The sequence below is a fragment of the Pseudonaja textilis genome, chromosome Z (assembly GCF_049901715.1).
Source record: "Pseudonaja textilis isolate UNSWEBS1 chromosome Z, rPseTex1.2, whole genome shotgun sequence".
In the NCBI taxonomy this organism is placed as follows: Eukaryota; Metazoa; Chordata; class Lepidosauria; order Squamata; family Elapidae; genus Pseudonaja; species Pseudonaja textilis.
This window is the reverse complement of record NC_142008.1, coordinates 18,238,795-18,310,883: the sequence shown is the minus strand read 5'-3', so window position 1 is coordinate 18,310,883 and position 72,089 is coordinate 18,238,795. Positions and strand designations below refer to the sequence as shown.

Below are 72,089 nucleotides of genomic sequence, written 5' to 3'. Positions count from 1 at the left end.
CTTAGGCCAGAATGGTATGTATTCAACTGCCATCTACTGGAAAGTAAAAGAATTGAAATAATTGGAACCAAGGGCAAGGCTAAAAAAATATACTCCGAAAAGCAATTTACCTTTGTGTTGCAAATGTGTTTTCCCACACTTTTGATTTTACAATAACAATGATTAACATGATGGCTCTCAACAACGGAAGCCTTTACATACCCAAATCTGGTGAAGTTCAAAAAAAAATTGTGACATATAAACATATTTTGGACGCTGAAGGGAAATTAAAATCTAAGCAAGAGTTTGAAGACCAGGGCATTATATTAATATGGTGGCCTCAATTGCAAATACAATTTAGATACAATAAAGACATGAAAAAGTCTGGCTTTTACAAAGGACAAACAGCCTTTGATCTGACTGCAATCATATAACCAAGCACTGAGACCACCGAGGACTTTCAACCCTAAACTATGTTTGTTTGCTTCTATTAGTACATCAAGGAAACACCACTTAGGCATAAACATATGGAGATGTTGGAGTTAGAGAGTATGACAATGGTAAAACAATGTTTTGACTTTTCTTTTGTGCTTATTGCCTAATTAATACATTATATTATGGTTTGTTTGCATGTTCATGAACCCAGCCATTTGGTTGGACAACCGTGGTTTATAGCAGGGGTCTTCAAACTTGACAGCTTTAAGACTTGTGAACTTTAACCCGCAGAATTCCTCCTCCAATCATGTTAGCTCGGGAATTCTGGGAATTGAGGTCCATAAGCCTTAAAGTTGCCAAGTTTGAAGGCCCTTGGTTTATAGTTTTGCATAATCCCAATTAATTGAAGTTTATTCTATTATCAAGCAAACTATGTCTTAGCCCACTAACAGCCAAAGGAAATATTATGCTATTTTCTGTCTCTCCATCCTCTCCCTCTGGATAACCTACAAGTGTTGCTTATTGAATAGAATAGAAATAACAGAATTAGAAGGGACCTTGGAGGTCTTCTAGTCCAACCCCTTGCCTGGGCAGGAAACCCTACACCACTTCAGACAAATGGTTATCCAACATCTTTTAAAAAACTTCCAGTGTTGGAGCATTCACAACTTCTGCAGGCCAGTTGTTCCACTGATTAATTGTTCTAACTATTAGGCAATTTCTCCTTAGTTCTAAGTTGTATTTGAGGCATAAGCATTAAGAAAAGCAGTTACTGCTAGACCAGAAAACAATATCTGCCAGAGAACAGAGACAAAATATCTAACAACCCATTAAGTCATTTTAGGAAATTGTGGACTCATTCTTTCAAGAACGTCTAGGGCATGTGGGTTTGGGCTGGCTTGGCTCAGTGTAGATCAGCAGAAGGAGCAGAAAAAATATGGAGAAGCAGCTCTGGTATTGCTTGTGAGTACAACTGTTCTGATAAGCTTTCCTAGATGCTAGTCAAGACTCTAGTGGAGCAACATGCAGGTAGTAGCACCATTGCCAAGCCTTGTATATAGCTTTGAGGGGGGAAGCCAACCATCTCAGCCACTGGAGGACATGTTGCCAGTTTGACCTTTGAAGGTGAATGAGAGAGGAGAAAAACAGAGACAGGTCACCATGCTTTAGCAAGTGTTGCCAAAAGCACCATTGACTACTAGATTCATTTGATATGCTGAACATCAATTTGGTCGGCTGAAGCAACCCTGCATACATACTGCCTGACACACCATACCTTCACAAGTCACTAGATGGCGAACAATCCTCAGGCGTGCTTATCCCAAAAAGTTTATAAACTGAGCCCTGTTTAGTTTTACAAAGGACCTTGCTTTTCTCCCCCCTTCCCCTTTTCATTTTTTGGAGGGGAGATTGTTGCTTGTGCGCATAATTTTCTAAGCATTCTGGAGCAAATTCTTCCTGTTGCTATCTCCTTCCAATGCTGACCTGAGGTCCCAGATAGCCCACTGGGCAAAAATTACACACTCTTGCTATTATAGTAGCCATGTGAATGAGAAGCAGTTTAAATAATTGTTCATTTGTTTAAAAAAGAGTTGAAGATGTCTTTGTAGAAAGTTAGCCACCCACCCTTTTCCTAGAAGAAAGAAATATTATGAGAAATATTAAAGAGGGCAGAATATTATATTCCCCTGGGTGAGAAATTGAGAAAAAAAAATTTTTAGAGGGAGAAAGCAGTCCCCACCTTTCTTAATAGCCCTCAGAAGATGTCAATATTTAAGAGATAAAGAGCTTATTGAAAGCAGCCAAGTATCTAGGCAGCTCTATTCATAGGCAAAGATTCCCTTCAGAAAGGTCTGAACAAAAGTGGGATTCGCTCTCAGCTATAATAGGAATTGCCCGACACCTTTTCAAACACAAGCTCCTTCATTGCATCATCTCAGTTGTACCACTCCCAGCAAACTTCAACTAAACTTAGCTCAGACAAAACATGACCCTACATGGCCTCATGAGAGTCTGACAACAGCCAAGATAATACATGTTCTTGCACAGGAACAGGAAGCTCAGGTGCAAAGCCCAGAGAAGGTATAAAAACCACCTATTCTCAACTCCATGGGGTCAGCTGCACCCAAACCATATGCTTGGTCATTCTGTTCATTATTAAACCATCTTTCCAATCAGCCTCCATGTTTCCAGTGTCTTTCTCCCAGCTTGGAACTGAACCAGGTGATGTTTCTTCCAATTGCATAGATACAATTGTGTAATTATTTCAGTAGCAGGACAAAAATGGTTGACAGTGTCACATTCCAGTATATTTCTCAACTTCCCATTATAGTCTATAGCTCCAATATACCTTTGAGATCTCCCAACCAAATATTTATCATGCCAGAAGCTGCTTAACTAACAGATTGTGTCAGCTATGTGTTGCCACCTGTCGAAACGCTTTGCAACTTTAAAAAATCTACTAGAGTCCAGTAGTAGCCTAGATCTAAGTAAGGCATTGAGCTATTTCCAGTGGCACTAATTTGCCTGATTTTACAGAAAAGTATGCAATATAGGATGTAATTACTCCTGCTTTCAAAAGATAGATTTCCCACATGATGAAAAACAGAGTGCCAGGCCAAAACTTTGACCAATGGGAGGATATTATGGCATATTTTAAAGTAAATTCATCACAGAGGAAGTTATTTGCTTGATTTTCAGGCTGTTGATTCCCAAGGTTGGCAGATGCTTTTGTCACATGCCATAAACACAATTAAACCTGCTTTTCCACATAGCTCCACTTCTGACTCATTGTTGTTGAACAAAATTGAGCAGCCAGAAAAAATGAGAATGAAGTTTGCTGCCATCAAATGCACCAATAAATTAAAGTTATTACAATCAAATGTACCACTTAAAAAACAACTGATAAATTGTTCATCTTTAGAAAATAAGCCATATGAAAGAACTGCAAGATAGAAATATGTTGATTATTTGATCCCAATGGTGTCCAGGTGAATTAATTTAACGAAGTAGCCCTCCCTTTCAAGTGTGCAGGTGACATTGTGATATATACAAAGAAGCAAGCAGGGCGTGCATTGTGTTGGAAGAAAAATCCATCTTGTTCTATTGGCTGGTGTCAGGTTCCTATGGAATCATGTAGGGGTTATGTAAGGGTCATAGCTGGCTCTATAGGCAAAAGAGGAAATGCAAATCCTAGGTGTTTGTCTGAGCTAATCTGGCCAGCTTCTGGCTTATTGTTTATATGAGCTCTGAGGTAAAGTTTGGATTGCTCTGGGATGGGGCAATGAAGGTGCTTGTGTTCTGAGAGAGTGATGGGAAATTCCTATTGGGCCTAATGACTTTTCCCCTGTGTTGGATCTTGGGTGAGAGGCTGCTTCTAATCCTACCATTCTGCCTTTGTTTCAAAATATCCTGTCTTGAATGGATTACCAAATCTGCAATTTCTAAAAGTTGGCCTCCTCGGTTTCTGCTTGGAGCAGAAACTGGGGCTGGTTTCTGAGTAGGCTGGCCCAATCTTTCTTAATGGGCACAAAATATCTGCCGGGGGCTATTAAGAAACACTAAATTTGCTTCCTGCCTCTAAAAAAACACGGTTCTCCATTTCTCATTTATAGAAATATAATATTCTGCCTTTTTAAATATTCCTCAAAATACTTCATTCTTCTGGCCAGGGTGGGGGGCTTCCCAAAGTTGTGACACTGCACTGCTGTGATCCTCCTCCATTTTGATCCTCCTTCATTCCTCTGCAGACCCTAGAGAATGTGAATTTTGTTGGAATTATGATGTTTGCTGGGCCTGCTTTTCTTCTTGCAAACATTTTATTCCCAACTTCGATAACATCATCAGGACTTTAACACAAAGGAGTGCGGTTTATGTGGCAACTTGTCCTATTGTCTTGATCAGGGTTGTTGTAGTGTTGGAAGAATTATCCTTCTGGGTTCAGTTCCAAGTGGGGGGAAAGACACTGGAAACATGGAGGCTGTTTGGAAGGTTTAATGGTGGACAGGACCACATGGCCTGGAGCTCCAGAGTGAAAAGGAAGGATGATCACATGCTTCAAAGTGAAGGAAGAGATTTAAAAAGGGCTGATATGCTGAGAGTGCCTGGGTTTTATAACGTTTGTTGGGATTTGAATTGAAGCTTTTTTCTAATTGGTTGTCAGACTCCCATGAGGCCATGCAGGGCAACTCTGTAGGCTGTCCTAAAGTCAAGGCTTGGTTGAGTCTTGCTGGATGATGATGATGCACTAAAAAGGGCTTTTGGCAATTTCTATAGCTTTACCTGGAGATCTTTGTTATGTAAAGTATTCTGGCCCACCCATTAACAAAGGTGGGGGTGAGCTTCTGCTTCTGAGGTGAGTTTCTGCTTCTGAGTTTCTACTCTTTTTAGAGGAAATATTGTGCCTTTTTAATATTTTCTAGGATATTTCATTTTTCCAGGAGAGGGGTGGGTGCTAACTTCCTAAAGTAGTTTGAGAAGGGGGCAGAGGTGGGTATTCAGCAGGTTCTGACCAGTGGTGGGATTCAAATTTTTTTACTACTGGTTCTGTGGGCTTGGTTTGGTGGGCGTGGCAGGGAAAGGATACTGTAAAATCTCCCGTTAGAGGTGGCATTTGCCGGTTCTCTGAACAATTCAAAATTTCTGCTACCGGTTCTCCAGAACTGGTCAGAACCTGCTGAATACCACCTCTGGTTCTGACCAATTCTGGAGAACCGGTAGCAGAAATTTTGAGTAGTTCAGAAAACTGGCAAATACCACCTCTGACTGGCCCTGCCCCCATCTATTCTCTGCCTCCCAAGTCCCAGTTGATCTGCTGGGTCTTCTTTGGTTGCCCTGCACAGGAGAACAGAGCTGGAAAGCAGGTTAGTGGGGTTGAGGAAGGAATGGGATTTTACAGTATCCTTCCCCTGCCACACCCACCAAGCCATGCCCACCAAGCCATGCCCACAGAACTGGTAGTAAAAAATTTTGAATCCCACCATTGCGGGGAGGGAGTCTGTCTCTGATTGGCCTCCCTGGCAAATTGCTGACGAGTCCTCTCCCTGTGCCATCCGTACTCTTGATCTGTAGTCTCTATTTAATTCTTATTAATTTTAACTGTTTTTATATTTATCTTTTTATAATTTATAATTTGATAATAAAACTCTGCCCAGCAAACCCCAACTCCTCAACATTCCAACTTTAAGCTACAGCTATTCTCCACTACAATATTCACAGGATAACTTTTAACCCTGAACAGAATTGGGTTTATTTGGACTAATTCACCCCCACCCCTACATATGCACTAAGTTGTCCGAATTACTTTCAGAATGATTACATATCTCTTTCAACATCCACAATTGAAACAATGGCCTAAGTGTGACTCAAAAACCAGAGGTTTCTATAAGCCTCTAGTTTCAATGACTGTTTCGTTTCTCATTTTTTAAATCGTGCTTTTGACTTTAATATTATAAAGCACAAGGGCTCCGAAAGGAATAAAGTATAATGTACAACTGGATATGAGCATAATAATCTGAAGTGTACAAAGCTCTATATAGCTTAGAACTGGAATACTTACAAGACTTACACCCCCACCCCATTTTCTATGCATCCTATGAGACAGGAGTGGGCAAACTACGGTTCGCGGGCCACATCCGGCCCGTTGGTCATTTTAATACGGCCCGCCTCTGAAAAAAAAATTCCCCTCTGAAAAAAAAATCGGGGCTGGCCAAAAGAGACCCCGTGCCGCACGCCAAAAAGTCGCACACACAACACGGAGCTGGGCAGCCACTTCCCTGGTGGCGGGGCCAAGGTTGCCGCCCAGGGAACGCCCACTGCTTTCCCTTGCCAGGGCTGGGCAGTGGCGTGTTGCCCTGAGCTGCATGGCCCCCACCTGGCAGCGCACTTCTCGGCTGGTCTCCTTCTCCTCGGCCATACAGAACAAACAGGCAGAGAAGGAGGAGACCAGCCGGCTGGTTGGAGGAAGCTTTCTGTGCTGAAAGAGACAGCTACTAATCTCCAGCTTTGCTCCACTTCTCCAATGGTCCAGCACCATCCTGTTCTATGCTCCAGCTGTTCGGACTTGCTGGGCATGACACATAGAACAGAGCATGCTGCAGGCATCTCGCAACAAGCCCCAGGACATGTGGTCACCTGCTGGCTGGCCGGGCCAGTCCGGGCTGGAAGAGGCACGTTCTCCAGGAGAAGGAAGAAAGCGTGCTCCGGGAAGGCGGGTGCCGGGCAGGTGGGCGGATGTTCCGGGACCACTTAAAGGTCGACTTTGAGAGTGCCCCCATGGAAGAAGCCGAGCAAACGTAGTGGCGGCAGGGATGATGGGGCATGTGTGTCCCTCCACAAGGAGTATGAAGGGAGGCAGACACCGCACCTCTCAGGAAAAAAGTAGGTGCCAAAGCCCTGGCTGTCACCTGGGAGGGGACCGTGGAGGGACCCATCATATGCCCTTGTTGCCCCCACTGCCTCTACTTTTGTTCTCATTCTTGGCTTCTTCCATGGGGGCGCTCTTAAAGTAAATCTTTAAGAGCTGGAAGACATTTTGTTAGATCGCCACCAACTCATCGTTGGGAGAGGTGTAGCCCCTGAATACACAAGAAGTCTTGGGCAAAGTTCTCTGACTTTTAAAACGCATCTGTGCAGTGTTTGCCTCCCTTCATGCTCCTTGTGCATGCCGGGAGCACCTAACTGGAGCAAAAGAGAGCAAAGTTGACTGCTATGAAATGAGCACCTTGGCTTCCCCTCTTGCTCCTCACAATTGCCCTGAGCTGGTGCGGTTCTTTACTTGGGCAGCCAGATGCCTGCAGCAGCACCCGCAGCAGCAATAGGCACTTCCGCCCAGGCTCCGCTCAGGTGTCTGGCTGGGGCTGTCAGGAGTTGCTACCGCCGGTGTAGCTCCGTGCGGCTCCAGTCCCGTGTTGCCTTGGGAAGGGAAAGGCAAAACCAGGAGCCGCTGAGCCTCCTTTGCCACTGCTGCCATTGCAAAATGTCGCCGCGGCTCTTCCTTTTTGCCTTTCCCTTCCCGAGGCAACGCGGGACTGGAGCCGTGCGGAGCTGCGCTGGCGGTAGCAACTCCTGACTCAGGGGCCTCCGAGGGGAAGGGAAGGAGGAGAAGAAGCGGGGGAAAGGGGGGGGCGATTCCCAAAAAATCTTGTGCTGACCCGGCCCGTCTGTCAAATTTTAAAAGTCAATGAGGCCCCCGAGCCAAAAAGTTTGCCCACCCCTGCTATGAGATCTGGCAGGAAAGGCACATTTGAGAGCACATTTGGCCTAAAAAGTGTTGCCTGGTGGGACTTCAAAAAAAAATTTTTGTTTTTTTTCTGTTCTGGTCCTCTGGAGCATCTTCTCCCCTGAGATTATGTGCCCAAAGTTTCCAGAAGACTTTGAATCGTTCTGTGATTGCTGCCTGGGTGTGTGACAGAAATCATTTCCTGGCTATGTTAAAAGCATTGTATGATTCTCCAGCTGCTATGTGTTTTTTAACTCAATTTTAGTAATAGAGTGGAAGGTGTGTGTGTAATTTTAAAGTTGCGCACTGCCCAGAGTCATTCATGTATATGAGATGGCCTTAAATTTCAGAGAGATTAGATATAGATAGAGAGACAGACCCATAGACGCAGACATCATACAGACAGATAGAGGACATATGGTAGATATATGATAAGTGGGGGTGGGGGAAGAGAGAAAGAGACTATGTCCTAAATTTGGACAAAGAAATAATAAACAGTAAACTTAAGAAATATAGAAAAACTGATCTCTCTGTAGAGACAAAAGTCTTTTTAAAGAGACGTTGCTGTTGTTTTTCAGTGTATCTGGATGTCCTGGTGATGCTATATATCAGTGATGGAGAACCTTTTGGTTGTGGTGTGCCAAAAGCCTGTGTGCATGCTGGCACCCACAATGCAATGCTCCTCTCCTGCACATACACATGCAACACCCCTGCCCCCCACCCTTTCCTGCACTGCGCATGTACACGCCGCCCAGCTGATTTTCAGCCCAGCTGAAGCCATTTTCACCCTCCCAGAGGCTCAAGGAAGCCTCTGCAGCCTCAGGAGGCCAAAGATACCGGAAATACCAGAAGTGCTGAAACAGCCCCATTTTCAGCCTCCCGAGGCTGTAGAGGCTTCCCTTAAGGATTCGCCATCATAGCTATATATGTGTCAATCAGGGGCTGTTTGGGTAGATGGTACATACCACTTGTTTACCAACAATTTCAGCCTCGTTTTGGCTGCAGCAAAGAGATAAAGAGCTGTGCATCTGGCCAAAAGAACAAAGATGTTTATTGAGATGTTAGAATCTTTGTGAATGACCGAGTCTGTAGTTAGGAAGAAGCTTACATTCACAATAGCTTCCCCAAGCAGTTTAGAGTAGTATACACTTGAGTCATATTCCGGCCCCCCCTCTGCCTGCCTGCCTGCCTCCCTCTCTCTCTCTCTCTCTTTCTCTCTCTCTCTCTCTCTCTCACACACACACATACACACACACATATACACATACTATCTCTTTCAAAGAAACAAACAAAAAGGCAGGAAGTGGGAGGGAAGTAATAACTACACAGCCTCCTATTTGATGGCTGGGTGGAGTAAAACATGGTCACTGCTGAGTGTCCCCATAATTATGGATCGTTTGCTGATGACACGTGAATTTGGCTGAATTGACTAAGGGATACTCACTGGGTGAGCCACACTTTGCAAACAAAGCTACTGAAAGACATTAGTCCGTAAAAGAGATTTTTGCAAGCTGCATACAACTTATTTCACAAGGAGGTTCTTCAGGATTGTCATGGATATACAACCCTGCACATTATCTATTCATGAATTATGAGGCCACCGGGGAATCAAAATGTTACTTCTTTTTTATAATTCCAATATGCTTAAATTAATCTAGATAAGGAATCAAGTAGAATGCAAAGTAGGATCCTAAAGCATTTTGCTTTGGGTCCCTTGTGAATCTAATAGGATTCAAAAATAACAAACTACATATCAGATTTCCCAAATCTAGTGCCTTCCAGTTGTTTGGACTCTGCTATAATTATTATAACTCCAAATGATCTAGATCAGGGGTGTCAAACTTATGTCGTCACGGCAGCTTCACGTGACGTATTGTGACTTTTTTCCCTCTTCGCTAAACTGGATGTGGGCATGGCCAGCGTCTGATGCATCTGGCCCTTAGGACAGAAATTTGATGGCTAAATTTGATGGCCCTACTTTAGATAGTGCTAATGGAAAGAATGACCTCTATGATGTTCTGTTTTCAAAATATACACAAACATGCTTTAGTATTTTCAAGTACAATAACTCATCTTAGCACCCAGATTGTGACAGTAGTAGAGGTGGTATTCAGCAGGTTCTGACCAGTCGTAGAAATTTTGAGTAGTTCGGAGAACTGGCAGATACCACATCTAACTGGATATTTTACAGTATCCTTCCCCTGCCACACCCACAGAACTGGTAATAAAAATATTTGAATCCCACCACAGTAGCAATCTTAAATTTTATATCTTTTGGAAATGTTATATCCTGAGAGATCAGATTCAAAAAAATGGCACTTCATAATTTTTTGCTAGGTGTCTTTCTACACCTGCTGGAAACATTGCTTCTCTTAATCCATAGCCCTTTTGCCAAATAAAACTAGCAGTTTCTGTGCTTGGTTCCCATTAGTGTCTAAGTTCTATCATGGGAAAAAATTGTAGAGTCTATTGTAAAGGGAAGGAAAATCAGAATTAAGAATGTATGCAGAATCTATTAGATCAAGTTTCATCTACCCTGGTACAGGTAGTCTTCGTTTATGACCAATTGTCTAGCAACTGTTGCAATTTACAACAGTACTGAAAAAAGTGACTTATAACTGGTTCTTCTGACCATTAAAACTTCACATGTTATTATGATTTGGGCACTTGCAACCATCACATATTTACAATGGTTGTAGCATGCTGTGATCACATGATTGCCATTTGCGATCTTCCCAGCCACCTTCCAACAACGAAATCAGTGGGGAAACTGAAAGGAATTTGCAAATCATGGTCATGTGATGCCTCAACTACCACAGATGATTCATTTAATGACTGTGACAAAAGAAGTTGTAAAAACAGGCGTGATCTCGTGATGCCTCACTTCATGACCACATCATTTAATGATGAATTTTTCGGTCCCTATTGTGCAGGGGTGGGATTCAAATTTTTTAACAACCGGTTCTGTGAGTGTGGCTTAGTTGGTGGGCATGACTTGGTGGTCATGTGACTGGGTGGACGTGGCTTGGTGGTCATGTTATTGGCTGGGCCTGGCCAACTCAATATCACTCACATTGAGGCACGCATCTCCTCGCCTGGCCTCTCATGACTGTGGGGATGCTGCAACAGTCTTAAGTGTGAAAAATGGTCATAAGTCACTTTTTTCAGTGCCACTGCAACTTTGAATGGTCACTCCACACAAGCAAAGTACCAGCAAAGGAAGGAAAAAAAAACTTCAGAGAAGTTCCTGAGACAGGAAGTCTAGTCTTGCCAAGAATGTAATAAGGGTTAACAGAGGGGCAGTTTCTGTAAGCAACACCAGAATGTTTCCTTCCTGCCTTCCTTACAGGATTAGGCCAGTAATTTCTTCTAACAACCAGTTCTCCGAACTGCTTAGAATGTTAACAACTGGTTCTAATGAATAGGTGCGAACTGATAGAATCCCACCCCTGCTATTGTGGCTGTAAATTAACTGGACAGCAGTGACATTTGATTAGCTAAATGTTTCTTAGGAGGTCATATGATGGACATGAAATCAGTTTAGGGGCCCAGAATTTGAGCTTTCTTACTGCAGAACTACACTGAAGCATATTTCTTTTGTTTTTGAGAGATAGAAAGACAAAACAAGAGTCCTTAGACATTTAATGAGCAACTAGGGCCAGAATGCTTCCATTTAATACTAAAAGTTGGATCACATTCTAGTTAGAAAGAGAAAACAAGTTTATTGTAGGTTTTTCTTGTATGGGATAGCTAAAAGCAATTTAGTTCTTTCTAGTGGCAGGAAGTAAAATCTCCTAGTAAAGTCTCCTTACAGCCCATATGCTAGTTTCATTTTAATTTTATACATGTAATCTATGTATGTAACACATGCAATGAAATGTTTGGAGGAAGAGGCTCAAATATCAAGATGGCAGCCACAATCATGTTATCGAAGCCTTTCTCTCTTTTCTATGTACTTTGCTGGGTATAACACTAATTTATTCAACCAATAAAGTATCCCTATGCAGCTAATGTGCATATTACAACAATAACATTTAATAAAGTCAGACCCTTATTTTAGAATAAGACCTTACATTTTTATTATAATTTAGAAAATGCAGTATGATCATTAATTTACTGAGCAGTAAATTATTTTTCTTCAGGTAGAAAAACATTCTTTTAAAATACTTTTAGCAGACTCTTGGTTTCTGTTCTCATTTGATCTTGTCTATGAGGAACTTAATGTGTCACATTTCTAAAAGATTTGTAATTAAGGATATTGAAACTCTGATCTAGCGATTGCAGAAAATCATGCTTTATTTGTGGCAAATAAGTCCATCTAGGTTTGCTTTATAAAATGAAATATTTATCCTTCATTATTACCTTATCTTTGGACCCAGTAGTGTTCAAAGAGGTCCATGAGACATAAAATACAACATTGGTTTTACTATAAAATACGACCAAACTGGGGAAACGGTATTAAATAATAGCAATTACATTATTTCAAATAGTCAAATGTCTAATAGAATAAATACTTTGAACTTTTAAAAGTGTATGCATTCTATAGATTCCTAAAAGTTTTTCACTACAGATAATAGGATGCCTGGCAATTAGAAACAGGTTCTTTTTGTGGTGGACCCTGTCATAAAATTTGTTTTCTTTTCAGTACCAGACTGAAGGATTTTGGACTTGTGGAGATTTTTCATTCTATAATTTGTTGGCTTTGTTTTATCTGGTCAAGCTGTGTGGCTTGTCACTTTAGATTAATATTCTTTAGCTTTGTATTAATTCACCCTGAAAAAAATTGCCCTGAAAAGTAAGGTATGAATTACCACTCTCCTGAAATCCTTAGAAGAAAATAAGAAAAATTTTCCAGGATGATATTTTTTTGGACCAGTACAAGTATGAAATATACAAAGAAGAAGCCGGAGAAAGAGTTGTGACATTAATGTATGTTTTGTAAGTCCTTAAAAAGATCACAATCAGAGCATTGAATATTACATCCAAATAATCCCTAGAAACTAATTAACTAATTAATAGGGACATTAGGCCTGTCATCCTGACAACCGAAGTATGTAAGACAGTTAATGTTATGTATTAGCATACTTACCTGTAATTGGTCGATCCGTGGCAGCAGGAAATTTGAAGAGCTGTTACTGGTCACAGCCGCAAGCAGCCCAACTATAAAAAGGGCTGCCGCGGTTTTCTTCGGCGCTCAGTCCTAGGCGGAAGTAAAAACAATTGACAATCATGCTGGTGTCCTGAGTCTCATTCCCGCAACTTAACACTGGCGACGAAGGTGGGATACTGAGACAAAGGGAACCAGTGAGCATGTAGCAACCGATGAACACCAGCAACGTATCGAGACAAAATGGGCAGAAACAACACACCACCCGCACCATTTGATCCAGCAACCGAAGACTGGGAATCGTATATTGACCAATTCCTCATGTTCCTTGAAGGAAGCAACCTCCATAATATACCCGAACACAGGAAGGGAGCTGTCTTCCTCACACATTGCAGTCCCGTGGTATTTAAGATGGCCAAAGCATTAGCGGCACCCACCAACGTGAAAACAATGGCCTGGCTGGACCTGGAAAGAATACTGGCTCACTACACACTAACCATTTCCTGCCTCATCAAAAGACATAAATTTTATCGGCACAACCAAAAAGAAGGTGAGAGCATCAGCAATTTCATTGTAATGCTGAGGGACATCGCCGGAGCATTCAAATTCCTAAACATGGATGAAGCCATGAGAGACCGAGTGGTCCTGGGACTGAGAGATCTTACACTCCAGGGTCAATTATTAACAAAACCCAAAATAACACTCCAAGAAGCAATAGAAGAAGCTCCCATAGCAGAAGCAATGCAGAAATCAGCGGCCGCCATGCAGAAAATGAACAAAGCGCCACCGGAACCCCCCCAAAACACCACCACAACCCACCACGAGAACATTGAGTCCCCATCTGAAGATGACGAGGAAGAAGAAGGGGTAACTCTGATCAGAACAGGGCAGAAGGGACCAGAATGGAAAAAGGAAGGAATTTTGTTTTGCCAGTTGCGAGGGGAACCATCCACGTTCCGAGTGCCATTTCCTAGATGCAATCTGCAAACATTGTGAACGGCGGGGACATATTGCTAGGGCATGCCAAGCAAGAAAAAACTACAGCCCTAGACAAAGAAGGAACACCCCCACCCCAAGAAAGGGAGAAACAAACAGGGAGCCACTGGAAGCAAGACAACAGAAACAGGCGAGGGAAAGAGACAAGCAATGGAAGAGATGAAACACACCAGAGGGTGACACTCCAATACAACAAACGCCAGGAAAGTATATGTCCAGGTCATCATAGAAGGCCAGCCGTGCTGGATGGAACTGGACTCAGGCTCATACTTATCAATGGTATTGTGCGACACCATAAAAAGACTGATACCAGGCATAAGCCGGGAAGGACTCGAATGACAAACACGCTGAAAGACTACCAGGGGAACAAAATCCCCCTAGTAGGTACTGGACAATTCAAAGTAACATTCAAAAAATACACCAGAGTCCTTCCACTAACCATTGTCATGTCCCTGGTGGAGACTGACTCTGACGAAGAGGAGGAACAGCCCACAGGAGTGGGAGTGTGGCTCCAGAAGTGGTGGAGGAGGTTGGGGAAGGCAGAGGCCAGCTGAGCGATCAGAGGAGGATCCAGACCCATCTCCTATCCATCCTAGGTCACGCAGGGAGGAGAAGATCAGGGAAAAGCGAGGTCTACTCAAGAGGAGATTACCATGATCTCTCACAGGAGAACCACTGTGGATACCAGCAAAAGTAACCCAGATAACTGGAGCCCATTCGTACAGGGTAGACACCACGGACAGGAGAAGCTGGAGAAGGCACATAGACCAGCTCAGATCCAGAGTCACGAAGGGTGACCCAAACAGACCCAGGGAAGAGGGGGGAGACAAACAAACAAAACAAATGCAGGGAAGGAGGGGGAGACCCCTCAAAAATGACCATAAGGGAGGGGGGAGACCCCCTCAAACAGACAAAAGACAAGTAGGAAGGGAGGGGGAGCAAGAGCAATAACAGAACAAACCCTGACAACTACTCAACAACCACTACTAACATTAGCCTGGTCGGGAAACGCAAACACGTACCTGAGACCAGGGAAGAAGACAGGTCGGGAAGACAGGAACAGGTCCAGAAGGATAGCGGGAAAGCAGTCCCTGGTGGGAGTGGCTGAACCGACTCCAACCAGCCAAGAAATTCCTGGCGGGAGCAGCATGGCCGACTCAACCTCCAGGATATTCCAAGAAGACGGACGGGAGGAACAACAGATCTGTCTGAGCAGTCCAGGAGCCAAACGGACACTGAGCTGCGCAGGTCCAGTAGACCCCATAAAAGCCCTGCCTACCTACATGATTTTCTTTGGTGCTCAGTCCTAGGAGGAAGTAAAAACAATTGACAATCATGCCGGTGTCCTGAGTCTCATTCCCTGACTTAACAGTTAATTCCTCTGAAATAGATTAATGGTGGGCCACATAATGATGAGAAGAATTGTCAAACAACTGCTACTGCCCAGTATTTATTGTTTCATTTGCTGATTGATTAAGACTGGCTTGACCACACTTGAACCCTAAATCCAGGAGCAAAGAGAAATCAAATGCACTCCAAACTATTCATCTGATCCTTGAAAACCTGCACTCAAGATGTACAACTTTTGTCTAGCTTAAACCAACATTCTGTCAGCATCTTCATTTTATTCAGATTCACCTTCTGCTTTGTTCTGTGAATAGCTGCTTCTGATCTTTACAATAGCTAATTAAATCATTGGCTTATTATGATAGGTTACAGACATTGCACTGTTGCAAGTTTGCTTGCTTGGTTTTACTAACAGATAATTCTAAAGCTTTCAATACCTCTTGATAGAAATTGTTCAAAGGCATAATGCCTACGGTTGTTAAAATGCTAAAGCTACCTTTGGATTTAATTCTGTATCTTTTTCTTTTACTTCCATTTGTATATATAGCTTTATTTTCAATATCTGTTCCTGAGTGGTAGAAACATTTCCAAATTTGTAACATTAGATTGGTGTTTTTTTTCCACCATGAAGATAACTTCTAACATAGGAAGTCAGCAATGCTTCTGTTTTTTTTCTGATATAGCATGTAGAAAGGCTGGTTAGACAGATGTCTTTCAGGTACCTTTGCTACCACTGTGCTACATCACTAACAGAAACTGTGCTAATTTACTCTTGCATGTGCTGTGAACAGACCAACGTTATGAGGAACCAATTCTCAAAAGCAAGTTATGAGTCAGGTCTGAAACATGAACATCAATAAGATAGGTGCAAAGCTAATTTTAGGATAAACCAGATCTTATCTCATGAGAAGGCTGGGAAAAAAACATCTCCCCTGAATGGACAAAAACAATTGATTGCACCACCAAAGGATTATAAACATTGATTGGACCAGAAGTGAACTAAGAACACAAGCAACCTATGCAGACAATTATTTTTGTAGGAAAGCCATCTAATTTAAGATCTTATATTTATCGATTCTTTGTTTGGAAGAGCACTGTTGTGTATGTAATTTTTAAACAAAGGTTATATGCCTTTGGGTTAATGTATTAGAGATCACACAGATAAACTTCTCCAGGATAATCAGTCCCAACCTGGCCTTTCTAATGGTGCACCCATTGTACCTATAATTGAGCCCATCCACATTGATGATGGTTTGTCCTCTTCTTGTAGTTTTATATTGTCTAAAAATGAACATCTCTGGGCTATATGTGAAGTCATTAAAGGATTTTATTAAAATGGGGAAAATGTACAAATACAGAAAAGAAAACACTACAATAGAGTTAATATAATAAATAACAACAAATAGCAACACAGCATAAGAATGAAAATAATCAAGAAACATTCAAAACAATGACTTTGTAAAAGCACCAAAATGGCTGTTCAAAATGCATGGTGGATAAAGAAAGGGGTCACCTGGTACCAACAGATGTGTCTCTTATGTCATTTGTGCAACATGCAACAGCATTCCTTTTCTTTCTTCAGCATGTGATTTTTATCATTCTTCATTTTGTGTGAACTGTTGTAAAGAAAAAAAATGATGACTCAAACAACCCAAATGTAGTTTACAGATAAGTGACTGCAGCACATGCAGCCAAGAAACTTGATTTTTCTAAATAATCCTGTCCCCAAATTGTAATGCATTTGTTTACCTGACCATGCTGATTTCTACAGCTTTTGGGGTGTAAATATGGGAATGTGCTTGGATTTCCTTCCCCTGTCCTTGCTGAACACATTAAAAGAAGGAGAAAAAGCTACTGTGACAAGTAATGTGCATACCAATATTTTGAGCATGATCATGGCAGTAAACATGATGATATTAGTTCTGTTTATTATAGTCCCCATAATTCCCCCCTCCCCCAGGAACTGGGGGCTGAGCTATGAGTTCCTGAAATCCTTCATTAAGCTCCTTGTTGAATCAGCTTCCAATAAACCAGGTTGTGGAGTTATAGTGCATCATTCTTGGCTAAAGTCATGAGACTCCAGTATCCTCAATTCATAAGGAATTAGATTGTGATTATTTTATGAAAGAGTAGTGTGTCTGCAGAAGAAATATCTCCCTATCCCAGAGGATTTATTCCCATGACAAGGACCAAAAAAAGTAACACAGCTCTTGTACAAGTATATAGGTTCCTTTGTTAAAACAGAGGAGCTCAATTAGTCAAGGTGGCAGCAGCTTAAGAAACACACTTAACTAGTCCAGTATAGATCAGCATGATAGCCTATGTCTTGTCCCAGGTAGACAGAGTTCGTTCCACTATTTCCAAATTCTCATCTCATCTCATCTTTTGAGTCATGTTTGGAAAGATGGAAGAGAAACTGTGGTCTGGCTGCACACTAAAGTAACTACAGGTCAACTTCAACATGTGCAGATGCCACTGAAGATTTACTGGCCATGTGTTCAGCAACATTGCCACACTTCCTTTACATACTCAGCTAGCCATGCCGCTCCAAAGCTGAAGGCTGTTTGCTCAACTGTCTCCTGGGTGATACAAAAACAAACTAGCTCAGGATCTTCTCAAGCTCAAGAGCCATATTCTGCAATAACCATAAGGAAAAGCATTTCAGATTGTTGAATTTTAAGGATTTGGTTGGAGAATCCTGTCTGCCAGCCAAAGGAAATTTGTAAAGGTGGATCAATGCATAGTCTGAATTTGGGAAAATCTATGAGAATAAAGGTAGTCCTTGATTTACAATCATAACCGAACCGGCCTGTTATGGTCATAAATTGTGACTGTCATGAAGTGGGTCATTACATGATCAAACCTTATTTTACAAACTTTTTTGTGGTAGTTGTTTAGAGAATGTGGCAGTCATAAAGCAAATGTGGAAGCAGTTAAGCAAACCCACTGGGGGTTGGAAACCAGAAGCAAAGGCAGGTTTCCAGAGGAAAAATGTCATAAATTCCAGCCACATGACTGTAATAGCTGTAAATATGGGCTGGTTGCCAAGTGCCCAAAATGTGGTCATGTAACGGGAAGGTGGGGGGGGCACTGATAGGAGTGCAGACATTGTAACTTCAAAACTGAGTTCTAAGTAGCTTTTGGGAAGTCCACTGTAATCTTTAATAGTTGCTAAAAGTGACCAGTCAAGGACTATCTGTAAGATTAAAAAAATTGGAAAAGAAACAAAACACAATATTCTGAAGGACATTTTACAACAGTCACAAAATTAGCAATTAGAATCAGACTACATTCTGTCTTTTTAAGTTCAAACATTCTCAAAGATCCATCTCATCCTTTTTTTTTAACCATTACCATTTGGCAGATGGTACAGGATAATAAAAACAAGGACAAATAGGCTGAAAAACAGCTTGTATCCCAGGGCAGTAACTCTATTGAATTCTACTGTATAGTGCAAAATTAATGCAATATCAGGGTTTTTCAATTGAATGTATAGAATGTGAAGGATGTGTGTTTGTGTTTATTTTCATAGCCATTATGTACACCCAAAGATGGTATTTAATTTTGTTGTACCAGGTGCAATGACAATAAAGTAAACTAAACTAAACTTAAGTGTCCATGATTTCCAAATTTTCCACTTTGCATTCCTTACACAAATTTCTATTCACACTGATGATATCAGAGGTATGAATGAATATCCACTTGTTTTCTTTTATTCCCAAAATGATGTTGGTAAAAAGAGGAATGGGATGAGAGGAATATAACATGGCAAGGAACACTGGTTTTTCCCTTAACTAATGATGTATCTCGTGGAAGAAGGGGAGTTTCATCAGAAAACAATATGATCAATTCCTTCCTCCTTTAATAGAGGCTGTGGTCAAATTCACAGAGGTTTGTAGCAAAAAGAAAAGTAAAATTTGGAAATCTCTAATGTGACAGTTACAGCGATATTCATTTTAATCTCGGGATGAAAAAAACACTAGAAGTGATGATGAGAAATAAATCTTGTGACACTGAACCAGCCTTCCATAATCTGAAATAATCTAGATCAGGGCTGTCAAACTCCTGGCCCATGGGCCAGATGTGTCACATGCTGGCCATGTCCACACCCGGTTTAGCAAAGGAGAAAAAAGTCCTGATACATCACGTGACATCGCTGTGATGACATGAGTTTGATGCCCCAATCTAGATTTTTAGGTTACAACTCCCAGTGCCAAGAGCCATGGATCTTGGAAAAGGAAGTTCAGAATTCTTGGAGATCACCAAACCTGAGAGAAAGGTGTCCGTAAAACTGCAATATTTATCTCATGAGCAAGTTAAGAAACAGACAGCATATGGTGGGATTAGCTTTAACCCAGAATCTCAAATTATGGATCATTGTGCCCTAACAATAATGGCCCATTGGGAATTGCTAGTTGCTAATGAGAACCAAACATTTGGCCAATATACTAGTTGCCAAATAAACTTAACCAAATTCAAAACTATTAGAAGAAATAGAATATAGAACATACCGGTATTGGCTTATATTTTCAGACACATTAATGACAGCTATCAACACAAGGGAAGAGAAAGGAAGTGTTCCCAACTGTGAATATAAATCGATAAACAAATTTTTTAAAAACAGGGAGTTTCACTATTGTGAAGTACATATTTTGTATCCTATAATGTATATTAGAGACAATTGGATATATATTAAAGGATAGTGGTGGCATTCAATATATTTCTGAATCCTTGCTTGATTTGTATATATCAATAGAAAAATATTTGTCAGGGTTAAATTATTTTGGTTCTCTGACCTTGGTTGTTTTCTTGTAGACACTTAATTACCAACTAGGTAATATTATTGGTGTACAGACTGGAATAGGCTCTCTGTTTATATACTAGTGGCTTGTTGATGGGAGTTCCTGGATTGGATTGCTGTTTACTGTTTGTCTGAGTTGGTAGTTCATTCATTGGGATATTGTTTACTGTTTTATTATTGGCCTAATCTTGGAGTTAATCTCTGCTTCTGTGGGTGTTGATTGCTGGTGAGAAGAGAAGTTAGCTCTGTGTTTATATACTAGTGGCTTGTTGATGAGAGTTCTTTGATTGGACTGCCTTTTGTTTCATTTTTAACTTTTTGATTGTCTCTTTTGAATGATTTGTATTTCTATGTGCCTGTTTGATTCGTCTGAATATCAGGCTTCCAGGAATTCTGTAGCATTTTTCAACTTAGCTTGGTCTAGGATGTTCACAGTTTCCCAGCTGATTTTATATTGAGGTTAAAGTCAGTTACATAGCCAACTTGCCAGGGCCAACGCATCATATGCCATAGCCAACTCACTGCTGGACAACTCACCATAGCCAGCTTGGGACAACTTGCCACAGGACAAGTGTTACACTAATATTAAAGAAACAGTGGAAAGAGGGACAAAATTAAATGTGAATGATTAAAAATTAAAATAATTTTAAATAATTAAATTGTTGAATTATCTCACAGTGAGTTATCCTGTGGCGAATTGGCCATGTTGAGTTGTCCCGCAATGAGTTGGACGGTGAGTTGGCTGCAATGAATTGGCTGTGGCGAGTTGGCTGTGATGAGTTGGCTGAGGCAAATTGTCCCATTCCGCACTTCAAGAAATGCTGCCATATAAACTGGAGCACTGCTGATTTACAGTTAGGGTACTTTTTTGAAAGTTGCATAAAAAGTATACATGTGGCTCCCAAGTTTGTTTTATTATCCAGGGAGATCTATTGTAATTAAAACAATCTAATACTCTCTACTTTAAATGTTAACTAAGTAATTTGTCACATGTTTTCATAGACTGTAGCTCATTTCGTCAATATCCAGTCATCCAATTAGAGATATATACTTGTCTCTCAGGATAGTTCATGGATCTGGGGATGTAATCAACTACATTTGTTAATCTTCATCATGCCACAGGATTCTTGGCTCTTTGCATGTGGGAGGAAATTAAGAAGCCACTCTTGGAATGTCCTACACGTAGAGAGTAGGCCAAACATATACAGTACAGAGAGAGAGTAGGCAGGCTATCCATCCATCCATCCATCCATCCATCTTTCTACAGTGTCTGTCTGCCTGTCTATCTATCTATCTATCTATCTATCTATCTATCTATCTATCTATCTATCTATCTATCTATCATCTATCTATCTATCTATCTATCTATCTATCTATCTATCTATCTATCTATCTATCTATCATCTATCCCTGCCTGCCTGCCTGCCTGCCTGCCTATCTATCTATCTATCTATCTATCTATCTATCTATCTATCTATCTATCTATCTATCTATCTATCTATCTATCTATCTACCCATATATACATCTAAAGTGTCTGCCTGCCTGCCTACCTGCCTCCTTATCTACCTACCTGTTTATCTATCTCTATCTCTATCTCTATCTCTGTCTCTATCTCTATCTCTATCTCTATCTCTATCTCTATCTCTATCTGTCTGTCTGTCTGTCTGTCTGTCTGTCTATCTCTATCATCTATCTATCCATTTATCTCTATCTATCTATCTATCTATCTATCTATCTATCTATCTATCTATCTATCTATCTATCCATACATACATCTACAGTCTTGCTTGCCTGCCTGCCTGCCTGCCTCCCTACCTATCTACCTACCTACCTACCTGTCTATCTGTCTATCTATCTATCTATCTATCTATCTATCTATCTATCTATCTATCTATCTATCTATCTACCCATACATACATCTTGCCTGCTTGCCTGCCTGCCTGCCTACCTGCCTATCTATCTATCTATCTATCTATCTATCTATCTATCTATCTATCTATCTATCTATCTATCTATCTATCGTATTTGGCTTTAGTCAGGGGTGTGATGCAAATCTTTTTACTTCCAGTTCAGTAGGCATGGCTAGGTGGGAGTGGCTAGGTGGGTGTGGCCACGTGACTGGATGGGCATGGCTTCTTTTTTTTTCCAGCACACCTCCACGCTCCATTTTTGTTGGCCTTTTGGGCCTCAGGGAAGCCTCCTAGGAGGCTGATTTTGCTCCCAGGAGGCTTCCCTGAGATCCAGGAGGCAAAAAAATGGTGTGCAGGGGGCCCATGTAGAACCCTGCCTTGCACTCCCATTTTTGCCTCCTGGGCCTCAGGGAAGCCTCCTGGGCGAAGCAGTAAGACAGCAAGGGGGATCCCAGCACAGCAAGGGGATCCCAGCTGATCTTTGGAATAGCTGATCATCAGGAGAGAAAAAAAAAGAAATACTTACTGTAAGGAGTGACTGAGTAGGGTGGGGTGGGGGAGAATTTAGTCAACGATGTCGCACATGATGTCACACATGCACGGTAAGGACAGACTGGGTGTGGAGGGGAGAGGCAGGTGTAGAGGGGCGGCACCAGCCTGGTGCACAATTTGCCAGTTCTCCGAATGGTGCAGAATCGTAACAACCAGTTTACCAAACCGGTCCGAACTGGTAGAATCCCACTCCTGGCTTTACTGTTTTATTATCCCAATTAAGAGGGAAGAAAAGGCACAGAGATGTTGAGAGCTAGCTAAATATTTTAAAAAAGCTTTTCCTAGTCTAGGAATTTCAACCAATTGAGAATATTAGAAGTTATATATCGTGACTCGTTAGGAGAGTATCTCATGATAGAAGAGGCTTCAGACCTAACACTTGCACCTGCCCTTGCTTATTTGTGTATAACAAATCAAATATTACAAAAATACAGCCAAGTAACAGCACATGGCTATCCTAGCAGATACACTTACTATACTTTGGAAAAGTGTAACGTAGAGTTCATAAAAATGTACTCTACAGTACAGCTTTTATCAATTGCTTGGTTTCATAATGCATCTTCTATATTTAGCCTTGATTTTATCACTGTCTAACTGACATTTTACTTAAGAAAGAGCAAAAAAATATCTTAGGTGATTGATTGATCTGTCTACCCAGTATTTTTTTTTATTTATTCTGATTTGCACCTTCAAAGAACCAGAGGTCTTTACTGGGTGTATTCTGGATCAGGTCAAAGGCCCATCTAATAAGACACTTTGCATCAAATAACAGATAATTGAATATATTAAGAAAGCTTTCAAGAGAATGATAATTTTCTTCTACTGATGCTCTTCACTAGCTTGATTTTATATTCAGGCAGTACCATACAGCTATCGAAACTAGTATCTACTAATGGTCTCTAGTTCTTTTTTAAATCCACTAAATTGGTGACATCAGGCTTGATGGCAGTAAAATATATAATTTAACCATGCATGCAAGTTCCATGCTCTCTTTCCTTTTGATGAGAAGTATTGTATTTCCATTTAAATGATAGTAATTATTCCTACATTTCTATTTGTATAAAACCAAACTGTATATTCATAATGGGTACATAATACTCCTCCATCTTATTCCAGCTGTCCTTTGCCACAAAAATGCTGGAATCCAGTTTGAAGTGGGTAATATGGACATTGTAGAAATTCACACCAGAACCACACCACATCACTCTAAATTGTGACTTGAGTGCCATGTTTCTTTAAGGATAAGAGTGACGGGTTTAAACACATTTTCAAAAAATATCAATGAAAAATGTAATATCTACTATGACCACAAACATCTACTCTAATATGAATTTCATCACATAAGTAATATTTTCAGATTATTCTATATTTGCTAATTAACATATAATAAACCTATGGATGGAAAAAAATGCAGAAAGCAATTTGACAGGCCTCAATGCTTGGTAGATCAGATTTAAGAAAAATACCAACCTTGTTTGCAACATACTAATGTAATTTACAATTACCTTTGTTCATAAACAGTATTTATGATCATGCATGCCACCCACAGTTTCTAGGAGTTAGGCAGTCTATGAATTTAATTTAGAACCAAGCACGTGAATAAAAACTAAGGCCACACTTAGTATTTCTTGCTTTATTATTTCATAAACTTCTTCCATCTCATATCCCGAATGGGAATTTTCCAGATGCATTTAAACCCATGATGGTGAAAGAATGGCATGCGTGCAGGAAGTGGCTCACAGAACCATCTCTCCGGGCACTCCAGCTACCACCCGTTGCTCTTCTGTGTTCCAGTGCACATGCGCACTGGCCAGCTAGTCTTCACGCACATATGCACGCCAGAAACCGGAAGACCAGATGGTTGGCCCACATACATGCGCCAGGGAGCTGCTCTTCTGATTTCCGGTGCTCTTCCGCGCCTGCATGCTCCCGTTTCGGCACTCAGTGCCAAAAAGAGTTGCCAACACTGGCTGAGACTGCAAATCCCAGGATATCTTAAAATTCACTAGCTAGAATGATGCGTCTCTGGATCTCTGGGGCCATAACTTTTTAATGCCCAAGTAATATGAAAAACCCATGCCAAATGTAAATGGCCTTATTTCAGTTACACTCGTGATTATTACAAAATCATTATTTGTTTTGTTTTATTGATGAATGGTGTTTGTTTTTTGATATGGTAATAGTCTACTCCCTGTAATGTTAGTCTTCTTCACATATTATAATTTCATTTCATATGTAATCCTTGTAACCAGTTAGATTCTGTACCGTGTTGTATGACCATTTACAGCCTCTAACACTAGAGACTCTAAGTAATTGCTAAATCCATAAGCCAGTTTATCCACCTTCACGTATCATGAGTTATAAATATGTAATGGATAGCCAAAGATTCTAAGGCTATATTTTTTATCTCCCTCCCACAACTCTTTTAATTATATTTCCCCAAAACTGATAGTATGATTTCTTGCCATTTTCACATAGGAAAATATGAAACATAACCTCCAATTTTAATTTATGTACATTATCTCAAGAAAGAATTAATGGGATTTTCAAGTGCTGCTATGAATTTAGAGTACAGGTATTCCTCGACATATGACCACAAGCCCAAAATTTCTGTCACTAAGTGAGACAGCTATTAAGTGAGTTTTGTCACATTTTACGACCTTTCTTGCCACAGTTAAATGAATCCCTGCAGTTGTTAAGTTAGCCACGTGGTTGCTCAGTGTATCTGTCTTCCCCGTTGATTCTGATTGTCAGAAGGTCGCAAAAGGTGGATCTTATGACCCTGGGACACTGCAACCATCATGAGTCGGTTGTGAAGCATCTGAATTTTGATCACATGACTATGGGATGCTGCAACTATCTTAATGAGAAAAACTAAGTCTAAAAACTAAAAAATAAAATAAAAAAGTCATTTTTCTGATGATGTTATAACTTCAAACAATCACTAAATGAACTGCTGCAAGTGAAGGACTACATGTATTAGCAGCTGTAGCAGCAATGAAATATTAAGCATTACTTATTTATTTTTATTATAGAATTTCATTTTTCAGGTAGCTGAAGCCATGTCTTAGAGAGTCAAGAATTCATGATAACCATGGGCTTCTCCCAAGTCATTTTGCGTTTGACACATAGATGGATGGTTTTTCACTCCTAAGCAGTTGTGATATCTGCATGTGGGTTGTAACCATCATCTCCCATATGTTGCAGTCATTCACTTCTTCCCCACGTGATCCATTTAGATGATTTGCTCCAAACACTTTATGGATCCATCTAGTTTTCAGCAAGCGTTTTGAGATTTCTCTGACAATCTTGTAGATGATTCAGTTGAGGGTCTTGTCATTGCTTGTATGAAGCATAATTCAGGTCCTTCGTAAAACTACTCCCAAGTAATGTTTCTTTTCCAGCTGATTCTAGATGGTTCCTTGATTTTCTGAAGAGCTTCAGAAAATGAAGCTATAGAAGCGATGCCTTCAATGCAGGTTGAAAATGACTGAATTTGACACAGCATATGTGCATGTTCAAATTCAGGCCTACTCTAAAATGATAAGGGTAGCAAAGACTCTTTCAGTATTTCTTCCACCTTATTGTGGCCAATTCTCTTTTGAGTAGGGATTTATTTGTTTATTTGTGTATAAATTTTATTTGCTGCCCATCTCATATTTGACTCTGGGTAGCTTACAACATAAAAAAAACACTGAAAAATGTCAAAAACATTAAAAACACAGTAAGTAAAGACATTAACAGATAAACAGGGAGGCAAAGTGGCCAAGAAGGAATCTGGACACACAGGAGGTGGGGAGGTGGGATTAGATTTTAATCGATCAACCACATCCAGTATGAAGCTCCCCCACTGAATCCCAAGCCAACTGACAAAGCCAGGTCTTAAAGCTCTTTCAAAACATTAGGGAGGGTAGGAGCCAATCTCACCTCAGGGGGTGAGATGTTCCAGAGAGCGGGAACCATAGCAGAGAAGTCTCTTCTCTTGGATCCCACCAGTCAAAACTCCTTGGCTGAGAATCTACAGTATACCCCTCTGCCAGAATCAATGGGGCAGGCCAGTCTCATCAGTATGGGACGGTTCCTCAAGGGTTACTCTATTGACTTTACCACTGTGAACATTTTGCCTGACACTTTGACTGGTAAAGTTATTCAAATGTACTCTGATCTGCACTTCACTTGAATGGAACCTTGTAGAGGGATTCTCTTGCCAAGTTATCTGGACTTCCTTTTGACTTGTTACTTCCAAAGAAGTGGGTAAGACTTGGTAGATTGTCTTTGATCTTGTATCCTTGCCCTTAATTTCAGACAGATCTCTCTCACTCCCCCCCTCTCTTTCTCCATTTCCCTCTCTCTCCCTTCCTCTTTCTTTCTCCCTCTCCCCCTCTCCCTCTCCATCTCCCTCTCTCTTTCTGTGGTTGGGTGTATATAGAATGGAACAACTCACCATGGACAACTCACCATGGACAACTTGTTGTGGGACAATTTAATATTATACAATTTAATAATTCAATTTATTTAAAGTAATTAAAATTATTTTAATTTTTGTCATTCATATTTCTTTTTGTTCCTCCCGTGGCATCTTTTAATGATTCTATTCCATCATTTCTTTGATGTTAGTGTAATTCTTGTCCTGCAACGCATTGTCGTCTGGCGAGTTGGCCACAGAGAGTTGGTTATGCTGAGTTGGCTGTGGCAAGTTGTCCTAGACTTGTGTGTCCTCCTTGACTTGCTAGTGGAGGCTGTAGACAATATCGGCTTGTGGTCTTACTTGAGAGGGGAGAACTGGACTAACACAGCTCCCATTCTCATGACCACCAACTAGACTAGTATTGATGAACCTTTTTGGCACCAAGTGCCAAAACGGGAGCACGCACACACACAGGAGTGCTGGAAACCAGAAAAGCAGCTCCCTGGCATGCGCATACATACCAACCAGCTGGTCTTCCCAGTGCATATCTGGTGCACATATGCGTGCAAAGACCAGCTGGCCAGCACGCATGTATGCCAGAACCCAGAAGAGCAATGAGTAACACTGGCATGCCTGGAGAGATGGCTCTGCATGTCATTTCCGGCATGCATGCCATAGGTTCACCATCACAGAACTAGATTAATATTGTGGTGGAAAAAACAGGAGGGTATTCTCATTTGGAGCAAATTAGGTGGTTCAAAGCCAAAAGCATTATTTTCCTGTAGCAGTCCACTTCTCTCCAATATATTAGCCTTCCTGAAGAACAGAACTTTTTAAGACTTTTGTGACCAGACACTATGTTATTGTTTTATGTATTGTTTTAATGTATTTATGATATTTTTCTTTGATTACTGTGCTTTATTATTGTGAATTGCCAAGAGTCATATAATTGCAGTGAGATGTAAATTGGATGGTAGATAGATAGATAGATAGATAGATAGATAGATAGATAGATAGATAGATAGATAGATAGATAGATAGATAGATACAGAGATAAAGATATAAACAGACAGACAGACACCCTTCTTGTCACAAGAAGCTTCCATGTGACTCTCCAGAAAGCCCAGAAATTAAGTAGCAGCACTTGACCTCTGAAAATTTGCCCTCCCATCAGCTTTGAAATAAACATGTTTAACAACAAGAGAAATGGAACAAAACAAACTCAGAACTTCATATCACTTTCATCCAAAACAAACTCATAACTTCACATCGCTGTTAAATACATTTAACAGAAATTTATTTTTTTACAGTAACTGATTCAGGAATTAGAACTTCAAGAAATTGATACAAATACATTTTGCATACGAAGACATTTAAATATAAAAACTAAACCATGATGTTGTTAATCGCTCTATTTATAACATACATAGTATGCCTCTTTTTTAAAAAAAATAGCTTAATAAACCATTAAACTGTTTTATAAAAGTTAATATATTCATCCCATAGGATGTACAAAGCTTTGTTCTTGAACTAGTTTTACTATCATTCAAAACATTTGTTTTAAATGCACTCAAATCTTCAAAAATAAAAGGAGGTATTCTTTCCATAGGAACATAAAATAATTGTAACACCTAACTACATGTCTATTTTTAACACATAGTTCTTAAATTAAATTAAGCTCACCTTCATGAGTCATTTACACAATATGTTAACATTCAAACAGCCTATGATTGCAGTTACTAAGTCTTTGTGTAATTTACATTCACATGACAGAGTTTATCTCAAGATCTGGCACAGTTCCCATTCATGTCAAAGAACTATTGTGTTGGAAAATACTTTCAGCCAGCGTGGGGAGAAGGCGTTTTGACAATCCCTGTCTAGCAGCTTGATAATTAAAAACTTAAACAGAAGATGCAACTCAAGTCACAATAGGGGTTTCCTTCCCTCAAAACCAGTAGATATACATGAATTAAATTATACATATTCATTAGGAAACTAGGTGACTCTGAATTCAGTAATGTTTTCTTGGAAATGTTCTTAGCTTATGTACAGAATTCCTAAATTTGCCACACCCTCAGTTTGAAACAAAGGAGGTCAATTGCAACAGCACTGAGGAAGTATGATAAAAAAAAAATGAAGCCCCCAAATATTATTTTGAAAGAAGGTGCTTATCTCCCTTGATAATCAAAACAAACTAAACTAATGGTGGAGCATAAATATGCTCTTTTGCTCCAATATTACTTCATTCACTTCCCACCCCCCTCTCTCTATATATAACTTACTCCTTTCAGTTCCACATAAGAGACCACTAAATCTAGTCATAATCTAGTGTTGTTGGTCCACGGACAATATTAAAGTAGCCAGCTAATGCTCCAAGGTTTATATATAATGAGCGTTGTCTCCTCAGCAAATCCAATTCCTCAGTAATCCCAAGACATGAAGAATCTAACAAGAAAAAAATTAAAGGAAAAGGTATATTATGCACTAGAAAAGTAGTTTCAGAACAATTAACAATTAATTAAGACGGGTTTCTCCATCTCTGGAGATTGGTCAATTACTGTTTTAGGATGCATTAATTGGTTTTCCTTCACATTGCAAAGGGTTAGACTAATTTTATAGTTCCTTCCAACTCCATGGCTCTGTAATTCTATGGTTTATTAATTCCCCTCTTTCCTCTATAAATAAGTAGAGGAACTGTATACATAATAACGGCATCCAATTAAGATAACTTGAAAGGGGAAGATAAAGTTATGAGGAGTTTTACTCTTCTTACCTAAATATTAGCATCAATTAAATAGATGTTTGTTCCTTTAGCAAGCCTCAAAGTATTCTTCATTAAATCCCTCCTTGGCATCAATTAAATGTACAACGAGTTTGAGAAATAGTTCATTTTGTAACCCAATTAGGGATGAGTGCATTTCTAATGAAGTTTTATATCAAATAGGAAATAGAACTTTATGTGAGCTGATGCAGATTTGTCTTCTCTGTTAGAACAGGAATTGTTCCACAAATGAATACAGGGAAATCAAGAATGAAGTCCACTATTATTAAATAAAAATCATAGTGACTTTATATTGGCTAGGATAAAAGAACTGCACTGCTAAAAGGCTGGGAATAAAATTGATAAAAATAATGAAGTTCTAGGAAAATGAAGATACAGCAAACCAACTGCACTCAAGTATGTCTATTGTGATTCCCCGCCTCTTATAGCCTTTTAAAGAAAATAATCTAATATTCCAGATTCTGCAGAACATTATAAATAGTCAGTCCTTGGGCTTCAAATGGCAATCCAGATTTTAGGACTGCAAGTATGTGACTGCAGGAACACTGCAAATGGCCAGAATTCTGAAGAGCCAATGTAAGTTCCCACCATTCAGTCCTGTGGCAAGTTTGAATGATTGCTGAATGGATGATTGTAACCTGAGGACCACCTAGATTGCACAATTTCGGAAGCTCCAAAATACATGTTGAGTTTCCTAAATGCCAAGGTGAACTTGTCACAGAACTGATTTTGCAGAAATTACACACTTCATCGAAAGCCCTTTCAACTGAGAAGGATTCTCCCTTGCCCTTAAATATTGGTTTGGCTTGCTCTCAGGCTTTTATGAGCCATGATGGCACAGTGGTTAGAGTGCCGTTCAGGCTACTTCTGCTGATTGCCAGCTGCCTGAAATTTGGCAGTTCAAATCTCACCAGGCTCAACCTTCCATCCTTCCAAGATGGGTAAAATGAGGACCCAGATTGTTCAGGACAATATACTGACTCTGTAAACCATTTAGAGGGGTCTGTAAAGCACTGTGAAGTGGTACATAAGTCCAAGTGCTATTGCTATTGCTATGAAGAGGCTTGGGAAGTGCGTTGGTCTTTGCCATAAAGGCCAAAGTTATGTGGAAGTAGCTGAAGATAAGAGCAGACCGTACCTGAAATATTCTCAGAGAGTTCCAACTCATTCTTTTCCAGCAACCTTTTTCGTGCAAAAAGTGCTGAATCCAAACTCTGACAACGGGGCTGTTCCTCTCGTGATGGGTGCAAGGCTTCATGTTTGAGCAATTCTGTAGCCGAAAGTCTCTGGTTGGGATTCCTTTCAAGAGCTGCTTCCAACAACTGTCTCATATTAGCACTGCAATCCTCAGCAATGTCCTCAAGTGGCGGAGCTTGCTTATGGATCTACCAAAATAAATGTTTAAGAAAGGAAGGTTGTAACTTGATGCTTAAGAAGAGGCAGAGAAAAATTTCCCACTGTTGCACGAATATATGCATCTTGTAAAGTTACCGCTCTAGGAATTCCCTCTCCCTGATTCACAGGTTGGAAAATTGTCATTCTACTCCTGAGACAAAAAGCCAGAGGAATCCTGGAAGCAGAGCCAGTTTCACATTGAAACTTGCCCCTAAAACAGGTTCAAATTCAATCTAATGTCTACAATCCTAACTCAGAATATCCAAGGCAAGCAAAGAAAGATGCACAGCATTTGAAAATTCTAATTTGGGGAGCAAAAGGGAACGAAGATGGACATGTTATAAATTAGAAACAGATATTTTGGCTTAGGCTGGTATTGTCACTCCTGCAACAAAACACAACCTCCAAAGGCATAATTTGCCAGTTTTGCATCTGGAAATAGTTAAATTGGTTTCAAAGTGGGCCGGGGTTTTTATGTATGAAAGAAATCTATATAGGAATATTAAATATATTTTTAATGTTCTATTTCTGGTCCAATAAAGAAGAAATTGTCCAGAAAAATACTGCCTAATTTTAATCAGTTGAGCTTTGGGCCAATTCAAAACAGTACTGACAACTTTTATAGCTCTGGCTGGGCAAATTTAGGTTCTGTAAAGACAAGTAAGCTGAATCACTCAGAGCTGCTTGGTTTAAATTTATTTTCCGCTTGCAAATTTTTCAGCTTGCAGTTTTTATCTCCCTCCAACTCAGATCAACAAAATATCTTCATTCTCCAAATTGTTCCCATATCCACAATCTTGTGGCGATTTACTAAGTTTTACATAACGGGAATGCAAAAGGCCTGAAAGGTAGCACAGCAGCATATCAGCTTACTTCATAGATTGATATCCACAATGTTTTGTTTTCACTATATTTCATAGTTCAAACCTCATCCCAAATACCCAAAACCTCCCCTCTGACTTTAGTTTTCCGTGAATAAGAGTATTAACTCTGTACTGCTTGGTACATAATTATGGCACCACCATCTCAATTGTCTGCACTGCATACAGTAGAATAGCTATGCTTATCTCTAATTCAATGGAAACTTGGGCGTTCACAATCAACCAGTTGGGGAAGGTTCCACAGAGAAATTTAGATTGCATTGGTGTTCCTGAGAGAGGACTGCTTAATCCTTTTTCCTCTGCTACTTGATGCTAAGTTGTCTCTTCCCCTCTTGCTCAGGGTTGGACAAGCAGGTAATCACACATTTGGAAGGAATTTTGGAAGCCTTCAAGTTTGACTCCTTGCATATTTCAAGAAACCAAAAGCAACAATCCTTTCCACCACACCCAAACATACACATACACACATATATAAACACATCTCACCAAGAGAAGCATTCTTTAGATACTTATGGGAATAGAGGATGATAAGCACAAATATACTGCATGTAAAAGCGCTAATTACAATCCTTGTTTAAAGAAACAGGATGGGTACTTAAGATTCCAAACCTTGGGCTAAGAATTCAATGAGAACCAACACCTTCCTTTTGTAGCAGTTTGTGTTTTTGTTCTGGTCCTTGCCAGGTTCATTATGTGACCTAAATTGCAATGTTGTGTTTCTGTAAAGTGAAACTTCTATATTAAATGCAGAAGGTTGCAGACTGAATTTCTGTCTGGTCCACTGAACAGGTTCAGGATGGCAAACTCCTTGGGCCAGGGATGCAAAATACAGAAAATGTAAGTATCCTGACCTGGTCTTCAAAACTTCACTTTTTCGTTTACAATTTCCAAAACGGCTACTCATATGTGCATCATTTAGGCACCCATCATTTAAGACTGGGTGCATATGTGGTACACAGAAACAAAAGCATGGCTTTTCCAATGTGTCCTTGTTGATTGAGGGAAGTGAGAATGGGAGATAAAAGTAGAACTTGACTTACAACTGATTGAACCCAGAATTACATTTGTAAGTTGTTCCAGTTTTTAAGTGGATCACCATGTGACTGCACCCAATTTCTTGTGGGAGTTATAACATGAATAGGATGGTTGTTAGGCAGATCCATTATTCCAAATAAGTATTTTTTGCTGAAAACCAAGTTTGCAGCAAAAAAGATGATTAATCACAATCACAGAACCATGGAATGTTGCAAATGGCCATACATGCAGGCTGATTGCTGAGAACCCAAAAAACTAGCATGTGACTATAGGTGATGAGTAGCCCTCGGCAGATCCATTTTAACTTTGAACTGTTATTATTACTTATTATTTATTATTACCTTTATTGTCAGAGTACAACATGTGTACAATGAGTTTGGCTGAGCCTCCCTTCGTGCACCCACACACACACACACACAACTCACAGTGAGGACAGAAGTCCCTAACCCAGTCCCAATCTTAGTACACTATGTGACCTTATTGCACAATGCGCTGGCTCTGCAAGACTGTCATACTATGTTGACATGAAGTTATTTTCCATTCAGCAGTCTGACAGCCCACAGGTAGAAACTGTTCTTCAGCCTGTTGGTATGACTGGCTCTGCTTCTATATCTCCTACCCAATGATAGGAGAGTGAAGAAGTGCTGAAGAAGTGAGTCATCCCTGAGGATTTTCCTCACTCTTCTAAGGCAGTGAGCCCTAGCAATGTCATCTAGTGGTATCAGGTTACCCTTGGCCAAAAAGTATTCTATTCAGTCCGGCTACAGTCCACAATGTCTTGTGCTGTGCTCACCGCCCTCTGTAATGTCTTTCTATCCACAGCTGTCAAGCCAGCATACCACATCGTAATGCAATATGTAAGGATGCTTTCTATTGTGGACCGGTAAAAGGAGGTCATCAGTCGTTCCACTTTATTCTTTCGCAAGACTCTAAGGAAATGGAGTCTCTGTTGGGCCTTTCTGGCCAACTAGGTTGTGTTGATTTTCCAGGTAAGATCTGTTGCTAAACAACCAGTCAAAAGTTGAGAATCACCTCTACCCCACGGCATCAACCTATCAGTTGCTTTATATTTTAATAATTGGTATATTATTTACATTAACTACAGTTACTATTTGATATACTTAAAATATTGATAATATGATGATTATTATGTATCATATGTTGCTGTCTAAGCCCATTCAGAAGTAATAAGCTTATAATAAACAACAAGCAATGTAGTTGCCAACTCATTTTGCCTCATTTTTTTATTTAGGATTAGGGTTAATGAATGCGAATCTAAAAGAAAAGAAAGTATATTCCCTACATATACCCTAGATTATCAATGAGTTCTACCATATTATGTTTTTCTTCCAGTTCTGCTGCTAAACACACCCCAAATGGCACCAAGAGCAAATCAACATAGTTCAATTTCTAAAAAAAAATAATCACCTTTACAAAACCAAGAGGTTTTATCCAATTACCTAACCCAGTGTTTTTCAACCTCGCTAAGTTGATGGACTTCAGCTCCCAGAATTCCCCAGCCAAGAGGATTAACTAGGGAATTCTGGGAGTTGAAGTCAATGCATCTTAAAGTTGTCAAAGTTGAAAAACACTGTCCTAATCACTGCACTACTATAAAGATTACAGAAACAGGTGGTCAACTTGCAGCTGAACACCTATTGAACAAACGATTAAATAAACTTACTATGTAGAGATAGGAGGGATATGCTGCACGAGGATATCGACTGACCCATGGTGGGATGCCGGTTTGCATGTGGATGATGGTTGCTCCTAGACTGTAGATGTCAGCTTTTGTACTGTGGCCTCGGCAGAGAATCACTTCTGGACTCATGTAAATCTGCAAATAAAATAAAAAATAGAGTTTGGCTGTACTAAGAATTAGAATAGATTAATAAACTAGAAATAGGGGGGATATTTAAAGTGAATGTTAGAGGTTAAGATCAGATTTTGAAAAAGGATGGTATCAGGTACGCTCAAGAATAATGTCATTACTGTTAGAAGGATATAGCAAATATTGAAAAATTGAAAAATGAAGGACTATGTGCTGATACAAATATGTATAATAACATGAGAACTACATCAGTTGGATTGATGTAGTAATTTTTTTTGTATCAATATTATTTTTGTATCAAAATGAATGACACCAAGACCCCACACTGTCCAATTATATTGATGTATATTAAAAAAAACTTCACTACAAAAAAAAAGAAAAGAAAAGAAAGAAAATTAGTTTTTGTGACAACTTTACTCTAGAATCATCTTTAAAGCCAAGTAGAAGACAGGCAGGAATAGCTAACACCCAAGAAGATAGGCTCAAGATCGAGATGGCTCTTGACAGACTAGAACACCGGGCCATATCTAACAAAATGAAATTCAATATAGAGAAAAGTAAAATCCTATACTTAGGCAAGAAAAACCAAAAGTACACATATAGACTGGGTGAAACCAGGCTCAATAGCAGTAACTGGGAGTGTGATTTTGGAGTCTTAGTGGACAACCAGCTAAATATGAGCCAGCAGTGTGCAGCAGCCGCCAAAAAATCTAATGCAATCCTAAGTTGCATTAAAGATACAATCAAGATCAAGGGAGGTACTAATACCACTCTATAAAGCCTTAGTAAGACCACACCTAGAGTACTACATCCAGTTTTGGTCACCACATTATAAAAAAGATGTTGAGACTCTAGAAAAAGTACAGAGAAGAGCAACCAGGATGATTAGGGGACTGGAGACTAAAGCATATGAAGAAAGGTTACAGGAATTGGGCATGACTAGTCTAGTGAAGAGAAGGACCGGGGAGACAGGATAGCAGTGTTCCAATATTTGAGGGGCTGCCACAGGGAGGAAGCAGTTAAGCTATTTTCTAAAGCACCTGTAGGCCAGACAAGGAATAATGGATGGAAACTGAACAAGAAGAGATTTAACCTGGAAATAAGGAGAAACTTTCTGACAGTGAGAACAATCAACCAATGGAACAGCTTGCCCTCGGAAATTGTGGGAGCTTCATCACTTGAGAGTTTCAAGATTGGACTGCCATTGTCAGAAATGGTACAGGGTCTCCCGCTTGGGCAGGGGGTTGGACTAGATGGCCTATAAGGTCTCTTCCAATTCTAATTATCTGTTATCTGTTTGGCACAGAAGGTTTAAAAATAATTGCATTTTTCACTGATCTCATTGAAAAACTTGAGCTTTTGCTCAAAGAAACAGGAAAATTATTGGTGCCAATTTTAACTGCCCATTTTGATGCAGTGGTGCATTGTGAACAACTAACGAACAGCAAGAAATCATAATAGACCATCCCATTTAAGATATATCAAAGATTTATATTGATAATAATGACTATATTTGTAGGAAGACTTGCTTCTGTTTGAACTTATCTAGATATAAAAAACTCTTCATTAGTGTTTTCTGTTTCCCCTTACCATTAGAAAAAAAGGATTCTAGTGCAATTCTATCTCATGAGAATGTTTAGCCAATATCGATCTTGATAAATTCTAAATGACATGTCAAAGCTGTTTAACCACATTATGGTGGTGATTTTACTAATGAATAATAAATTGCACGAGGGGACAGAGAAGGGGAACTCCATGGCAGACATTCTTATTATCCTGTGCTCCATCTCATTCTTCTGCAATTACTATGATACATATGGGGCTATCCTCTCATGGACAATCATTACCTCTGTTCCTCGAAGTTCTTTAGGATAATAAACATCTTCTGTCATTTGAACGCTAAGTCCAAAATCCACTAAAACAGCTTTGGTTGACATGAAAACAATGTTGCTTGCTAGAAATTAAAGGAACAAATGAGGATTAGGCTAAGGAACAAACGTCCATGTTTAGTTTAACACAGAAAATATCTTACAGGCAGGAATTAAAAGGAAAGTAATTTTTAAACAGGCACACACCAAGCAAAAATACACTTTGGATTTCTTCTACCAGTGATTCATAACTGCATGGAAAAAAGCCAACTATAGCTGTTTTGCCCTACTTCCTGAACTTGAACAAGTCTATAGATGGATTATTTGACTCAGATGTTGAACTGCATATCCATATAGTATGAGCTTCAAGATACATAAGAAGGGATAGAAGAGATATCTCTGCAGAGGTGAGCTTTTGACCCTGGTCTCACCTTCCCCTTATATCATCATCCCTTTGAGAACCTAATTATGGGTTTTCAAGAACAATAATTCCAAGTTAAGAAACTTCCTGGGCTTCCATACCCAAAGTATGAGATACTGTTCACAAACCCACTTTGGCGGACCGCCAGCGGCAATCTGGGTCACTGATAGGCACAATTCACACTCCATTCCAGACTTTGTGGAGATTGTGGTCCTAAAGCAAATTACAATTCTGACATCTGAAATATCTTTTTAGGTACTCATAGCATTTCACATGGATAAAGTCATGACTCATTAGATGTTTTTGAAATTATCTAAGTTTTAAAGTAACCCCAGTGACAGCAATGATGGGAAAACTTTATATGTTGATGAGAAAAAGGGAGAAAGAGAAATATGATCACTCCCTTCCTCCTATTCTCTCTTCAACTAAACCTTGAGGAGATCAATTTAAACAGGAAATCCCAGTGGCAGCAAGAAACTAAAGGCTGCATCAGATTGTTGGCGCAATATACTGACTCTGCAAACCTCTTAGAGGGCTGTCTAAGTGCTATTGCTATTAGATTTCTCCGACATCTGCATGTCAGGTAACATATGCCTTTGTAATCTAGAAAGTTGAATAGATGTTGCACTTACATTTCTGTGAATGTTAACATTCTGACACTCAAACAACAAAGGATCAACAGGAAGCTGGATCAACCAATCACACATCTCCATACAACATGTAACTGAAATTTAGGAGGTCTGCATGTTGGCGTGTCTGTAAACATTTGCAACTTATTCTTCCCCTCAGCCCTTCGCTGCGTATATATGCTTCAATGCCTATACCATTTTGGACAAGCTAAATCATGCCTAACTCTCATGTATTTTAGCAGAGCTTTCCTTAGTCAAAAAGGAGAAGAAATTATTCAGTGATCAAAATCCTATCTTCCTCATTGTGCGTGGTGTACTTGGGTCTCTCTGGTTCAAATACCAGAATGAGTATTTAGCAATCCCTTCCTTGTTGTATAAAAATAAATCCTGTCTTACTGCAAGATTATGAGATAACATAAGCAAAAGTGCATGACATATTTTGTGTAGCCTGCAACTCAGACTTCTGATTCCCATTTGCTGAATAGCAGCATTTCACTGCTATCACACTCCTCCAGCCATCAGTCCTTCAGATCAGTGGTGGATGCTATCGGTTCAGACTGGTTTGGCCGAACCAGTAGTAAAAAAGCAGACAATCAGCTGAGAGGAGAAAAAAATCCTCCAATCAACTGAGAGGAAAAAGAAAAGAAAAGCGCAGGATCGGCCCTCCCACTTACCCCTGCGCTTTTCTCTTCTTTAGCCTCTCAGCTGATTGGTGCTGCAGGTCTCAGCTGGTGTGGGGAAAGCCGTACGCCGGCGTTAGGCAAAGCACACCCACCAAGCCATGTCCACCGAACTGGTGGTAAAACCATTTGAATCCCACCACTGCTTCAGATGTATTTAGGACTACAATTGGACTGAAAAATCTAGAAGGTACTAAATTGGGGGAAACTGACTGGCCTAAAATATGCTTTTGGAATGAAGTAGACCTAAGATAACAAGGAGCAGAACTTTGTTCAGAAGGATGGTGAGTAATAGAACTTCCAGAGGTCTTCCCTCATGACTGAATTCAAGTGCTATTTACTCAGCCCTTCATTTGGTAGAAAACTCTATTGTTGTGCAATTTTCTACCCACATTGCCAAACTTTATCGTGCCTCTTCAGCAATGCATCTATTATAAGTCACTGCTACATGGTACTGTCCTAGTTTCGGATGGTAGAGTGTGATAATCAAGCCATTCAGTCAGTTCCTTCACTTTTCCTGCCTACTTTGCTTGTCATCAGCCAGGAAACACAAAACTTTTGTCGTTTGTGGAGTTACAACAAGAAAGCCTGACAGTTCCTTCCTGTGTCTTTCTCTTATGCCCCATTCTTTCCTAACTCAAGCTGAACAAAGTAAAATAAATAAACAAACAGAGTAGAGTCCCAAATGAACTGTATTAGAAGCAGCTCCTTTGCTTAGGAATTTTCTTCCTTTCTTTGTGTAGCATGGAGTATGTGTAATGGGGAAGGCTGACTGCAGGGCACAGTGCCAATCATCTAAGCAGCTTGGCTGTGAGTGTCCCAGGGACTGACCGCTCTGCGTCATTTCCACAGGGATCTCAGTTGAGTCCAACTGGGGGCAAGGAAGGAGCAGGAGGGCCCAGTTAATTGGCAGCCCTGATCGTCATGGGCACCTGGGCAATTGGCCAGCTAGAAATATCCTGGGACCACAGTGCTTGGTGTGGCAGGATTCAAGCTACAGGAAGTGGCATTCAGCTAATTGCTGGCCAAATGACCTGCAAAAAATTAGCGGGGAAGGGATGGCCCAGGGGGAGAGAGGAAATAAAAGGAAAAGGTGTGTGGCACAAAGGCAGAACAAAAGAAAAAAGAGATAGAAAAGAAAAGGAGATGGATAGAGAGAGGCAAGCAGAAAAACAGAAGCAAGCAGAGGCAAAGTAAACATATGGGAAGAGGGGCTTACTGGCCAATCCTGCCATCTCACCACCACATGGTCTCTGCTTGATTGGGCTACACAGGAGACGATAGAGGCAAAAGAGAGAGAGGGAGAGAGAGAGGAAAAAGCCATCAGGCAAGTGGCCAAACTAGTGACCGGTGGGGGCACCAGACACACAGGAGGAGAGCTGATTCAGACAAGTGGATGAGCTATTGACCAGAGAGGGCGCCTGACATACCAAACAACAGCAGAGGAGAACTGATCCAGATGAATGGGTGAGCCAGATGCACCAGAAGACAGGGAAGGCAAGATGATCCAGGCGAGTGGGCAAGCCAGTGATAAGAGAGGGGGCCAGATGCACTGAAGGATGATAGAGGTAAACGGAGCTAGGCGAGTGGAACTGCCTGGGTGAGCGACCAGAGTGGGCTGACGGCCAGGACGAGGGACAGAGCAAGAGACCTTGGGACTGAGAGCGGGGAAGACTTAACTATCTTGGAAAGGGACAGAGGGATCCGGACTCTAGTGGGATAGTGCTACATTTATATGGGCAACAACTGTCATTCCAGAGTTTACCATGCTCTCTTCAAAAGGGAACGGGGAGAAGAATTATGCTAAACTAAGTGTTCACCTTAATCCTGGCTGGACCATCAAGTGGAGTTGTGCAGATCTAAAAGAACCACAGTACAATGTTGTCCTGCAGAATGTTGAGGAGGGCACACAAGAGGAAACGGAACATGTCTCTATCGGTCTGAAGCAGTCCCATTCTGATCCCAGCCTCTACTCGTCACCTAACATTGCCTTGGATATAATGGGTGGCAAAATGTAGGTTTTGCACATTCGATGGCTGCTGTTGGATACTCTTTTATCACCATTACAGTTAAGAACAATTTAAGTCTGCCTCATCCATGAGTTAGACGTGACAGGAAGGCAACATCAGAGGAAAATGGCTGAAAAAACCAGACTGCCAGGACATCTTTGTGTCTCAGTCAGATGTAGCTGGAGAAAAACCTGGAGTCTTCATCTTTGAATATAGAAGGATAATCAAGTTGTGCAGGTCTACAGGAATATGAATTGACTTTTTCTTGCTCTAAAGTACTCCATAAAAGCTAGGTGTGAAAAGCTTTCAATTGTTAGGATTTCTACCACATTTTTCTTCACTGGAATATCTCTCCTGATGCATTTTCATGCCAAGATAAACATCATCCAGTGGATTTTCAAATGTCAGCATAGCTTTAAAGAGAGAAGAGCCTCCAAGGGGACAGGAAGGCAGAAAAGGCAAGAAATTTTCTTCATAGAACTTTTCGTTTTCCTGGGCCTGGAAATATCTTTTTAAGCATATTTAAGACCGGTCACTTAATTATCTATTTTCAAAGTTATGATGGCTGCACACCCACCCCATGATCACATGGCAACCAGTCTGCATTTGTGGCAATTTGTACATCCAGTCATCATGTGACTGCAATCTGCAATCTTTTTTGCAGGTTTTATGCCATTTACTTCCAGTTTCCAGGAACACCAGTTGCATTTGTTACAAAAAAAGTTTTTAAGAAAAGGTTCTGATCATGTGATGGCTCAGCTTACGACCACAATGATTTACAACCCTAATTCTAGGCTCTATTACAATAACAAGTCAAGGAAAACCTGTACTCTAGAGAAGCATTGTACATTTGGAGTTTTTGGATAAATTTCAGGAAATGAGGTTCTTTGGGGTAATAAACACTACAATGACAGGTACTACCTTCCACCCCCAAGCCAAATATTATTGAATTTTGAAGAGGGACCTTTCATGCAGTGAAATTCCTTTGCAAATATCTGCCTAAACCTAGTGATCCAGAGCAACTCAATGCCCTCCAGGAATGCTAGATGTTTACACCTTTAATCAGGAGGTCCGAAGGACAGAGAAAGTAATTCTTCCAGATGAGAGAGAGAGGAGAGAGCGGTTCTCAGTGCACCTGCCTTTGTAATCTGTCATTTGTGAATACAAAACTTCCACTGTACACTTTATGCTACGCCATAGTGTGGTTTATTTGATTTTGGCCTAGTATTCTGTGTAAAACTAGCCAATCACGTTTGTAATGTTCATTTGTTGTCAAGTATGAACTATAATATCTTAGTTAAGTAAATATAAAATCATGGCTGGGCAAGTCATGGCTTAGTGCAGGGGTCTGCAACCTTAAATACTCAAAGAGCCATTTGGACCCATTTCCCACAGAAAAGAAAACATGGGGAGCCAATAATTTAACAACTGGTGTCACTGGGTAGGAGTGGCCAACTCAGCGTCACTCACTCCCAGCCAGTCACCTCCTCCTCCAGAATATGGAGTGAGTCTCCATCCCCCGCCATCACTCTTACCTTCTCAGGCCAGGCGAGGAGTGATGGGGACAGGAGGGGCCATGGTGGGATCAACCGACAAGAAGCTACAGCAGAGAGCTGAAAGAGCCACATGTGGCTCCAGAGCCGCAGGTTGCAGACCCCTGGCTTAGCGGTATGCACGATTCCAGAATTAATTTAATTAATTAAAACAGAAGACAATTGCCTCCATTCTCAGAATGCTCAATCTTGATTGCATCACTATATTCTAAGGGTTGCAGCATAAATTATGGGAGGGGAAAAAAGTCATAATGTTCGTTAATAGCAATCCTATGAACCAGTGGAAACTGCAGACCTCCAAACTAATGATAGGCTTGCAAGCTTCTGACTACTGATTAAGTCCAGTAAGAGCTACAGCCACTCCGACTTTCTTTTGCTTAGTTACATGAACAAGATTCCTGAATTTAATGGGATTTGCTTCATAGCAGCCAGTTAGCATAGCAGAGCATGGAGCCCACTTAGCATTCAGTTCATTCCATTTCCACATAACATATTGTCCTTAAAACATTCTCAACTTTATTATGTACCCACTGCAGATGAATGTATTAATAAAAGATAAATTGGACATATCTTGTCTCCAAGGTGCAGAAATTCAAGTTATTTTCAGTAAGTAAATAATCTCCAAATAACCTTAAAAGAAGCTGGCATTATCCTGAATGTAGTTGATATTGTACAATATAGGGACTAGGTTAACTTACGTTTGATATCTTGATGAATAACTCCCTTTGAGTGAAGAAACTCAAGTCCTTTGAGAATATGTTTTGCCAGCCAGATGACTTCAAATTCTCTCAAAGGCCCACAACTTTCTATCTTTTCTAGGACAGAACCTCCTTCCCCTGCCTCCATAAAGAGATGGATTGTCTCATCCCATAAGATAGCTCCATAAAGTTCAGCAATATTTTCATGGCGAAAACAGGCTTGGATTTCAACATCTGATGGCTTGAACTGCTCCACGGGAACCTATGATGGCAAATATGTTCACATAATCATCTGGAAATCTAAGATTATTAAGTTAAAAAAAACAAGAAACCAGACCCAGAAAACCATTCTTCCCCAACCTTCCTCTCTAGAATCCCAAGGAAAAGCTATGGCTTCTTCTCATGCTGGTTTTCTGCCACATAGCATATTTGGGGAGGGGGAATTTCCCTTTGTTCTTAATAATGGACGGAGAAAGACCAAATTCTTCACCCATCTTCTTAAGAATTTTGCCAGAGAATGATGGAGTATCTACCATGAAGAGGAGGATTACAGCAGGATTGTGGACTATTGATAGAAAGTACTTCTTTAGTCAGCAATTTAGGCAAAGTATTAGAAATAAAAATCCTTCCATATATTTCTACTATAAAACCCTGCTGTGTCTTTTTAAATCATATGCATGCCAACATCAGTATAAATGTCTACATATGCAGATGCTTTCTATCCTTTTTTAATAATAGAATGCTTATAACATCCCATCCCAACCCAAAGGGCATTAAGCTTTGGTTGACTCATTCTTCCCGTGCTAATCCATTTTTCTTCCATGGATCTGATTGGCAAATGAAGACTGTTCAAGTGTGATGTTCTATCTTATCCTGACCGGACTTAATTAGTTTTAGCATAGTTATCCACCTCCAGGTGGTTGTTAAACCATATTTACATTTATTTATTAAATTAATACTGCCATCCATCTCACATATGTGGCACTTCAGCATTTGTTGATGATGTATATATGGAGTCTCTCCCAAAGAAGAAGAGAACTGGATATGTCATACTTAGATTGAGTTTCAAAACTTGAGTCTACCATATGCATATTGGAGGAAGCACATTTACAAAATGCCGGTTTCCATCATAAAGGGACAAATAGATCTTGTTTATTTCAGCATTATAGAGAAGGCCTAGCATGTTGCAGGCAATTATCATAATTATCTTAATTATCAAAGATAATTAAGAAAACTTACCATCTTACAAGCCATCCGCTTTTTGGTTTCTGTATCTTGCGCCAAGTATACTTTCCCAAAAGCTCCCCTTGGAATAAAATCAGTCCCAATATTTCTATATGTTAGTTTCCAAGGAAATAGAAGAACATCCGAGTCAATCTTATAGCGCCCATTTTTGGGTTTGATCTATTTAAAGATATTTGAGATAAAGGAGAAAGTCAAAACACAATACTCCTTCACAACATTTTTATTCTGAAATACGGGTGTATTTACTGGAATATACATACTAAATTAATCTATATCACCAACCACCTACCTTTACCTTGGAATGCCTTTTCTGAGATCTTACGTCCCCCCACAAAGGTCTTTCTGTTGCAAATTACTAGGGCCTGAGTCTGTAACTGGTATATGAGAAAGACCCTGGGAGACTGGGCAAACATATGCTGCCAAGGGAATGGACATCTGAAAGACAGCATAGCCAACAACTGGATTCAGATGTGCAGGATATTGTCCTCAGAGGCAAACCAGATAGGAATCATGACCTGATGAGCTAATTCTACTTGTTGTAAAGCAAGGGTATCAAACTCGATTTCACTGAGGGCCACATCATGGTTGTGTTTGACATCGGGGGGGCTGGGGGGCATGGCTGGGGTGGACATGGCCCCCTCCCAGAAAAATGGAGCTCAAGGGGTACATGCTTGGGGAGTATGCGATAGCCTCTTGCAGCCCTCTGTCAGGAAAAATTCAGCTCGGGCCCACTCAGGCCACGTTTTCAGCCACAACGGCATCCTGCAGCCCTCTGTCAGTAAAAATGGAGCTCGGGGGGTGCAGCGTAGCTGCCTGAGCTCCATTTTCACTGGTAGAGGCAGTGGTCTTCACAGCAATACAATGTGCCTACCGTCCCTATCCTATTGTTTCTTTTATATGTTTTTATATTTTTCTTATATGTATCCATGTATTCATAACTATGTTTTTATAGTTTATACCTATTATCTTGTAAGCAACTGACAAATTAAAAAAGAAGAAGCTCTAACCTACAGCTCTTTTTCTACCAGAGAAAGTTCCATGACCATAGTAGTCTTTATATAGAACACTTAATTGTCTGGCAACAGCTTGATTGACAGCCTAATCAGCAGGCTGACATAAGGAGTCCTCTTAGTAGTTTATTGGGTAATTCTGGCTATCTCCTAACCTTTTGCTTTACAGAGTTGAGAGTTTGGCTATGAGAGCAAATACTAGGTATTCTGTCTTCAAAGGTTGTATCAGGAAGTTGGCAGAGGAATAGAAACTCAGAATAGGTGATGCAGAAGAAATTTGAAATCTAATTGTTCCTCTACTGCAAAGAATGAATGGTTCTTTGAAAGTACAAGGATTTTTTTACAAGGTAAAATTCTCCAAAGGAAAATTAATCCAGGAAAAAATATCAAAATACTTGGGGTGAGTTCAAGTATAGCAAGTAGATTACTATATTTAAGCCTAGCTTCATCTGCTCTAAAATAGTGGGATTTCGACTGCCTCTACAGAGATTAATCTGTATTATGGAAGTTTAATTGTGTTTGACGCCATGATTGAATTGGCACACAAGCAAAGCTGAAGTTGGAAAACAAAATGGGGAATGGGCTGGCAAGACATGATATAGTCTCAGTGGCGCAGTGGTTAGAGTGCAGTACTGCAAGCTACTTCTGCTAGAGCCAGCTGCCTGTAATTTGGCAGTTTGAATCTCACCGGGCTCAAGATTGACTCAGCTTTCCATCTTTCTGAGGTGGGTAAAATGAGGAGCCAAATTGTTGGGGGCAATAGGCTGACTCTGTAAACCACTTAAAGAGGGCTTTAAAGCAGTATATAAGTTCAAGTGCTATTGCTATATGGTATGGTATCTGACTGGAAAACCTTGTGAAAAGACCTGAGCATATGAAAAACAAAACTAAAATGCCAACTAATTCTATCCAATGGTTTCTCACAACTGTTGTCCACCATTTGATTATAAACAGTGGTTTATAAGCTAGCCTCCCTTTTTCCTCATCTAAAAAAACTGACAGAAATCAAAGGGCAACCTCTCTTCGTGAGAAGTGACAAGAAGCTTGAAGATCCTGTTTTCCTGGTCTTAATTTCAACCTGCAAACTTCATCTTTAATTTGTTTTTGTCAAGAATACCTAATTTTCTAGTCCTCATGGTCACGAATAGCAACTGTGAGCAAGGATTGTTAAAACAACAACCATAAATAAGAGCTGACAAATATGCTTTCCACAGAAACATGAAAGATCTGCATAATTTTAATAATTTAAACTGTTTTTATATTGATCTTTTTACCATTTTGTATGCTGTCTACAGTCTTATTGGTGAGATGGGTGGTATATTAATTAACACATTTAATGCTCAGACTTTAGATATTTGTCTCAGTCTATGTTTACATAAGATTTTTAATTGCATCACGGCTGAGATTTAAAATTGGGGAATGCACAAAAGTTCCTTTGGTGAGATGGGTGGCTATATAAAATAGATAGGTGGGTGGAAGTAGAGATAGAGAGTTAGAGGTAGAGGTAGAGATAGATAGATACAGACAGACAGAAAGACAAACAGAATAACTGGAAGGCAGCTTCAATGTAATTTCATATAGGGTGTCACAAGGTGATAATTTTATACGTTCTGGAAAGGGGCAAATTATCTATTTTAGTTTTATGTTCATAGCTGCAATTCTCTTTTTAAAAAAGTGGATCAATTTATACAATAAGGTTCCACTCGGCAAGCTCAATGCCTGGCAATTTCATTGACGCATCCATGTCAAATTTTGGGCACTAAATGAAAGGCTCTGCAATTGCTTCTTTTCGTCTGTTTAGCCTCACCTAATACCTGGGATTCCCTGATGACCTCCCAGCAAGTATTAATCAAGTCCAATCCTGCTTAGCTACTTGAGAGAAGCCAAGCTCAGCTAGGTGCTAATAACAGTATTGCACTCTTGAGATTTGTTCATTATAGTTGCAAACAGAAACTTAAATCCAAGCTAAAGATTCTGCTTGCAGAAACCATAGCTCAGGCCAAGATCCATTTTCCTGTACTAGATAATTTTCTCCTGGAGCTTCAAGTGGTATCTGGAGGACCTTTCCCTCCCTTTTCAGAGTTTTCCCAGGACCTTTGGGCCTCACAAGAAAAATGAGAAAAACTGTGAGAAGTCCAAGGTCACTCAAGCAAGGTGCAGTAGTTGAGATTATTAGTCCAATACCTCCAATATTAGTCCAATATTAGTTCATCACCTCACCACATTGGAATTAAATAATATATAACTCCCATATTTAGATATTATACAACCTGATAAGAGTATAGGAATGTCTGTGGACAGCAATAGCTGGTCAGCAAAATCTTATCAGCCAGACCTAAATAGTTGAAGACTCCAAAATCCAGCCACAAAACCCACAGCTTTGAGCCAAGCTCCATATGAAATGCATTCATACAGAATAGCTGGTGGAGGTTTTAGAAAACACACACCATGTTTAATATGATTCCAGATTCTTGTCTCCTGTGCTGACATAACTGCTTTGCGGTGTTTGACACCTGGTTGGCAAATGCCAGTAGGTCTTCCACAGTCCCATACTTGACACACGAAAGCAAAGAAACTTCTCTTCGGCTGAAGAGCAAAGATTCAGTCGGCTCCTCATTTTTGTTCTTTTCTGGATGCAGAGCAATGAGGTTGTCTTTGTAAATTGTCAGGTCACCTTTGGGATAAAGGTTCTCCATGATGTCAATTACTTCGGACATATTTAAATCTGTCAGCAGTAAGTCAAACTCTTCCTTATTTTCACTACCGGTACTCATATACTCCATTACTGTGTGTTCTCTTCCTCTTATTCTACCTTAAAAAAAAAAAGGAATAGCATTTTATGGTTGGTTAAGAAATTGCAACAGAGGAAATACTACAACAGAAATATGTAAGGGTAACTAACATATCTCTACATTTAAGAAGGGGAAAAAGCAGAACTATGTAGTCTACCTAATCATAAAATGCAAACCAGCACATTTTAAGTCCCTAATTCTGCCCTATATAATTGGAGAAGGTTCACTGCAAACAGAGGAATGTCAAGTAAGCATTGATATTAGCTCTTCTGAAAGCACTGGTATTAGCTCTTCCACCTCCAGATGTGCTAAATATTAACTATTATTCCTGGTTACTAAGGTCAAATATGGCTGAAGCCTAGGAGACCTAAAGTCTAACACTGGATCAGGCTCACTGCTAACACACAAAAGATTGCTGAAGACCAATGGGTAAACTGGGTGTAAATCTGACTTAGAGCAATGTGTTGGCAGTGGACCTGATCCAGAGTTGCATATGCTTAAGTACTTCTGAATTTAAGGGAATCTCCAAGTCAACTGTATATTAGGCAACCACTGGTTTTGAAAGGAGTTTAACATGTCTTGTGTCCTTTTCCAGCAGATAATCAAAAACACATTTAAGTGCTAATATTATCAACCCTGCTGAAGCAGAACGTACTCATTGAAATCTAAAGCAAAGGTGGGGAATAGTGGCGGTTCTGTTAATACTGAACTGCATTTCCTAGCATCTATCACCTTAGGCAATTCTGACTAGAACTGTTGGGAATTGCATTTTCAGCAAACGTTGTAGAACTATGATTCTTATCCTTGGAACAGAAGGCCAGTGATGCTCTCCAATATGATGGGGAATAGCAACTATTTGAATTGATTATGGGACCTCAAGTCACTGTCAGCTCCTGTCCCCCAAGTAGACAGATTGTAGTCTTTAAGGTTTTCCAGTGGTACTACTTGAACCCATATTTTCAACAGTTCTTTGCATGCAGAAGGTCACCAATCTGAGTGATCAAACGATGAACTACTAAACAAGGCCAGGGGGTGAGGAGGAAGGAAGGGGAGGAAAGTGAGACATCTGAAGTGGCAGAAAACCTAATTCCGCAATTCTCTGGCTTAAACTATCCTGCGGCTTCTGCAAAATAAGCAGCACCAACAACCTGGGAATATTTTGCTTTGGTCTTCTCCCTACCACATTTATTTCTCACGCTTGAATTTCATCCACTGAGAGCTGCCAAGGCTGATTGGGATCAATATCTGGTCATGATCCAAGTAGTCCCAAAGAAATCCCAGGACTTCTTTTATTCATGGACTGAAATGTGCCTGTTGCAACCAATGGATTGACCCTCTCGGCCAGGGGTCTTCAAACTTGACAGCCTTAAGACTTGTGGACTTTAACTCCCAGAATTCCTCCTCCAGTCATGTTAGCTCAGGAATTCTGGGAGTTGAAATCCACAAGTCTTAAACTTGCCAAGTTGAAGACCCTTGCTCTCGGCCTATCCCGCCACAAAAGTGGACCCTGCAATTTCAGGAAAAACATTAAGGCACCACCTAGAGACCAGGAGACTGTGAGTTTGAGTCCACCTTAGGCATAAAAACTGGATGGGTGATTTTCTCAGCCTGTACAGCAAACCTGGCCAAATCAACTTCTGTCACAACTGGATCAACACTTTACTAATCTGAAAAAAATAAAAAATAAACCCAGCAACGGTGAGAAAAAAATCTAGGAAGAAAAGAGAAATTCTACCTTCCCTGCTTTCCTCCAGTAATTTAGTGCAGGAACTCTCTTCATGGGGAAAACTGAAGATAACTGCATAAAACAGCAGAAACTGTAGAATAGGAGCGTTAGGATGATATGCTCCATTACCATAGGAAAATTCCAAAAATTTTCTACATTATTGTACAATGATATCATAGAGTTAACTTTCCCTCTACATTGTTTCTAGTTTACTTTTTTTTTCTATGCAGATTTTTGACATAGTTCCAGTATTAAGCTGGGGAAAGGAAGGGAACTTACAGGAATCTAAAACTGACATGTCAACTAAAGTCACTTCCCAGTGCTCAATCAGAAGAAAAAAACCTTTCTATTCATAAGAGGACTCCCTTAAAAACCTGGAAAAACAAGGATTACATTATTTTAGATAATTAGATCATTGGAAATCCCCTGACATGTTCTCTGTAGACAATGCTCCTTAATATTATTATTTTTTTAGAAAAAAAAAATTAAAACAGCTGGCTAGTAAAAACATATTTATTTTCAGATTTTATATTAAAAAACACATATTAGGCAAGATTTCTCCAACCTTCTGCTATTGAATTTGATGTTTTATGAAGATGACAATTCTAAGAAAAACTTCTCTTCTGGAGAACCATACTATTGTGGTAACATTATTTAGCACTGAAATCTGAGAAAGAGAAAGAAAATTCAAGAGGAAAGGAAGACTTCTGAAAGAAAGGGTCAGCCACCACAAATTCATCTACCTACCAGTATTTGGGATCTTTAGACTTGATCAAGGATAAAAGATTTTTCTCTGAAATCACTCTCCTTTTTGTTGTTCTACCTATACCTAAACCTACCTAGACCTACTTTTCCTCATGCTGAAAGGGGAGGTTTCCCTTTGACTCACCTGGGCCACTTGACAGAATCTCGCCTATCTGTATCTGCGGATGGAAGGATGAAAAAGTGAACGGTGACACAAGGAGACAGAAAATATGGGTCAACTCCTCCCAAGTGACATCTGAAGCTGCCAGGCAATGTAGCGTGCATAGCTGCAGTTTTGGGTCCAAGATTTTTATCTTTCCGCTGGCGGGGAGCCTTTGGGCCAAGGCTTTCAAACAGGATCAGGGGAAAGCACAATTGCCAATTCTGTCTTAAGAATTCTGTCTCTTCTGTGGTGATTAAGTATCTGCTGCCAACCACATTTGTCCCAAATGTGAAGAGGATCAACTCATACCTTCAAGAAGTAGACAGAAAATTTCAAGGACAGAAAAATAGAAGGGAGATAGCTGAACAGACTCTCTGTGGCCATAGAGAAACTAGGGAAGGGGATATTGGTCACAAACTCCCTTGGTGTCCTCCCCTAGATTTTGTCAAGTTGAAACCAAACAAGAAGTTCAGGAGTATCACTTTCTCTTTCCCTAAGCCAGAAAAAGCAGAAAACATCCCAGCTTAATTTTTTGTAAATTTCAGGCTCAGTCTTGTGCTGCCCACAACATTAGTGGTTTTATATACAAGGAGACAAAAATACAAGAATAAATTTGTTTTTTTAGTTTCTTCTGAGAGCTGTCTGAAATCTTCCCCATAGACAGCAAATATTTAAATGTCCTCCACTGGTTTTTCACATTGATATTCTCTATCTGTGTATACTGATGGACTTGGTGCCATTTTAAAATATATATATCTTTCAAACTTGCTGCAACTGTCAAACTGGAATTTCTACTGCAAACTCAAACCCTGGCTAAAATTAAATGTATGAACCCACTGCCCTAATGAAGTCTGGCTTATCACAGAAAGGATTGCCAGATATCTGAAAAGGACAAAGGAGGACAACTGTAAAGGCTAAATGAGGGAAAAGGAAGACACACTAATTTTAAAATTAAATTTCATGGCATCCACAACCAACACTACAGTGAAACACTGCAAAAAAAAAAAAGACTTAGGCTTTCAGGTTACTGAATTACTTTATCCAATATCAGAAAGATGGGTTTTTCAATGGCAATATTTTTCCAATAAATCATATGCTAGCAATATATGCTAGCAATAATACTGAACATATGCTAGCAATAATACTGAATGATCACAATAAAAAAATTGCCATTATAAAGAAAATTACAATTATCAAAATTACCATTATGAAAGAAGCCCAATTTTCTTCAAAGAAATCGCAAAAGCCCAAGACACTAAAAAAAAATCAGGACAATATTTGAATTTAAGCAGGGGTCTTCAATCTTGGCAACTTTAAGACTTGTGGATTTCAACTTCCAGAATTCTCCAGCCAGCAAAGCTGGCTGAGGAATTCTGGGAGTTGAAGTCCACAAGTCTTAAAGTTGCCAAGGTTGGAGACCCCTGCTTTTAAGGCTATACGTGCTGGACAAAGCACAGTTGAGGAAAAGAAGGATATGTCCCTCCTTTTATTGGACATCTGGTAAGACTTTTCCCAGGTAGAATCAAGGTAGCTGTCTCCAAAATGAAACATATTTTTTGTTAGTGTTGCCTGTATTTTTTTTAAGTGTTATCTCTACAGCTACTTAAAATCCAACCTCAGCCTTACCAGGCTACTTTTTTTATTAAAAAAAATACTCCTGTGTTGGCATTTAAATCTAGTGATATAAGCTTTGAAAGGTTTTTTTCTTTCACCAAGAACAGTAATTATTTCCCCAATAATCAGAAAAAGTCCCTCTGTGTCATAATTCCAACATATAATCTTTGGTCAGAGTTTCAACCAATCAAAGGACTTTCAGCAGCAGTTCTCGGGATTTGTTATCCTCGTTAATGAATTTCCTAAGAAAGAAGTACAATGGTAAATGATACAAAATGGTACAATGCTTGCAAATAGAAGAAAAAGATCAATTGGAACTGTGATAAAATAGCAGGGCAATAATACAAAAAAAAAAAACAACCCTGACAAAAGGAAACAGGAAATTACATTTATTATAAATTGGAGATAAGGGTCAGAGCAAATATTTTACAAGTTCAATGCCTATTAAGAACTACTAGGTTTTTATATGAAATCTGGACCCGAGTACTGATCAAACCCCAAACTGATATCTCAAAACTAGTGCTTGGAAGTCTTGTTCTTTACAAAATGCCTAAAATTCTGAAGCTCCAAAAAAATCATATTATTATCCTAGTTTAACAAGTATATACACTGTGTGAATCTACTGTTTTATATGTATGTTACACTGGATTTCTCTGATGAAAAATATGCATTAATTAGTGATCCGTGGCTAGATGGGTAGAGGATCACCGAAGGCAAGTTACATTCTGTCCATTGTGTCAAATCACCTTCTGAACAGCTTTACAGTGAATTCCAACTCTACCCATACAGACCAGAGAAGATAAACATAGGATTGTTTATGCTTCCATGTGGCCTTTAAATATCTCTACACGAACCTTCTTGTGATTTCAAGATAGTAATGAATACCTGCAGCCTCTGTTGGTGAGAGCTTTACATAGTTGACATCATTCTAACAGCTTCAAATTTATTTAGTGTATGGCACATGTTAGCCAGGGATAACTGAGGTGGCTGGCTGCCTCTGTGAAAGGATTTTTTTCCAGCAGTGTTATATTTACCTGCAGGTGAGGCTGTGTTTTAGAATTTAGCACAAGGGATCTGTGCTAAACTGTAGGTCACACTTGTATCAGAACAGAAAGCGATAGGAACAGAACCAGGTAACCTAAGAAATTTTGTGCCGCTTTTCCTTTTAGTATCTTCCCAAGATACTAGATATCTTCCCAAGATGCTATTTCTGTATCTTGGGAATTGCCTAATCGTGATTTGGGTGTTTGACAACTAGCTTGTATTTGCAACATTGTAGTGTGCTGCCATCATGTGAACACTATTTGCAACCTTTCCTTCCAGCTTCCAACAAGCAGGCCAATGGGGAAACTTATTACAAACAGCAATTGTGGGATTGTGGAACCGCCAGAACTGCGTTTGTAAGTTAGTGCAGGCTCATAACATTGTTCTTTATCACCACATCACATTTTTCAAAGGAAGATAATTATGATAAAATAATATTGCAAATACAAAACGATCTGGATAATTGGGCCAAAATACAACTTTCACAGTTGGGACAAATAGCAACCATAAAAATGAGTATATTACCCAAACTCTACCTGATGGCTGATAACTTGTTAGGTATGGGGTGAAAAAGGGGGAACAAGGAAACTTGGTTGTTAAGTGAAACAATTATTAAGTGAAATAGCAATTATGCTTATAGTCTTACTTCAGCTTTCTTTTGCTGGGAAAATTTTATGTGTCACCTCTAAATGAGATGTGTGGCACACAAATCAAATTAAATCATTCAGTCGATCAATAAACAATATGAGGATTCATCACAAAATCTATTTATTTAAGAAAATCTATATGGTCACTCCCAACTCATTCTCAATGACTCCAGGCAACTGGCAAGAATACTTTTTCATAATTATTGTAGCTGCAAATGGTCACTCGATTAGGCAATCACTAAATCAGGACTACCTCGACTCTCCCACCGAGAAACTATAAGCAATCATCACTTAACAATGTAAATTGGACCAGGAACTTGATTCTAAGTGATGTGGTGATAAAGAACAAGGTTATGAGCCTGCACTAACTTACAAACGCAGTTCTGGCCATTCCACAATCCCACAATTGCTGTTTGTAATAAGTTTCCCCATTGGCCTGCTTGTTGGAAGCTGGAAGGAAAGGTTGCAAATAGTGTTCACATGATGGCAGGACACTACAATGTTGCAAATGCAAGCTAGTTGTCAAACACCCAAATCACGATTAGGCAATTCCCAAGATACTGTAATAGTCACAACTACAAGGACTCATTGCAAGTCCTCCTCATTCAATGCTGGTTGTAACCACAAACAGCCACTGAAAGAATGGATGCCTGTATGTGCTGCAGTTCCATAGGGAAGTTAAAACTATTTTCTTTCAAAGCATTTTGGAATGGTATGGGCTGACTACAGGCACCTCTTTTTATTTTTATTGGGGGTTTTACCTTTGCCATCTAGGGTTATTTTTGGTTTGGATTTTGTTCAGATTTAGTGGCTTAATTCAGGGGGTTGGGAGAGGCTTGTTGCAGAGTCTTTTGGGATTGGGTCAGATTATAAATCCCATAAATTAAGCAAACAAGCAATAAACATTTTAGTAGATGCTCTGATATTTCTAGCTTCTGCAACAGCGCTTACAATTCTAGCAAAAAAGACTGGCAAGATTATGATAATAGATTAAGACTTTTTGAACTACTTTGCAATACTTACTATTTAAGTTGTTTGTTCATATCTTATTTAGTACTCTATTGTTGCTCCAGAATCACAAGGACATCAAGTGAAATTGGAATATCACGACCAAGAAATAAACTCACAAAACTGTCTTTTCCAAGCCCTCATTCCTTAAATGCATTGTGTACAATGTATCTTCCTAGAAAAAGAGGTTTGCTAGGAGATAAGAAAGGGTGTGATGGAGCCTATTCTAGAAAAAAAGGAGGACCTGTGACCCCTTACATGAGGGGTCGACAACCTTTTGGACCTCAGGGACCACCAAATTAATGACTTTAAATCCTGCAGACCAGAGACTCTGGGAAAATCCCCCCAAAAGTCTGCAGGAAAATTCCCCACCCTGTTTCCTACTGATCAATCATTCTTTATTTGGTATCACAGGATATAGTCTCTAGCTCTGTTCACAAGAGGAGAGAGAGAGAGAGACTTTTGGCTTCATGCAAGGAAAGCAGCAGAAGCAGCGGAAGTCTTTCTTTTTCTCCCCCAAACTCCTCTAGAAATGAGTCTTTGTGAGACTTGTCACACCAGTGCAGCCTCTTGGAGCAGGAGGCCTTGCAGGGTCCCAAAGACTCATTTCTGGCAGAGTTTGGGGAAGAGAAAGAAAGACTTTTACTGCTTTCCTTGTGTGCAGCCAAAAGCAGAAGAAAGAAAGACGTGGAAAGAAACAGTCCAGTGGCCAGGTAAAGCAGGTAGGGCAAGTGGGGCAAGTTCCCCCCTCCGCCCTTTCCCTCCTCCCCTCACTACCTTGTGTTGTTCGCAATGCAAGTGACCCAGGTCTCGTGTTCCCATGGGCCTTGTGGGCGGCGCAGCCTTGTTGTGTTCACAGACAGCCTGGATTAATTGCTTTGGGGGGTGCTTGGGGGTGACATTTCTCTGCGGACCACCAAAATTTTCTCGCAGACCACTAGTGGTCCCCGGCCCACTGGTTGGCGACCACTGCCTTAAGTGATCAAAGCACTGAACAAAAAACTCATTGCAAAGATACAAAAAAAACTCATCACAAGTATCTGCACAGAACACCTTCCCAGATTAGGCATCACCTTGATATGTTGGACTACAACTCCCATAATGTCTAGCCAGCAGGGTGATACTAGATTAGGCAAATTAAAAAAAAAACTAGATGAGGCAAATCTGCTTTACCCTTTGGAAGAGTCAAGAAGCCATTGCCAAATAAATATACTAAAATGCTTACCACAAAGAATGCTTAAAATGTAGTGAGCGAGAAAAATCACAAGGTCTAGAAAGGTGGCACCCCAATTAACTTTCCACTAACTGACTTGCAAAGTCATTAAGAAAGGCGTAAACCAAAATTCCTTGGGGCAGGGACACCCCATGTGTTTTTATGTCCCCACGAAGTTGAAACATGACCTAATTTTGAAGCAAGTATTTTTCAGTGACATTTCTCCATGAGCCTGATTCATTCAATTCACGCCTATCAGATCAACATAGCAGGTGATTCAGGATTGCAGCATCCAGATAAACTTGATACTGGAGTGTTAGGCTAGCAGCCTGCTTTTGCCCACTCCACCCAAAATGCCAGGATGAGGGTTTTCACAGGATGCATGTGTCTTTCTTGCCTGGGATTACCAACACAGGAAACTGGGAGTGTTCCAGTTGTCCACTTTTCTTGTCTTATTATTGCTGGGGAAGGGGGGACCACTAAAGTGGTTGGGTGGCTGCTGAGTTGCTTGGTCAGTGAAACCCAACTCAGCTTCTCTTTTTGGGGAGTCAAAGTTCTTCATTCCACAAATGAATATGCAAACAATTAAGCAAAACAAGCAAGTCAATGCCATCCACCAGCTTCTAACCTCAGCTACCTAAAACTTCTTTTAAATATTTAAGATTCCGCAAATAGTGTTATATACATGCTTTTGGCTTTTCTGTCTGCTTTCAAGAATACTGTTGAATTGTCCATCCATCTACCTACCTACCTACCTACCTACCTAGTGCCTAATTCATATGGACACTGAGTGGCATAAAAAACCCCAAACTATAAAAACAATTAAACCATAAAATCACATGGACAGCCTAGACTAAAACGATCTTAAGGGTAGCACACATTACAACAGAGCCCCCAAAATGCATTAAATGCATTAAATATTAACCTGCCAGGGACCAAGGTTAGATTTCAAGACATCCCAGGAACACCAGAAAAGACAGTATGTTGGCTGTGGAATTCTGACAACTGTAGTCCGCACTTCTTAAATTTAACGAAGTAGAGGTACACTGCTCTGATCTGATCTCAGTTACCATCACGAAGAGAAGCAATGCATCACATTTCGTTTCAATAAAGTGCTTTTAATTGTTGTTAGCTACCCAGAATCAAGAATTTGAGATGGACAGCCATATAAATGAAAATAAAGATCAATTTCTCTGAAATTATCAATGTCACGGAGAAGAATGGTCAGTGGTGGGATTCAAAAATTTTTACTCCCAGTTCTATGGGTGTCACTTGGTGGGTGTGGTGTGGCTTGGTGGGTGTGGCAGGGGAAGGATACTCTATTCCCTCCCCACTCCTGGGGGAAGGTTACTGCAAAATCCCATTCCCTCCTCATCCCACTAACCTGCTTTCCAGCCCCGTTCTCCTATGCAGGGCAACAAAAGAAGGCCCAGACAATCAGCTGGGACTCAGGAGATAGAGGTGGGGTGGGGCCAGTCAGGGGTGGTATTTGCTGGTTCTCTGAACTACTCAAAATTTCTGCTACCGGTCCTTCAGAACTGGTCAGAACCTGCTGAATACCACCTCAGTGTATGATGCTAGAATAAAGTACTCATGACACAGGCAATAGGATTTGAACTATCATTACCCTGAAGTACCAATGACTTCAATGGTTTTTTTCTTAAGTGTAATTCAGTGTCAGCCCCATTCTTTTCTTCCCTAGACACAATGACATTATCAACAAAATATCAGTGAATTTTGCCCATTTTACAACCTTTCTTGCCATGGTTGTTAAATGAATCATTATAGATGTTCAAATTAGTGACATGTTTGTTAAACGAAATCTGGCTTCTCCATTGATTTTGCTTGTCAGAAGGTTGCAAAACTGATCACATGACCTGGGACACTGCAACCATCATAAATACATGCTAGTTGCCAAGTATCCAAATTTTGATCACATGACCATGGAGATGTTGCAAGGGCCTTAAGTATGGAAAACAGTCATAAGTTACTTTTTTTAACTGCCATTGTAACTTAAAACATGGTTCTTAGTGAAAGTCTACCTGTGCAGAGTAAAAGTCAGGTCTGTAGGCCACTCACAATGTATTTATTTTACCCCCCCAGAGAATATATTACTGCAATTGGGAAAATTCAAATGTCATGGGTCAAAAGCATGAGGAAATGTGTAGAAGAAAATGGGAAACAATTCAAACACTTAAAGTAATGTTTATAATGAACTGTGCATAGACCTGAGTTTTGCTACACTCTATATTTTAGCAAATAGACTCTTTCCTATTTGAAATGGGAAAAATGCATTTTAAAAAAGGTTAATGGCTTTTCCCCTTGTATCTTGCTTTCCACTAGTCAAATATAATTTCTGCATTGGCAAATCCAGAACAATATCAATTAAAAACAATAGGTAGATACGCAGGATGTTAGGAACATTCTTTGAATTTTTCAGGCATTTGTACAGCAAAGAAATTAACAAGATGAATGCCCCAATTCTGAGCAAGTATTATAAACATGTTTTTAATCTGCAAAAAATAAACACTTTCTTAATTTATTACACCTTAAGGCATAATCATAATAATATTTAGGAAACTAAACAAATACCATCCAGAGAATATTATTGCTATGGTCTTGCTGAAAACTTTGGAAGCTGAAATTCCATTGCACCTGAAAGGCTAAACTGGAGAAATAACATTCAAATCACTTTCTAGCACAGATCTGTCTTAAGCTTTGCAAAAGCTATTCTATCAGGTAGAATAAAGTTGCTATTCTTATATTGCAAACTTGGAAAGGGAATTTCCTAGCAGATTCACCTTCCTCTCCAAGGACAAATATATTCCACTGAGCTTCTCCCACACTAATGATGGGAACATTTGGTGATAGCTAACACAAAAGACAAGGAGACTCTTGTATAAGTATCCCTTCCAACCAATGCAAACTTAAGCAGATCCATTTCCAACCCACTGATACAAGAATCCAAGATTCCATTGTTAAATACTAAGCTCAACAGTTTTAAGTTGGTTCCTATAAGATTTGTGGCTTAAAATACAAATTCATACCTATTCTGAAGATATTTTTAAGTACAAGTTCATCAGTTGCTTAGCTGAGCCCAATAAACTAACCACCCACGTTTTAGCAAGAAAAATGATATGAAACCAGTTATAGAAGAGCAACATTATTTTTACTTTTCCCAACGGTGCTTTCTAGGATGGAAATAATGGGTGTAGACGAGTATAGATAGGAACATTACAGCATAAATTGACAGGACCTTCAATATATGAAGAGACTTACAAAGGTCGCCCTATTTAACGCCTAAATCCTTATAAATGGTCCCTAGTTTTAGTTCCCGGCTGAAAATGCGATGCACAAAAATACTTCCTACATTCCCAAGTAGTAGGGTTGTAAAAACATAAAACATTTTCCGAAGACCAGTTGTGACTGAGTCGAAATTTCCACGTCATCTTTAACCATAAACAGCCGAAGAATCACTCCAGGGTTACACTAATTTCAAAAGAAAGATGTAATTTTATTATGTCCAAACTATTTTCTTCACAGAAAATAGACGATTTACTTACACTCGGGAGCGCGATTGCGTTTGCCCCTCTGCTCCTCCTGACACCAGGGGCTTTCTCCTCACCTTCTCTCTTCCCTATAGCTAACCAGGCCAAAGGAGAGTTGTTTCCTGTCCAAACCTGTCCCGCGCAAGGAAAAAGGGATTCCAGGCGAGCAACAGGTGAGCGCACTGGCTCTTTCAGCCCGCCGCGCTCGATACCTGGGCAGGCTGAGCGCTTGGCTCCCCAGCTGGAACGGGAAAAGCCAGGGGGAGGAGGAGGAGGAGGAGGGCCGAGTGGAAAACCCAGCCTCCGCAGGCTGCGGAACTCGCCTGGCGGGGAGGAAGGTCCAGTTTTGTGCCGCTTTCGATTTTAGTTTCGGAAACAACGCCTTCCGCTGTGGCGGGTTTAGATCGGCGAGAGGTGACAACGGCGAGAGGTCAGGTGACAACATGCCCAGTCCGGGTGTTTTAGGATACTGAACGGGCCTGCTAGGGCCGTCTTTCTTTTAGACTCGGGCTTTGTTCTGAAAAAGAGGTGAAATGAGGAAAAAAAATAGACCATTATTTTATTTATTTATTTTAGATATTTTATCCCGCCCTTATTTCTTTATTAATAGGAACCGAATTGGGGGGGGGGATAGAAAAACACAACAATTTGGAGAAACAAATTATGGGGATAGGGAAATGGAGATATAAAAATGGCCAGGTCTTGTAAGGCCACAGACAGCAATAGGGTAGCCTGGTTCCTACTACAATCTAAAATTTGATACAGCAGGAGGGTTTATTTTTTTTTAAAAAAAATGTGTGCATGGAACATACAAACATTGTGTAACCACGGTTTGTTGAACAAACTGCTACTGTATTGTCTGGACTTAAGGTAAAAATAAGCAGTGATATCAATAAACAATGATATCACCCCTGAATCATTGATTAGCATGGTCAGCTATAGAAATTGAATGAAAAACACATAGAAGGGAAACTAGCTCATACTTTAATTCAGTTAGGAAATCTTAGATTTAGAAGAGATCTTAGAAGAGATCTAGAGACCAGTTGAACACAGTCCTTGACTTACAACAGTTCATTTAGTGACCAGTTACAAAGGCTCTGAAAAAAGTGACTTACCATTTTACACAGTTCCAGACTTTGCAGCATTCCCCATGGTCACATGATCAAAATTCAGATGCTTGGCAACTGGCTCATTTTTAGGACCGTTGCTATGTCCCAAGATTATATGAACCCCTTCTTGACAAGCAAAGTTAGTGGGAAGCCAGATGCACTTAATAACCGGGTTACCAACTTACCAACTGCAGGGATTCACTTAATAACTGAGGCAAGAAAGGTCGAGGCAAAACTCACTTAGCAAATGTCTTACTTAAAATTAGGGCTCATTTGTGGTTATAAGTCGAGGACTACCTGTATTTTAGTAGAAATCTTCAAAACCATGGGGAGAAAGATGGCTTAAGGGAATCCAACATTTCTGATGATGTTACCTACTCTGGATCAACAAAACACCTGTAAGAAAGCAACCAAACTCAGAGAGCACCAAGGACCCCCTACAAATATTCTCCTTTATGGTTCTGATTTCTGCAATGAATCTTGGCTAAACAAAGCTTAGCGAGATATTTGAAGCCAGGCATAAGGATGCTGTTCTTTACAGATTTTAGCAAATGCTTGCTTTTATTCTTACACTGTCCTGCAGATTTGGTACTCCAAAAGAGAATTGCTAATAATGTTATGAGCTAGGTCAAAACCTAACTTTCAATCACTACTAAGTTAAATCTAACAGTCTTTTTGATAAATAAAACATTACAACCCACATCATTTGTTGTACTCATCTTTTTCTACTTGAAAGAACAGAAATATATGTGATCTATCATATACAAAATTGGTAAAATGTATGAAAAATAACTACTTTATATATTTTTGAGAACATTTTGGAGATCCATTGAAACAAGCAGTTGACCTGTTAAAAATTCCCGCCAATCACACTACTATATTTACCACAACTAATGTAATGCAGAACTTGATTTGAAATAAGTGCCATAATGGTGACCAACCAAAGCCTTTACATTGGCATGCTGCTTATATAATCTAAAATTTCACACAGCAGCAACGTTCATTTAAAAACAGTTGTGGAATGTAGCATGCAAACCATTGTCTAACCACGGTTTGTTGAACAAACCATAACTATTGGCTTGGCTCAGGTAACATGGTAAACCAGAAACAACTGCATCATCTCTGAACATATTTGCAGTAAGCCAGCCTATATTTAATTCAATTCAAGTTTTAGTACTGTATAAGAGATACAGAGTACTTCATGTGCTAAATGTATATAGATTTATACATTGGCTGCAAAACTCTGGGTAGCTAATGGCATAGTAAACCCCCCACTTTGTTTTCTTCCAGCAGTTCCAATTTTTCTAGCCCAGACCTGAAAGTTATATTTCAGTAGCATCAGAGAACTGCACAATGAGCCCTTATGTTTGTGAAGTGTGGGTTAAAAATAAGTTAGAGCAGTGCTTTCCATCTTTGGCAACTTTAAGATGCATGGACTTCCAATTCCCAGAATTCCCCAGCCAGCGTGGCTTAAGCATGAATGGCTAGGGAATTCTAGGGGTTGAAGTCCACGTCTTGAAAGTTGCCAACATTGGGAAACTGAATTAGATGACATTTTGCTGGTGAGATGGGATGCAACAGGGGATATTTTTTTTCTCTTAACACACACACCCAGCCTGCAAATTTACTGTGGAGGTTTGGGGAAATCCCTAGGCAGACTTGTAATGCATGTAAGATTCAGGGAGACAGGAAAGTGAAAGTGAACTGAAGTTTTAAGCTAGTGAATATAGTACCTGCTCACAGGTTCACGCTAACCATCTTACTCGATTTTTTTTTAAAAAACTAGGATTTAGTAGAGATGCAGTGCACTACAATACTCTTACGTGGAAGTGTACAGATTGAAGAGTACTGAATGTCCTTCCTCTTTTGTTTCCGGATCTTCCTAATCTATTTCCTGATCTTCCCAATATAAACAGAATTGAAGAAAAAGGAGAAGAGCTAAGTGAAACCATCTGTGCTCTGTTAACATTGTCTAAATGTTAATACACTTGTATTGTCGTATGAAGGATCATAATCATCATTTTATCCATCCACTGCAGGATGAAAGCCTCTTCCGCGTATTTCCAACCAATGTGGTCCTGAGATTTCTTTTGCCAATACTTCGGCTCACAATACTTACTTAATGTCATCAATCCATCTTGTTTTAGGTCTCATTCATGGACACTTTTTATCAAGTGGAATCCATTCTAGGGCTGCCTTGGTCCACTTGCCATCAGTTCTTCTTGCTATGTGACCTTTCCATTTCCATTTCCATTCTTTTTCTTTCTTGATGATATCATATACTTTTGTTTGTTCACTAATCCATGTGCAGGCCTTTCTATCTTGTCTTGTAATGACGAGCATGTCTCTTTCCAGAGCTTTTTGTGGCACTCATAGCTTCCACATGCTAATATGAAGGATACCAGATATAAATTGGCAAATGAGTGTGTATATAAGCAAAGCAAAGTTGGACCCGGCTAGTCCTTAGGAGGAGATCTCAAGGGGAGCACAGGGTTTTGTAGCAGAACGATAGTCAAAAATTCTTCAGAAGAAGGCAGTGGCTTCTGGATCATAGCTAAGAAATATTACATGGAGACATCCAGAAGGTCAGTAAGAGCTGAGTTTGACTTAAACCAGTGGTTGCCAACCAGTGGGCTGAGGACTATTGGCAGTCCGCGAGAAAATTTTGCTGGTCCATAGAAAAAGGTCACCCCCAAAGCATTCCCCAAAGCAATTAATCCAGGCTGTGCGGGAACACAAGGCTGTGCCACCCACATGGCCCACGGGAACACAAGTCTTGCATCGCTTGCATTGTGAACAACACGAGGTAGTGAGGTGAGGGTGGGAAAGGGCAGAGGGAGGGAACTTGCCCCACTCACCCCGCCTGGCCACCGGTCTGCTTCTTTCTTCTTCTGCTTTTGGCTGCACACAAGGAAAGCAGCAAAAGTCTTTCTTTCTCTCCCCCAAACTAGGCCAGAAATGAGTCTTTGGGACCCATCCAACTCCAAGAGGCTGTGCCGGCGCAACAAGTCTCATAAAGACTCATTTCTGGCAGAGTTTGGGGGAGAGAAAAAAGATTTCTGCTGCTTCTGCTGCTTTCCTTGCATGAAGCCAAACGTCTCTCTCTCTCTCTCTCTCTCTCTCTCTCTCTCTCCTCCCCACCCAGGAACGGAGCTGGAGACGCTATCCAGCAATCCGAAATAAAGAATGATCAATCGGTAGGAAAAACAGGGTGGGGAATTTTCTTGCAGCCTTTTTTTTGGGGGGGGGGATTTTCCCAGGGTCTTTGGTCCACAGGATTTAAAATTATGAGTTTGTTTGTTCCTGAGATCCAAAAGGTTGGCGCCTCCTGACTTATAGGACATTTCACCTGTTGTATATTGGCATTAACACATTCAATTATAGCAAGTCTGAAATCCTGTATTCCTGAATTGTGTTTATAGAATAGCAATTACTTCCCTTCACAGAATTATTTCCCATAAACCAAGACAAAAATTAAGACTGTGATTCAATTTTCCAGACAACTTTATTTGGTTGAACGAGAATTTTGATCAACATATTTTCCTTCCAAAGAAGATTTTTTTTTAAAAAAGGCCTTTCATTCATAGTCTAAATCCGTGGTGGCAAACCTATGCCAGAGGTAGCACACAGGTGCTCCCTCTTGTTTGTGGCAGGCCCTGAGATATCATAACACTGCTATCATGTCACCCCTAGTCCTTCTTTTCATCAAACTAGACATACCCAATTCTAGCAACTGTTCTTTATATGTTTTAGCCTCCAGTCCCCAAATCATCTTTGTTGCTCTTCTCTACACTCTTTGTAGAGTCTCAACATCTTTACATCATGGTGATCAAAACTGGATGCAGCATTTCAAGTGTGCCTTACCAAGGCATCATAAAGTGGTATTAAACCTTTCCGTGATCTTGATTCTATACCTCTGTCCATGCAGCCTAGAACTGTGATGGCTTTTTTGGCAGATGCAGTACACTGCTGGTTCATATTTAAGTGATTATCCACTAGGACTCCAAGATCTCACAGTTGAGTGAGGTACCATCTGTATTGAACCTGTGCATTTACTTTTTGTTACCTAAATGTGGAATCTTACTTTTTGCACCATTAAAATTCAAAAAAGAGAGAAGGGAGGGAGGGAGGGAGACAGAGAGGGAGAGAGAATTGGTTTCTAATGTAGTTGTTTTATATTATTTTATGAATCTGAGGATAGGTATGGGATTTAACTGCATCTTCTGTTCCATCTTGTGGATGCTCACAGAATTAGAAAAATAGATCAAGCCAATATCCATTGTAAACCAGAATTTACTTCTCTTCATAGCTAACAAGGCACCTTTTGGGTGTTCACAAGTTGATAGGGATATGGGGACCAAGATTAAAATCTCATTTCCCCTCTATTAAAACCATGACTTTAGTGAACTGATGGCTTTCCCCATGTATCCATATCTAGCTAAAAACTGATCACTTGACAGCAGAATGGAGAGATTTCTCCAGAAACCTGTGAGTTGGCCAGGAAGTGATAAAGAGCTTCCTGCCAGCTGCAAATGTCCCATCTTTGTTGTACATACTTTTCTAGTCATCTCCGCTACAATTTACTGATGTGCATTAAAATAACTCCAAGTGAAGATTTGAATTGAAATCTCTTTGAGTTGAGTTCTTCGCTGATTGGTGAGATTCAATCAATCATCCATGAAAATGCTAGACTAGGGTGGCATCTTCAAGTCAACACTAAGGACTGGGGAGAAGGGGGCAATAGAATCGCTCTAGTAAGAATTATTAATCAGAAAAACAATATGAATGAATTGACTTCCTCTGGAAATATACCTAGCACCTTATGTAAAGTTATCTCAGCACTAAATTAAAGCATATATCTTAGGCCTATGTCTTTGAATTGGCATCACTATTTCTTTATGTAAATAAAATGACTTTTTATAAAGACGTTTTATTACAAGTCTATATATTACATTTTCTTATATAACAGATGGGTTTCAAACAATGAATTGTTTATATAATGTCCAACCAGCAAGGGAGTAGAATCTAAATGATGTTTGTTGTTGAAAAACTAATGGGTTAATCCTAGCATAGGGATACAATTGAGGCTTTAAGGCTCAACTTTAAAACTTTAAGGCTATAGACTAGAAACCTCAAAGAAGGTTAATGACAAGCCAATCCATATTAGTGCTTTTTAAATGCATATGCGCATCACAAGGAATTGAGTTCAATTCAAAGGAAAATTAAGCATTATCTTTATATAATACACACCTCCTTGAATCCTGTATAACAGAATAACAGAATTGGAAGAGACCACCAGGGCTGTCAAACTCCCAGCCCACGGGCTGGATGCGTCATGCGCTGGTCACACCCACGCCCAGTTTAGCGAAAGGGGAAAATGCCCTGATACATCATGTCAAACCGCCATGACGCCATGAGTTTGACACCCCTGCTCTATACCATTCTAAACAAATGGCTGTCTAGTCTCTTCTTAAAAGCCTCTAGTGATGGATGATTATGTTCATATATAATAGTTACATAATAGTTATATACAGTACTATTTATATATAATGATTATATTCATATATAATGAAGTGGTATATTTACAACAAAATAAAATGAGTTAAAATGGGTTTTACTTTCCCAGCAGTTCCCACCATAAACTTCTAAAGTCAGCTCTATTTGAGATAACATTGTCTACCTTGTTGAACACTGAGCTAATGAATTGATCTGGATAATATCTCACAGAACTCGATTCCAGCCAATTTCTTTCCAAAACTCCACCTTTGATGTGAACCTAGTACAGGTGAGGAACAGAGGGTGGAGGATATCAAAGGAAGAGAATTAAGCAGCATGATTGGTGAAGGTGAAACCAGGAGTCAAGCACCTTCTCCCCAGCAAGCTTCAATATGTCATTATTTTAAACAACCTGTCAGAATCATTAGTATGTTTAAGTTCATATTTAATTGTAATGAAGCCTTTGTCCTTTTTAAGGCCAGCCTCACAGGAAAGACAGGCGTCTCTTTCCGAAGCTACCTTGGCAGATTTACAAGGGCAGGTCACGAGAGTCTATTGGAAAAACATTATAATTAATGGGGCAGGGTCATCGGAAAGGATTTCTCACATAGCACGTGTATAGAAAGGACACACCTCTGGCTATGTGTCATTTGACTCATGATCAGGGTGGAGAAAAGGAAACATGAAGTAATCAGACATTTTACCTTTCAATACATGTAAAAGCATCCTGAGGACAGTGGACAACTTACACCTTAAAAAGATGATAAAATAAGAGAAAAAAGGTATCATGCAAATTCAGAAAAAGCAGGATATCAAAGAAGCAACATATAATGTACCCTGAGATTTGGAGGTTTTCAGTGACTTTTGAAATAGCATCAGGGTAGGAGTCCTACAGGGTATTTTGTGGGGGAGGTGGAGGGGGTCTGTTCCAGAGTGAAAACACCATGGCAGAAATGGTGAGTCCAAGTCTCAATAGATGATATTGTTTAATAATTGAAGAGATCTAGAGAACATTCATTCTATCCAATTTCTCTCGATGGTCAGAAGCTATCAGAGATCACTCAAATAGTTCTGGGTCCGTCAAATAGTCTTTTAAGCATTTTATAGTTAGTAACCAGCACCTTAAATTGTACTTGGAAACCAACTGACAAGCAGTGCAGCTCAGACAGCAGCAAGCACATAAACATACAACAACATGTCTATCATTGCCTAGGCTACCACATTCTGGATCAGCTGTAACTTCTGAGGGATCTTCAATGGCAAACTCATGAAGTTGCATTGCAATAGTCCATTGGTGAGTTGAATAGAGCATGACTAGAAATAGGACTGGCACATCAGATCATGGCAAAGCCTCCTTGGCCAAGTTATTACCGGCATGGCTCAATATCTGTTATCTATTGATGCCAGTATGATTCATTGTAGGTGATGTGCTGAGAGACTACTAGTGTTCCTTGTGCAAGAAGGGGTCTGTAAGGACAGCTTATGTTTTTATGCTACCTCTTCCAAAACTAAAGATGAAATGTCCCCAGATCCAGGGATCCAAACATCTACAACTGTTTGGAATTGAACCTGAGTCTATCCCATCTCTGGAATTGCTTTCAGATCAGAGGTGGTATTCAGAAGGTTCTGAGCAGTTCTGGAGAACCAATAGCAGAAATTTTGAGTAGTTCGGAGAACCGGCAAATACCACTCTGACTGGCCCCGCCCTCATCTTAACTCTGCCTCCCAAGTTCCAGCTGATTGGCTGGGTCATCTTTTGTTGCTCTGCACTGGAGAATGGAGCTGAAAGCAGGTTAGTGGGGTGGGGAGGGAATGGAGATTTTACAATATCTTTCTCCTGCCATGTCCACCAAGCCATGCCCATCAAGTCACACCATGCCCACCAAGCCATGCCCACAGAACTGGTAGTAAAATTTTTTGAATCCCATCACTATTCCAGACATGGACAAAAGACTGACAACATGACCTGGGTTGTGATGCATAACTGAATATAATCCACACACTGATGACATCTGGTCCTTCACCCAGAAGGGTTGGGATTCTTTCAAAAAACCATGACATATTTTTGATAGTAGTATATTTTGCAACCTACATGCTGATGTTACAATCTATATTTTTCCATCTGCAGTCAACAAAACAGACAATAACCTAAATAGCATGTGAGGGTGTCATTACAAATGTAAAGTCTTTTAAGTATCTCTGAAAACGGTTGCAAGTGCAAGTGAAGAATATTTATAGCATCATTTATGCTGGGATAGCCATTCCAGATACATTGCAATCTCTGCCAATTTTTTAACAAATTTAATTTACAGGTTGGCAGCCTGGAGCCACCAGCAGAATCAGATTTAATCATAGAATTAGTGATCAGGGAACTCCTAGCCCACAGAGATGGAAATCACAACTCAGGGCTTATCTCAAAATAGCACAAGGGTGTGGTTGAAACCTTTCAGAAGTGGCTTTGTAGGACAGAATTGAGATACCTATAGTGGTACACAAAGGATTCCTAACCTGAACAGTAGCAGCTGCAAATTAGGCCTCTGCCCTAAATTATATCACTTCAAGTTTGCGTAACTGTCAACGGGGCTTGTGTCAGAAGAGCAGTAACTGATTTTTGGCAGCCTTAGAGCCTTTTCCCATCAGAACTGCCCAAAACCAATATGATAATTTTGTTCCGTCTTGGGGAGAAATACAAAAATGAACTGAATCTTAAAACAGGCTAACTTAGTCTAAACACACATTGCTATTGAGAGTGCTAAGGAAAGATAAAGAACAGACACCATCCTAAATCATGAAATAAAGTTTCAAAGCAGGCAAAGATGGTCCACCTAATCAAAGGGACAGATTACAAATTAACCTGTACAAATTACCCAATTGTAAAAAAAAAAGTGCAATTTCATAGAAGCAGGATGATCTCTCTCTCCACCCCACTCTCTCCTGTGTTGGATGTAGCACATACTTAGTTATCAGAGGATTCAATAATTCTCCCAATCTTATAAAGACTGTAAAAAAAGTATGAAAAGAAAGAAAATATACAAGTAAAATTATGGTGACTGTGTCCCTGGGACCCCAAGGAATGATATCTACAGATGAAAAAAACTTCCACTCAGTCAGATCACGGAGAGCAAAAACTGTGGAGTTCTTGGTGCTCTTTGAGCTTGACTATTTGCTTGCAGATGTTTAATTACCGAACTAGGTAACATCATCAGTGCAAAGAAGTGTGAGCTTTGCTGCCTGTTTACAAAGAGTAGCTTGCCCTGCCAGTTTTGGCTGAAGTGTAGTTTTGTCAAAGAAACCTGAGGATATATATATAAATAAGCAGCACACACTAAATTCCCACACAGCAATGATATCACCTAGTTAGGTACAGGTAGATCTCACTTAATGACTGTTCTGTTTAGTGATTGTTCATAGTTACGATGGTACTGAGAAAGTAAAGTAAGTCTATGACCAGTCCTGACATTTATGACTGTTGAAGCATCCCTGTGGTCTGATGGCCAAATCTGGGTGACATTGGGCACTTGCCAACTGGTGGGCATTTACAACAACATCCATGATCATCATTTTTGCATTTCACAGCTAACTTCCAACAAGCAGAGTCAATGGAAAAGCCAGCAATAAAATTGCAAGTCAGGGTCATATGATGTTTCACTTAAGGTCTGCAGCAGAACTGACATAAGTCTGTTACAGTCAATGGAATTACTGGTCCCAGTTTTGGTTAAGTGAGGACTACATGTAATGAAATGCTGCAAGCAGACAGCCAAGCTCAGAGAGCACCATGAACTACAATTTAAACCTGAGCTACAGGTATTTTATTCTATTGAAGAAGAAAGTAGCAGGACCAGCAATGAAAATAGCTACTTTTATGTGGTTTAGTTTTGTGGATAACATCTCAGCAGCAAAGAAAGGCTCTAAGAAAATTTAGAGCACCAAATAAATTGGGAATCTATTCAGGCTATATTCTGGGTATGGCTGACTCAAAAACCTTGCCTCTTTCCTCTCCCACCCATGGTTGACATTCTGTCTTTCATAATTTTGAAGTACATTTCCCAGTAAATTTAGAGCAGTTTACACTGCAGGAGTTTTAAAGGATAAATGCTGTTTTCACCTTCTCCACCCTCTTCTCCTGACATGTTGCAGTTAATGCTTGCTTACTCAGCATCCTGCCCAAGCAAAAACCATCTTTGCCATCCTTGCCTTGGCCTGTGCCAGTGGATATTTACCAGCCTCCCTGATGCTTTTAAATAGATTTCATTTCTATTAAAATAAAAAAGTTGCCTGGTCCTCTGAATGGACCCTATTTTTCCATATATTCAACCAATCCCATTCATAGTGACATTAAATTATATTGTTGCTGCTATACTTGAGTGCATGGGATACTGAAGAACACAATAGATTTAATATGAATACTGGCTTGTTTTACATTTGGTTGCTTTGAATAGTCAGCCTTTAAGAGCAAAGAAGAAACAGGATGGGTGGTTATGTATGTGCCTGAGTGTGAAAACTGAAAGCATGTCATCACTTCCAACACATGTGCGCACATTCATCTGTCAGCCCTGCCCACATTAATAATCTATGTCTTCTCAGCAGAATTAATGCATTTCTTTTCAGAAGTATCAAAATGAGGCAGGTAATAAGTATTTTTCCAAAGTGCTGCCTTTTATGAAACAGCATAGAACAGACTTGGCATTATGGGCCATCTCGAGTGATAAATACAGGGCTGGTATATGAAAAACGTACATTGGGAGAGGTTAAGTCTGCTCTAGGCGGTGCCTGCAAATTTTCTACTCACTGACCCAGTTGTTGAGGGAGAGTGTGCTGAAGGGTCCCTTCCCTTATGAGGTCTTAGAGTGCGGTGAAGCAGCAGGCCTTTCCTTGATGGAATACTTTCTCCCCAAGTCACTCTTTCTCAACTTTAACCATTTTAAGATGTGTGGGTTGCTATTATTATATTCCAGGCAGTATTGCTGGCTGCAATATTCTGGGATTTAAAGCCTACATATCTTAAAATTGCTAAGTTTGGGAAACACTGCCCAATAAAGCATAAGTGCCCTAAGGGAGGTTCAGCCAATCTCACTGCACACATGTTGTGCATTGACAATAAAGGTTTTAATTGAATTGAATTAAATAAGTAACACTCACCTTGCTGCAACAGGCAAAAAGTGCTTTATTTATTTCTATATGCTTTACATTCAGTTGGCTGAATGTAGCAACTATCTTGAATTTTATGTGGGAACTTTAGAATTTCTAGCTATGGTTATGCTCTGTTTTAGGAATTATTGCTATTATTCTATTTCTATTTTGCCTTTTTGATATGTAACTTAAGGCAGCTAACATACGTAATTCTGATTCCTATTTCCCAATTTGTGAGAAAGTGAGAAAGTATGATTGGCTCAAAGTCATGCAGGTGGTTCATATGTCTGAAACCTAGAACTCAAAGCTTTCTAGTTTCAAGGCCTTAATAAATACACGGGTTGTTTTCAAATTTACAACTTTAAGATTCGTAGACTCAATTACCAGGATTCTCCAGATAGCATATTTTTAATTGAAATCCACACACACATCTTAAAGTTGCTAAGTTTGAAAAACACTGTGCTACACCAACTGGCTCTTTTGGTTCTTTCAGGATGTTTTCCAGCATCCCATCTAGTCTACAATTCTGTACCAATCAGGTTCACCTTTCTTGGTTTTTTTTTTTTTTTTGAAACAAGCCAATGGGAGCTAGATTTACAATTATTTGGTAAAAAGTGCAAAGATATGAAAATGATGAAATATACAATCTGCTGAAGACAATGCAGCTTCCCAACCTTGATTGTTCTTTTCCATCTTCCTTTCCACCTTCTTCTTTCACATTTTGTTTTTTCCCACCTTCTTCCAAATCGATTTAGGGAAACCTAGATTGCTGTTGTTAGCTCCTTATCCACATGGAGTCCCTCTCTATATAGGTTCAAAATCTGCACATATCACTCTCATGAAATAGATGTGCAATATCAATTTCAAGAAATAATTCCAGCATGATCTCTTACGGAGCAAAAAATAATAATCTGACTTTTCATTCAGTGCAGTAAAGCAAAGCTCACGCCTTTGCCAGGTTAGTCTTTCTCCCTCTAACAATACTTCGAAGGAAACTGAATAGAGTTGACACATCCCTAGCTACTCCTTGACTGGAAACGCGTTTTGGTGGTTTTTTTTTTTT

General features: G+C 39.9%; 1 protein-coding gene and 1 long non-coding RNA gene across 10 annotated transcripts; one reads left to right on the top strand and one right to left on the bottom strand.

Moving 5' to 3' along the window:
- Window positions 1-28,035: 28,035 nt before the first annotated feature.
- MAP3K8 (mitogen-activated protein kinase kinase kinase 8) lies at window positions 28,036-59,627 on the bottom strand. Of its 9 annotated transcripts, none has more exons than XM_087916454.1 (9): window positions 59,307-59,521; window positions 50,200-50,526; window positions 47,240-47,600; window positions 43,777-43,941; window positions 42,538-42,799; window positions 36,527-36,633; window positions 34,533-34,685; window positions 30,676-30,922; window positions 28,036-29,200 (listed from the first exon to the last, which is right to left on the bottom strand). In XM_087916454.1, the coding sequence occupies exons 2-9, from the start codon at window positions 50,337-50,339 to the stop codon at window positions 29,070-29,072; spliced, it is 1,566 nt and encodes a 521-aa protein (XP_087772580.1). In that variant the 5' UTR covers window positions 50,340-50,526; window positions 59,307-59,521; the 3' UTR covers window positions 28,036-29,069. The 9 variants fall into 9 exon arrangements, with proteins under 9 accessions (XP_087772580.1, XP_026565843.1, XP_087772582.1 ...); XM_026710058.2 differs by lacking the exon at window positions 50,200-50,526 and adding an exon at window positions 49,590-49,684 and having other exon boundaries at window positions 47,240-47,604; XM_087916456.1 differs by lacking the exon at window positions 50,200-50,526 and adding an exon at window positions 49,124-49,251 and having other exon boundaries at window positions 47,240-47,604.
- Window positions 59,628-59,666: 39 nt separating this feature from the next.
- Window positions 59,667-62,670, top strand: LOC148123924 (uncharacterized). The gene is made up of 2 exons (XR_015740105.1): window positions 59,667-59,819; window positions 62,187-62,670. It is a non-coding gene; the product is annotated as an uncharacterized LOC148123924 (long non-coding RNA).
- The last annotated feature ends 9,419 nt before the right edge of the window (window positions 62,671-72,089 follow it).

Coding starts and splice junctions, on each gene's coding strand:
- MAP3K8 (XM_087916454.1), bottom strand. CDS start 50,339: ATGCACGCTACATTGCCTGGCAGCTTCAGATGTCACTTGGGAGGAGTT. Junction 36,634..42,537: donor TATTCATCAAGATATCAAAC/GTAAGTTAACCT, acceptor TTTAATTTCTAG/CAAGCAACATTGTTTTCATG. Junction 30,923..34,532: donor ATCCCTCCTATCTCTACATA/GTAAGTTTATTT, acceptor TTATTTTGGTAG/ATCCATAAGCAAGCTCCGCC.